The sequence below is a fragment of the Balaenoptera physalus genome (genome assembly GCF_965194825.1).
Source record: "Balaenoptera physalus genome assembly, chromosome: X".
Classification (NCBI taxonomy): Eukaryota; Metazoa; Chordata; class Mammalia; order Artiodactyla; family Balaenopteridae; genus Balaenoptera; species Balaenoptera physalus.
The window spans coordinates 133,037,445-133,105,368 of NC_138903.1; the positions used below are offsets into that span (position 1 = coordinate 133,037,445).

The 67,924-nt window shown below is 58.0% G+C and overlaps 3 protein-coding genes and 1 long non-coding RNA gene across 9 annotated transcripts; 3 read left to right on the forward strand and 1 right to left on the reverse strand.

Moving 5' to 3' along the window:
• Positions 1–3,651: 3,651 nt before the first annotated feature.
• SLC6A8 (solute carrier family 6 member 8) lies at positions 3,652–12,729 on the forward strand. 2 transcript variants are annotated; one of them, XM_082446175.1, is made up of 14 exons: positions 3,652–4,050; positions 5,545–5,676; positions 6,769–7,018; positions 7,451–7,583; positions 8,585–8,719; positions 8,811–8,914; positions 9,003–9,127; positions 9,765–9,877; positions 10,012–10,149; positions 10,229–10,331; positions 10,422–10,522; positions 10,612–10,782; positions 11,186–11,329; positions 12,174–12,729. In XM_082446175.1, exons 1-13 carry the CDS (start codon positions 3,789–3,791, stop codon positions 11,324–11,326), a joined length of 1,908 nt encoding a protein of 635 aa, XP_082302301.1. In that variant the 5' UTR covers positions 3,652–3,788; the 3' UTR covers positions 11,327–11,329; positions 12,174–12,729. The 2 variants fall into 2 exon arrangements, with proteins under 2 accessions (XP_082302301.1, XP_082302300.1); XM_082446174.1 differs by having other exon boundaries at positions 11,186–12,729.
• A 4,080-nt stretch (positions 12,730–16,809) lies between these two features.
• BCAP31 (B cell receptor associated protein 31) lies at positions 16,810–41,958 on the reverse strand. Of its 3 annotated transcripts, none has more exons than XM_082446187.1 (8): positions 41,828–41,958; positions 40,714–40,848; positions 39,155–39,255; positions 34,662–34,809; positions 20,251–20,386; positions 19,250–19,370; positions 18,356–18,456; positions 16,810–17,165 (listed from the first exon to the last, which is right to left on the reverse strand). In XM_082446187.1, exons 2-8 carry the CDS (start codon positions 40,803–40,805, stop codon positions 17,127–17,129), a joined length of 738 nt encoding a protein of 245 aa, XP_082302313.1. In that variant the 5' UTR covers positions 40,806–40,848; positions 41,828–41,958; the 3' UTR covers positions 16,810–17,126. The 3 variants fall into 3 exon arrangements, with proteins under 3 accessions (XP_082302313.1, XP_082302315.1, XP_082302314.1); XM_082446189.1 differs by having other exon boundaries at positions 41,879–41,902; XM_082446188.1 differs by lacking the exon at positions 41,828–41,958 and adding an exon at positions 41,378–41,589.
• Positions 20,394–30,757, forward strand: LOC309652414. Its single transcript, XR_014258701.1, has 4 exons — positions 20,394–22,136; positions 25,217–25,404; positions 26,059–27,910; positions 28,596–30,757. It is a non-coding gene; the product is annotated as an uncharacterized lncRNA (long non-coding RNA).
• A 353-nt stretch (positions 41,959–42,311) lies between the features above and the next one.
• On the forward strand, positions 42,312–60,746 carry ABCD1 (ATP binding cassette subfamily D member 1). 3 transcript variants are annotated; one of them, XM_082446169.1, is made up of 11 exons: positions 42,312–43,640; positions 46,091–46,207; positions 46,480–46,660; positions 51,937–52,079; positions 52,169–52,337; positions 52,907–53,001; positions 55,900–56,045; positions 56,451–56,596; positions 58,968–59,052; positions 59,331–59,456; positions 59,556–60,746. In XM_082446169.1, the coding sequence occupies exons 1-11, from the start codon at positions 42,732–42,734 to the stop codon at positions 59,761–59,763; spliced, it is 2,325 nt and encodes a 774-aa protein (XP_082302295.1). In that variant the 5' UTR covers positions 42,312–42,731; the 3' UTR covers positions 59,764–60,746. The 3 variants fall into 3 exon arrangements, with proteins under 3 accessions (XP_082302295.1, XP_082302296.1, XP_082302297.1); XM_082446170.1 differs by having other exon boundaries at positions 46,091–46,186; XM_082446171.1 differs by lacking the exon at positions 46,091–46,207 and having other exon boundaries at positions 42,313–43,640.
• Positions 60,747–67,924: the final 7,178 nt, after the last annotated feature.

A 67,924-nucleotide genomic window follows, 5' to 3' on the forward strand; every position in this document is an offset into this window, starting at 1 on the left:
GGGCCCCCCCACCATCTCCAGCTGCGAGGTCCTCTAGGCATAACCAGTCGACCCAGGGCCGGACGCCCTCCCACCCCGCCCACTCCGAGGTCCACGGTCGCTGCGGGCTCTGGGTCCAATCCCCAGCCCGAATCTCCAGGCCTCCCTGGACAATGGGGGCCCCGGGCTCGCCCTCCCTCCACCGCCCCCCTTTCAGCTCGCCCCTCCTCCCCTCCCCTTCCTCCTCAGCCCCTGCTCTCACCCCCAGCCTAACTGCGGCTTCTGCCTGGGGAACGCTTTGCTGCTCGCCCGGGAGCGGTGGTAGCGCACACCCACCCCCTCGTGCACGTGCTTGGGAACCAGCCTCGAAGGGCCATCAATACCAGGGCCCGGCGCGGGGCAGCCTCCTGCCCTCAGCTGAGGTTCTGCCGCAGGGGGAGGGGGTGTTGGCAAATACACCTTTGCGAAGAAGCCCTGAGAACCCACCAAGGGCTGGAAACCCCTCTGCCTCTGTTCGAACACTGTAGACGTCCCCATCAGTTGGGACACTCCTAAGGGCTGCTCGGGTCAACACATCAGAGGCCAGAGCTCCGACCCCAGCTCCCACTTTGAGAAACTCCTGCCTGATCATCCCGCCAGAGGCGAGGCTGGGCTCGTGATCCACATGCATCTCCAAAGCCCAGCTCACCCCGGCTGGACACGGGAGGCGGTGCCGCTGTGTGCAGGGGTCGAGGGCTCCCGGGCCTCCCTCTTTAGCCTCCTGGGCCAGGTGGCAGCTGAGCTGAATCCCACAGGATCGGAAGGAGGTGCGGGGAGGCGCAGCGCCCTCCAGCGCTGGAAAGCCCGTGGGCCAGCTTGTGCCCGATCTCGCACGCCTCGGAGGAGAATGTAGGTTGATCTTCAGCATAGAGGAAAGCACAGGGAAGAGCAGATGGGGAGGGACCGGTCAGATCTGTGCTGCTGAGAGAAGCACGTGGTGCTCGGGCCACAAGGGGGAGACCACACGGGGTCTGGGGAGGCAGGGGGTGGTCTCATTACCCACAGGGGAAGACTGGCGAGGGGGAGGGAGCTGGGGGGAGGGTGTGGCCCTGTCGAGTCTGGTCTGGGGGCCTGTTGCACTCCCAGATGCGGGGGCCCCTGCTCCGAGTGGCTGGTGGCGGCTCGCCCTTCGCAGCTCTCTTCAGCCACCTCCGGCCCAGCCACCTCGCTCATAGCAGCCTCTGACCCCACAGAGACAATGGCAGCCGCAGGTGGCAGCTCCCTCCCTGTCCTGCCACTGGCCTTGGAACACGTCCCCTCCCCTCCTGGGCACGGCAGGCAGCCGAGGTCCCCACCCTTGGCTCTGGCCACGCTTCCCAGGCTCCCTCGGCCTTGCTCAGTTCACCCTCTGCCCTCTTCAAAAGCGCCATTCCCGAAGTGCAATCAGCTCACCACATCCTTCTCCAGCCCCTGCCTTCTCTCCCCACCAAGCTCCTCGGACCAGCAAGTTCTTAAATTCTTGAGTCTCCTGCCCCCGGCCACGGGCCTCACTTCCCTGAGCTTCCCCTGGCGCCATCCGGCCTCTCCATCGAAGCAGCCCTCACCCAGGTCACCGCCACAGCTAACGAACGCCCTCCCCTCGCAGGCGTCACCCCCTCGGCCTGCAAGCACGCCCTGCCCCTTCCCCTCCGCCTACTCCACTGGATCCTCTTTCCTCTCTCAAACTGCACTGGGGTGCCTGCGGTTCACTGGGCCAGCCCCCTTCCCCCTCAGTCCTCGCCCTGAGGGTGGCCCCTGCTTCCCCAGGCCATCTGTGGGTCACTCTTAGGCTGGGCCGGGGAAGGCTCGAGATGGGGTCTTCTGAGGCGCACTGGGACTCCGCCCCCTCGAGGGTCCCCGAGCCTCCAGTGCCCCCGCCCCGCCTAAACACCGGAGACCCCGCCTGTCTCCCGCACAGGCCCGTTAAGGCTCCTCCAGCACGCCTGGGTGCAGATGCTGCCCCCCCACCTCACCTAACAGGTTCAAGCCGGCTCAGGCCGGAACTGCTTGTCTTCCTAAAGCCGCCCAGATGACTGAGGGTTTAGCTTAACGGGATGAGCCATCTGGGGACTGCAGCGTGGCGACTGGGGAGCCTGGGACTGGGGGCAGGGGTGGGGGTGGGCACACGTCACATCTCCAGCCAGGATAATGACCCCTTCCTTCCCCATCCTATGGCTGCTCTTGGCCCTGGGAAACTCTGGACAGGCTGCTCAGCTGCTGATGGGCAAGCAGCTGAACAACCTTGGCCTTGCTGGGGAGGCCTGCAGGTCCCTGGGGAGAGAAGCGTAGAGGGTGCGGAGCTGGGGCCTCTTAGCTGCGGCCTCTGGGGGAGGGTCTGTGCACCTACCAAGCACCAGGGGGCAGCCTTGCCCTACTCCTGCCGGAGCCTCACGCGCGTCAGGCAGGGGTGGGGGCGGCAGGAATCGCTACCACCCTCCACTTCGGTGAAAGGCGTAGCATCGCCCCTCGGTTGGGCAGGCTCCCCTCTGCCTGCTTAGGAGACTCACAGAGACCTGTCACTCCCAGAGCTGGGACCCTGACCCCCAGCTACCAGGGCTGTGTCCCTCAGGGAGGGCCGAATGGCAGGAGACAGGGTGTTGGCAAAGCCCCACAGCACACCTGGAGGCATACCTACACCCCCGCCCCAGCCGTTCCCCGATTTGGCCAGCTGGGCCCAGCCCTGCAGGAGGCGGAAGCACCCTGCACCCCCTCTGGTGCAGGGGAGCCGGGAAGCTGTAGGCCTTGGTACCCAACAGTGGCCCAAGCCGCAGCTGGGAGTCAGAGAAGGACCCGAGATGGGACAGGCTGGAAGGAGGAGGAGGGAAGAGGGGGGCCAAGGATGTCGAGAAGGCAGCCAGGGTAGTGGCTGGCCTAGAACCGGGAAGGGCAGGTTAGGAGGGTCGACGTGAACCAGGCCCAGGTGAACCTGGGGTCAGGGGAGGTTCGGGCCCCTGGGAAGGAGGTGCTGGCCGGCGCCCCAGGTAGCAGCCATCCAGCTTCCCGCTGCAGCGGCGTCGCCTCCTCGGGAGGAGGGCGGGAGGAGGTGGGCGGAGTGACGGGGAGGGCAGGCGGGAGGGAGGGACGGAGGAGGGGGAGGGGGAGCAGTCCAGTCGTGGGGGTGGGGCGACAGTGACATCATCCCGGAGTCGGTTCTTAAGCGGCAGCCGGTCGGGCCGGGGAGGAGAGGCAGGATCGCAGCGCAGTGGTGAGTTGCTGAGCCCGCCGCGGCCCCGAGAGCGGCTGGAGCCGCCGCCGCCGCCGCCGGGAAGGAGGGGCGAGCGCGCCTAGGCCGCCGCCGGGGGAGCCGCGGGCGAGCCGAGCAGCCGCGCGGGTTCGGGCCGGGGCGGGGGGCGCGGGCCGCAGGCCCCTGCTCCGGCCGCCGCTTGCAGACAGTGGGCTCCGGTGGGCTCCGGATGCCACCCGCGCCCCGCTAGGCTGAGCCTCGGGCCGGCCGAGCCGCCGCCGCCGCCGCCGCCGCCGCCGCCGCCGCGGGAGCTGCGGGCAGGAGCCTCGGGAGCCGCCGCCGCCGCCCGGCCGGGCCCCGCCGCCGCCCGCGCGCCCCCGGGCCCCCGACACACATGAGATTCTTCAGGCTCACTTTCAAGTGCTTCGTGGACTGCTTCTGACCGCGCCGCCCCCGCCGTCCCGCACCCCGCCCGCCGCCCGCCCGCCGCCCCGACCCCCGGTCCGGCCGCCCCCGGCCCCCGGCGGGCCCGCGCCTTCGGGCCCCCCCCAGTGCCGCCAGCGCCCCCGCCGCCCGCCCGCTCCCGCGGGGCGCCGCGCCCCCGGCCATGGCGAAGAAGAGCGCCGAGAACGGCATCTACAGCGTGTCCGGCGACGAGAAGAAGGGCCCCCTGATCGCGCCCGGGCCCGACGGGGCCCCGGCCAAGGCCGACGGCCCCGCGGGCCTGGGGGCGCCCGGCGGCCACCTGGCCGTGCCGCCGCGCGAGACCTGGACGCGCCAGATGGACTTCATCATGTCCTGCGTGGGCTTCGCCGTGGGCCTGGGCAACGTGTGGCGCTTCCCCTACCTGTGCTACAAGAACGGCGGAGGTGAGCTCAAGCCCCTCCCCCGCCTGCCGCCGGCCCCGCCGGGGCGCCCGTGCGAAGTCCAGGGGGTGGGGAGGCCCCCCCGGGACGGCCGGGGGCTGCCCCTCGCCCGCCGTCGCCGCGCGGTGGCCCAGCCGGGCGGTCTCCGCCCCCCCCCCGGCCGGTCATGTGCCTGGCAGCGTGTGGGGGGAGGGGGCAGGCGAGCCTCCTGCCGAAGCCGCCGAGCTGCCCCCACAGACTCTCGGCCCCGAAGTGATTGGCCACGGAGGTGGCAAGGCGAGGCCTACCCCTTGGGGGGGGCTTCCAGAGGTGAGGAGCCCTGGCTGCCCCCTCAGGTCAGGCACACAAGTGGCACATTGTGTGGGCCCCCCACGTGTGCACACACGAACACACACACAATGGGCCATTCTGTCCCTCCCTCTGCTTTCCCCTCCCTTCCCTTCTCTCTTCTATTCCCCTCTCTCCCCTTCCCTCCCCTCCCCTCCCCTCCCTCCCCTCTAGCCTGGGCCTGGAACACTGGGTGCCTGAGCCAGGCTTGGGAAGCCTGCAGCCTGGGCCGCCTGGCGCCGCCACTGGACACACTGCATGCACACCCCATGCCCGCCGCCCGCCCCGGCCCAGCTTAGCAACAGCGATGGGCACGCGTGTGTCCTGTGACTGCAAAGCAGCACCAGGGTTGGTGGGAAGCCGCAGTGACTAGATGACGGGTGGGAAACTGAGGCCCAGAGAGAAGGTCTTTGCCCAAGGTCACAAGCAAGAAGGATGCTGAGACCAGAAGCCAAGCAAGCTGCAACCAAGCTCAGCTTTTGAGTAGTGGAGAGTGCAGAGCGGGGCAAGGGTAGGGGGCCTGGAGAGGAGAAGGGCTCCCCCACCCCCAGCCTGAGGTCCCTGCCAGCCTCCCCCAACCTTGTCTCCTTCTGTCCTTGCTCACATGCCCTTTCAGACACCCTCCATTCTGCCCACCGGCAGACGACTGCCACCCACCTACCCACCCACCCTCTCCCCTGGACCTTCACACTTGCAGGCAAGAGTCTGGGTGCCGGGACAGGCCAGGGCTCCCTTCCCCTCGCCCAAGTTCGGCAGGTCCCCGGGACTGAGCGCCGAGCACGGAGTGGCTTGTGTCCACAAGTGTGTGTGTCCTCTGCACCCGTTAGTCAGGTCACCGTAGGTGAGTAGGGGCAGAAGCCTTGTAGGGGACCCCCAGCCCAGGAAGCAGGGCTCTAAGGGCCCAGGGGCTGCCGTAGGCCCCTCGACACTCCACCTCCCCAAGACTGTCCACCTTGGGCCCCTGAGCCAGCAGCCACCCCTTGCACTGATTCACTCAGTGGGAAGTTACGATGGGGCCCGGGCGGAGCCTGCAGCTGGGGCGCCACCCGCCTCGCAGGGCTTCTGAAAGCCAGGCTGACTGGCCCGGCCCGGCTGAGGAGTCTGGGTCAAGTCCCCACCTGGCTAAGGGGCTGCCCTGTGCAAGTGGCCACCTTGAGCTTCATCCCCCAGGTGTGTTCCTTATTCCCTACATCCTGATCGCCCTGGTCGGAGGAATCCCCATTTTCTTCTTGGAGATCTCGCTGGGCCAGTTCATGAAGGCCGGCAGCATCAACGTGTGGAATATCTGCCCCCTGTTCAAAGGTGAGCAGCCCCAGGCAGCCCCTCTCACCCTCTCCCTCCGGGACCTCTCCCCTTCCCCGCCGCTGGGGCAAAGCTGGTGCCCACTTGAGAAACCTCAAGTCTGAGCACCTCCTGTCTGAGCACCAGGCCTGGGATGCCCCCCAAGCTGTGAGGGAGAACCTGGAGGACGTGCAGACCACCTGGCTGACCTTGGGGAGGTGGAGACTAGAGTGGGGGATGGGCCTCTCCACCAGGGCGAGAAAGCCCAGTCCCAGCAGCGCCCGGGACAGGCCCTGCCGAGTATCCTTGGCTCGCTGGGGCTGAAAAGAGGGTGGCTGGGCGTGAGACGCGATGGCAGGAGAAGCCAGAGGGCCAGCCTAAGGGGCTGGGACGGGAGCCATCGAAAGTTCAGGGTCTGAAGGGAAGGACCAGTGGCCAGGGTTACCGCCAAGCCCCTTCTGTGTGTGGGCAGTGTTCCCCCATCAGCTCAAGGCCCTAGGAGGTAGGTCCTACTGTTACCCTCCTCGGAGGCTGGGGCACAGAGAGGTGAAGTAAGTGACTGGCCGAGGTTGCCTGCTGAGAGGGTGACTGTCTCCCACACTGCCCCAGGTCCCCAGAAAACCCCCCAGCTGCTGGTACAGGAGGCCACTGGGTGGGGGGCAGGTGGAGGCATGGCCTTCCTTCAACCATCATGGTGGCAGTGGGACCCAGGAGAAGGGGACAGGTGTGTGAGACTAGGGAAACAAGAGGACTTGACTCTCAGATGGGGGCAGGATGTGTGCTCTGCTTTGGGGCTGGGGAGGATGCAGGAGGTGAAGCAGGGCGGGGGCAGAGAGCAGGGGCTGATTTGGGGGGACAGATTGAGGAGTGTTAGCCTAGCGCTGGGGACACAGCACAAGGGAGAGTCCAGGGGGACTTGGAGAGGTCTGGTTGGACAGCAACAGAGAAGGATCTAGTTGCACGGATGGTGGGGGAGGGGGAGGACGGCAGATGCAGGGAGCAGGATGTTAGGGTTCCAGCAGGGACCACTGGCAGTGCCTGGCCAGGTAGATAGTGGGGACGGTGGGGAACTGGCCAGAAAAGAGCCTGCACGGAAACTCTGCTCCTCTCCAGGCCTGGGCTACGCCTCCATGGTGATCGTCTTCTATTGCAACACCTACTACATCATGGTGCTGGCCTGGGGCTTCTATTATTTGGTGAAGTCCTTCACCACCACGCTGCCCTGGGCCACGTGTGGCCATACCTGGAACACTCCCGACTGTGTGGAGATCTTCCGCCACGAAGACTGTGCCAATGCCACCCTGGCCAACCTCACTTGTGACCAGCTTGCTGACCGCCGGTCCCCTGTCATCGAGTTCTGGGAGTGAGTCAGGCACCTCTGGGCCAGGCCCGGCCTGTCTCTCTGGTCTCCCACACGTAGCTCAAGTCTGCATGTGTGTGCGTGTGCACGCGTGCGTGTGCGTGCATGTGCACGCGTGCGTGTGTCGGGGCCCGGCCCTGGGGGGATGAGGCCAGGGATGCGGAGCGGGCGGTGCCTGCCCGCCTGGGGAGGAAAGCGGAGGACTGCTGCTGGGCCTGCTGGGGACGGCGTGGGGCCGGGCCGCCAGCGGCTCCAAGGCTCCGGGGACACAGACTGCAGCGACTCCAGGCTGCAGGCTTGGCCCGGGCCGGCCAGGTGCATGGGGGAGACCGGCTGGACTCAAGGGCTGCGGCGGCGGGGGGGCGCCACCCCAGGGCCACGCCCAGTCTCCTGGCCCTTTGCTGGCACAGCCCTCATGGGCTTTCCCTCCCCCAGGAACAAAGTCTTGCGGCTCTCCGGGGGGCTGGAGGTTCCGGGGGCCCTCAACTGGGAGGTGACCCTGTGTCTGCTGGCCTGCTGGGTGCTGGTCTACTTCTGTGTCTGGAAGGGGGTCAAGTCAACAGGAAAGGTACAGCCGGGGTGACGGCAGAGCTGGGGGCAGCACTGCCTGGGGGTGTGTGGGTGTCTGCCAGCGACCACTGCTGCAACGGGAGGAGACTGGACCAGAGCCAGAGCCCGAGGAGGGGCAGTGACTTCAGTCCGGGCCACGTGATCCCCACCCCTTGGCTGGAGAGTCCTCTCCACCCTGCACCTCCAGGCCCGGCAGCCTTCCCTCCCGAGTGGAGGGGGAGAGGCCCCGGCAGCGTCTGCCCCTTCCCTGGGGTCGGGGGCATCCCTGGCTCACCTTCCCTCCCTTCCAGTTTCTCTCGGTTCTGGCTCTGAGTCAGTTTTTGACCGTCTGGGTAGACCTGGTCTCCGCCTGTCTCTCTCACCTGCCTGTCTGCCCTGGGGGACCCAGCGGGGAGCCTGGACACATCCCTCCCTCAGGGGCTCCCTGTCAGGTTGCGGGGACAACTGTGCGAACAGACACACAATAATACAGTGTGCCGACGTTTGCGGGACACGGCCGGGGCTCTGGAGGGCGGGACCATTCCAGCAGGGTCCGCAGAGCAGCCGCTTGGCCCAGCTTGGGTGGGAGGCAGAGGCCTTTGCTGTCATCTTGATCTTGCCTCTGTCTCTGGCTGGCTGAGTTCTAATCCCCGGCACCAAGGACCCCCACCTCTCTGCAGACGAGGACCTGGAGTCGGGAGGCGTGGGACCTACCCGCGGGCTGCGGCCTCACTCCCTGCCAGGGGAGGGCCCTGCCTCTCCCTCCCTCTGCAGCTGACCTGTGCTTGCCGTGGGGCTGCTGGTGCCCCAGCCAAGCACCCAGCTTCCTTTTGGAGGAGTCGTGGCTCTGATGAGTAGAAGTGGGTGCCGCTGGGTGGCCTCCCTCCTCACCACTGAGCACATCGGCCAGCGGGGGGGGGGGCGGGGACCGTGGCCTTCCTGGCAGCCCTGCGCAGGCTGAGGGCGCCTGAGGGGGCGGTGGGTGCCGCAGGACCCCTCTGAGCACCCCCGCCCCCCCAGGTCGTGTATTTCACCGCTACATTCCCCTACGTGGTCCTTGTCGTGCTGCTGGTGCGTGGGGTGCTGCTGCCTGGAGCCTTGGACGGCATCATCTACTATCTCAAGCCTGACTGGTCGAAGCTGGCGTCCCCTCAGGTGAGGCAGAGGTCGGGCAGGGGGACACGGTGCGGGAGCAGGCCAGCCTAGCAGGGCTCCTCACACCTGCTCTCCCCTCGCTCACCTCCAGGTATGGATAGATGCCGGGACCCAGATTTTCTTTTCTTACGCCATTGGCCTGGGGGCCCTCACGGCCCTGGGCAGCTACAATCGCTTCAACAACAACTGCTACAAGTAGGCACTACAGCCCTGCCACCCCTGCCCTGCCTGCCCGTGGGCAGCAGGCAGTCTCACCAGCCCACACGGTCCCCTCTGCCCCCAGGGATGCCATCATCCTCGCACTCATCAACAGCGGGACCAGCTTCTTTGCTGGCTTCGTGGTCTTCTCCATCCTGGGCTTCATGGCCACAGAGCAGGGCGTGCATATCTCCAAGGTGGCGGAATCAGGTAAAGACCCCCAGGCCCCAGCCCGGCCTCCGGAGCAGCGGCAGCTGCTGTCGTAACGTGCCGCGTACACGAACGCACACAGAGCGACGTTCTGAGACATGAGAGCAATTCAAACTCCGTTTGTCACATCACCCTGGGCCAGGAGGCCTGGCTGAGCAGCTGCGAGGCACAGCTGCTCAGCCATCTCAGGCCAGGCCACGTGGAGCCCCGAGCCCCCATCCGTCTGTAGCCAGGGGCCTCGGGGTATGTCCTCACGCTTGCCTGAGTGTTGTAGAGGGAAAGGTCGGCCTTTTCTGGGTCAGTGGTGATCTGTGGCCACAGTAGCTGCTGGAACCCAGGTCCAGAAGGCTGAGCCAGACACGCCACTCTTATGGGTAGAGGTCTACCAAGGGCTCGCGGGAACCTTCCAGCCCCTGGTATGGCATGCGCGCGCGTGTGCGCGCGCACACACACACACACACACACCACACACACGAGGGCTCGAGTGGCCCGGCAGTGTCCCGACACAAGTGGAAAGGCCCTTGGCCACAGGGTGCCCTGGCATCGTCCATTACGCTGGTACTGTGGTGCAGGGTGGAGGGGGACAGGATGTGGGTGGGGGGCTCCAGGTGTCCACACCCCGCCCCTTCCCCCTCAGGGCCTGGCCTGGCTTTCATCGCCTATCCCCGGGCCGTCACGCTGATGCCTGTGGCCCCGCTCTGGGCTGCCCTGTTCTTCTTCATGCTGCTGCTGCTCGGCCTCGACAGCCAGGTTTGCAAAAGGGGGGGCAGAATAGAGGGGGCTGGGAGGTGGGGGGGCGGGGGGCTGGTGCGCAGAGGGCACCCTGGGCGACGGGAGATGGCAGGTGGGGGGGGAGGGGCACGGCCTGAGTTGCCCGGCCACAGTTTGTAGGTGTGGAAGGCTTCATCACCGGCCTGCTGGACCTCCTCCCGGCCTCCTACTACTTCCGTTTCCAAAGAGAGATCTCCGTGGCCCTCTGCTGCGCCCTCTGCTTTGTCATTGACCTCTCCATGGTGACCGATGTGAGTGGGGGCAGGGTGAGGGAGGCCCCTGGCCTCAGGCTGCCGGCTGCCACCTTCCCTGACCTGGCTCCATCCCCAGGGCGGGATGTATGTCTTCCAGCTGTTTGACTACTACTCAGCCAGCGGCACCACCCTGCTCTGGCAGGCCTTCTGGGAGTGCGTGGTGATCGCCTGGGTGTACGGTAGGTCTGGGCCGACAGGCAAGCCGGGGGTGCGGCGCGGTCGGGGGGATGCGTCTCTAGCTCCGGCCCTCCGGCCTCACGTTACCCCAGGAGCCGACCGCTTCATGGACGACGTGGCCTGCATGATCGGGTACCGACCTTGCCCCTGGATGAAATGGTGCTGGTCTTTCTTCACCCCGCTGGTGTGCATGGTAAGGGCCGTGAGAGGCTGGGCAGGGCGAGGGACTCCAAGGGCCTGCAGCGGTGGCTGCCGGCTGAGCGCGAGGCTTCTCGCCCGCAGGGCATCTTCATCTTCAACACGGTGTACTACAAGCCGCTGGTCTACAACAACACCTACGTGTACCCATGGTGGGGCGAGGCCGTGGGCTGGGGCTTCGCGCTCTCCTCCATGCTGTGTGTGCCCCTCCACCTCCTGGGCTGCCTCCTCAAGGCCAAGGGGACCGTGGCTGAGGTCAGTTCCCCGCACCCCGTCTCCCGCACACCATCCCTCCCTCCCGTTGGGTGTGGACATGACCTCCAGAGCGCCCTGCCCCTTCTCCCACCCACCCGCCGGGACAGACCCGTTGTGCCCGGAGCCTCTGGGCCAGCTCGGAGGGGTGTGTACGGGAGGAGAGTTGGCCCTCCAGGGCCTCGCTCGGGTGGTGGCGGCGGAGGAGAGGCCTGTCCCTAGCCTCCGTTCTAGCAGCCACCCAGCCCTCCAATGAACCCTATTTCCCTAGCGTAGGGAGCGGGGCCTGGTCAGGAGGGGCGCGGCCCCGGGCCGCAAGTTGGTGACAGGCGGCGGGAAGTGGAGAGAGGCCAGGGACAAGCAGGTGCCCCTCCCCAGGGACTCAACGTGTCCCTCTCTCCCGCAGCGCTGGCAGCACCTGACGCAGCCCGTATGGGGTCTCCACCACTTGGAGTACAGAGCTCAGGACTCGGATGTCAGGGGCCTGACCACCCTGACCCCAGTGTCTGAGAGCAGCAAGGTGGTGGTGGTGGAGAGCGTCATGTGACAGGTGCCCCGGCTCACATCACCAGCTCACCCTCTCGTAGCCATAGCAGCCCCTGCTCTAGCCCCCCACCCCCCCAGGGGGCTTGCCTTTCCCTGCCACCTACGGGGTCTGCCGGGGTGGGGGGGGGAGGGGAGGAAGCACCAGAGTGCTTATAACTAAAATAACTTTTTCCATTTTTAATAAAATGCCAAAAATATCACAACCCACCAAAAATAGATGCCTCCCCCACCCCCCTTAACCAAGCTGGTGCACACGCTGCTTCCCAGGCCCTGCCGCCCGCCCTCCAGTGCCCGCTACAGTCACGTCTCACCTGACCCCACCAGGCCCTGCCTGCCTCTCTCCAGGCTCTGCCCAGCACACCCTTGGGTGGCCCCTCACCCCAGGGGCCGCAGTGGCAGCTCGGGAAACAGGGGGACTGGAGAGCGGAGGGGGCAGGTGAGGGAGGGGCAGCAGAACCAAGGCGAATGAATATTTCAGCTGGGCTAGACCCCTCTCCCCATCCCTACTCTAGAAGCTTAGAGAGCCAGCCAGCAAGGGAACCTTCAGTTCCTGAGCCAATTGCCACCAATATCAGTTGTGTGAGCTTGAGTGCATGTGTGCGTGAGTTCATAGGGTATAGACACAGATCTCTATTTCTCAGCCAAGGTGAATACCAGGTGTAAATCGTGCCTGTGGGCAAATGAGGCTTGTATTTTGCACATTTTATAAAAACTTGAGGAGATTTCTGCTTGTATATTTCTAAGAGAAACACCCCAACGTCCCTCTCCTTGCCGCGCCCCATCCCTTTCAGCCCCTTACACCTCTGCCCCAGCCAAGGAGTGTGAATTTATAGATCTCATTTTCATAGGCAAAACAGAAGCTTCAAGCTGTCGAGTGTGTGAGTCTGTCGTGTGGGTATGCACGTGTAGTCCCTGGCCCCAGACTGGGGTGGAAAAGTGCATGGCGGGGACCTCAGTGGGTGTCCGCACACTCCCCGCTCTGCCCACAGGTCGGCAGGGTGAGCCGACGCAGGGCTCTGCGGGGGGGATCCGGACCTGGGGCCGCTCACCCGGCATGCTCAGGCTGGCCCACACCCTGCGCCCTGGGCCGGGCGCCCCCGCGGCAGGGATCTGAGGTGGGCCTCCGTCCCCCGCCCCAGGGATCCTGCGCGCGGCTCCCACCTGCGAGCTTAAGGCTGACGCGCTTTCCACGTCTCAAGTCCTCCGCGTAGCAGCTTCACTTAACCCACGTCTGTGTCACGTCCGATCCCGAGACAGCCGAGGGGGCCCTAGAAAGGCTTCCCTCACACCCTGACGTGGGCTGGAGGGGTGGGGGGCGGGTGAGGGCGGCGGTCCAGCGGGGACACCCTTACTGTGCTCAAAAGCCGCTGCAAACATAGCAATAAAAACATGTCATTTTCCAAAGCTGCCTCCTGCTCCCCCTCTGTTTGTCAGGTGCCGGGGTTGCGGGTGGAGGCCTCCCCACCTCGAGCAGCTTCCTTGGGCAAGTATTCGCCCTGAGGGTCTCTGCACCCGGCACTGTTCTGGGAACTTGCAACGGAGCAGGGAAGGAAGCCGGCAGGAAGCCTTTTCCCCACGGAGCTGACATACTTGGGGGAGCAAGGATAACGGTGTGCTAAAGAGGAGCACGCCGAGCAGGGAAGGTGGGTGTGAAGTCCAGGCGCTGAGGTTTGCGAAGGCTGCCCAAACGCTGCACTGAACAGGTGCTCTTTCCAGGGCAGGCGAGGTAGAGGGCTGGGGAGGAGACTCTGCCAGAGTGCCCGGAAGGTGGAGATCACTGGGCGGGACCAGGGCACTAGCAGTGCAGGTGAGAAGTCTCCAGGTTAGGGACCTGTTTGCAAGGCTGGGATGCTGGGGACGATGGCAGTTGCCAGGCCCTGCACCAGGGAGACGAGGAGGTTTGGAGGGGACGGTGGTGTCAACTGAGTAGAAATGTCCAGTAGGCAGGTGGACAAGGAGTTTGAAGTTCTGGAAAGAGTCTGGGCTGGAGACAAATTTTGGAAGTTCTCATTACATAAAGATGGCCCCGAGAGCCCAGAGCCTGGATGAGCTCCCCAAGGGGGGGGGCGCCACGGGAAGCTGGAGAGGGAGACGTGGCCCAAGCACTGAGCCCTGGGACACTCAAGAGGTGGCAGAGAAGAGGGGGGACCGGCTGCAGAGTCTGAGGAGGCTCGGGAGGGGCCCCCGAGTGCCAGACGGGTCCTGGAACACGCGTGAGGACCCCCCCACCCCCGCCCTGGGCGTCAGGGAGGAGGGAGCGATGGGCTCTGTCAGGTGCTGCCCATGGTTAAGGGAGGTGAGGCCCGAGATCGCCAGCTGCGTTTGGCGACAATATCGCGGAGACCTGGATGAGAGAGCTCTGGTGTGGGAGGAAGGGCCAAAGCCTGATTGGAGTGGTATTTGGAAAGGAGTGGAAGCAACCCAAGTGTCCACCGACAGAGGAACAGACGAAAAAAATGTGATCCATCCACACGATGGAACAATATTCAGCTTTAAAAAGGAAGGAAATTCTGACACCTGCTACAACACGGATGCACCTCAGACATTACGCTCAGTGGAAGGGAAGAAGCCAATCACAAGAAGACATAGTGTGTGACTCCACTTCTATGACGGCCCTAGAAGAGTCAAATTCAGAGACAGAAAGAACGGTGGGTGCCAGCGGATGGGGGGAGAGGGAAGGGGAATTAGTGTTTAATGGCGAGAGAGGCCACACACAGTGTAAGTGTACTTAATGTCACTCAACGGTAATCCTAAAAATGGTTAAAGCAGAAGTTTGAGATTACACACTTTAGCCCAGTTTAAGAGGAGGGGTGGGGAAGACCTGGAGAAAGTGAACCCATTCAGGTCCTTGGCTCCATCCCGAGTGATGGGAGGAGGGGCATGACGAGGCACGGACACGGGGTGGCCAGCACCAGCCCGGTCATCATCTGAGGCAGGCCTGGGGTGGGGGTCAAGGTTGGGAACCTGCTGCCCACTCTGAATGCCAGCCTGGGCAGAAGGGAGGGGGTGGCCCTTCAAAGAAAAGTGACAACTTGCTCCTCTTCAGTCCCTCCCAGGCCAGTCCCTCTCTTTAGCAAGGCACAGTCCCCTTAGAGAGGAGGGGGCTTTAGCCCTCAACCGTACAGCCGGAGATGGGCTCTGGCTTGTGACACGGCCATCAGCCCATGCTCTGATGGTCACCAAGAAGAACCCGGACAGAGCGCAGGTCACCGCAGAGCTTGGGAAGGAACATCGGCCGAGCAGGCCCAACCCCAACTCGACCTGGGCCTTTAGAGCCTTTGCTGGCGCAGAGGCGCCTCGCCGGTGAGACGGTGGCCCAGGCCCTGCAGGCCCTGCAGTGCCAACACCTGATGACCATTCTTCCGACCCAACCCCTGTCCCACCCTTCTCTTAAAAGACTTTTCACCCTACAAACCTCTGCTCTCACCACGCCCACAACTCCAAGAACCCCGTGTGCTGGCAGTTCCCCGAACCTGCAGCCTGGCTGTCCTGAGCAGGCCCCTCACACCGTGCCCAGCCCCCACCCTGCATCCGCTCATCCATCAACAGTCCCTGCCTCCCCTGCGGCCAGGCCTGCCGTCACCCCCAGGCCGTCGCCACTCCCCACCCTGACTCACACGGACTCCTTAACGTCTCCGTTCCCCCGACCACCGCCATGCCTTGGCTCAGGTCCTCATCACCTCTTACCAAATGGCCTCCAAGCCACCTGCCACAGGCCAGGACAGACTCAGAAAACATCAACAGCACAAAAAAGGGAACTTAGGGAATTCCCTGGCGGTCCAGTGGTTGGGACTCTGTGCTCCACCGCAGGGGGCCCGGGTTCGACCCCTGGTCGGGGAACTAGGATCCCACAAGCCATGCGGTACAGCCAGATAAATTAATTTTAAAAATTTAAAAAAAAACAAAAAAGGGAACTTGACAGAGGTCATGCTGCTTGGGCAGGGCCCTGAGAGCAGTGGGCTGGCCCCATTCACTTGGGAATCTGTCCCTCCAGTAGGGGCTGAGAACCCAGTGACCAGCAGCCTAATGGGGGAGACAGGCAAGGAAATGGAACAGCCCAGACCCGTGGAGCCCACGGTGTTACCAGAGCTGGAGGCAAGACAGGGGATACTGACAGGCACAGTCCCACTCGGAATGGAGGCTGCCGGAGGAAAACAGCCCTCAGGATGGGCCAGAGGGGGCCAGTTTCTGCAGGCGGCCCTCCAGTCTAGGCTGGGCGAGCACCTGGCTTTTCACCTTAAAGAGTCTGCTGCCCCTGTCACTGTCTCTTCCCGTCCCCAGCTAGATGGGGTGCTCCAAAAGTGGCCTTGTGCAGCTTTATCCCCTCTGCCCAGCCCGGGGCCTGATGCCAAGGGGGTTCAGGGACCACCTGGGGCTGAACAGGGAAGAACCTAAAGGCACACTGTTTGGACTTTGGCCTGTAGAAGTTCAGAGAAGAGCGAGCTCAGGGAGGCCGAGGTAGTCAGAGAACACTTCCTGGAAAAGTGGGACTGGCCCTCAGCCTCTGCATAGCAACCAGAGGGCGTCTCCTGTGGGCTCCCTCCCCGGCAGACACCACCTAGAAGGCTGCCCAGAAAGGGGCGGCATTCCTCATGAGAACGTGGGGAAAAAGACAGCCCTGAAGGGAGCCACCAGCCTGAGCCTGGCAGGAGGAGCAGGTGCGCGAGGCTGGGTGTCAGCACCAACGTTTTCAGGGGCCCCTTAATTCCAAGAGAAAACACCTCCGACCTTACCCCAATTCCCCTCGCCCAGCCCTCAGGGCCAGCAGAGGATGAGCACTAGGGCCTGCCCAATGGCGGCCACCTGCCAAAGCCAGCCCAGGGGGCCGCCAAGGGGGAGCCCGCTGCCAGAGCAGGCTCTCCGATCAGGGCGGTGCACCTACATGTTCACGGGCCGCAGGTGGCAGAGGGGCACTTTACCCGCCCGGAGGCCTTCCCCACTGCCTCGCTCTGCCCTGGGCCAGTCGCAGGTCACTGCCAAGGGCAAGTCTCCTCTCTCGCCAGCACTAGTCAGAGGTCATCCTGCAAACCTTCGGGAGGGGGTGGGGCAGGGAGTGACTGGTGGCACTCTGCCATGCTCTCTCTGTCCTAAATGTGATGAACAGGACCCAGAGGAGGCAGGCGAGTCTGCCACCCGGAAGCCCCAGCGGTTTACCTTGCCTCCCAAGCTTCCCCGGGCCCAGCAGCCAACCCCCAGGAAGACCGACAGGACGGACAACGCCCCACGTGGCCATAAAGCGGAGCCTGGCCTGGGGAGCAGGAGGCAGAGGGGCAGAGAGGGCAAGTGTGAGCCTGCACCCAGCCTGGGATGAGGGAGCCTTTCAGGGGTTTGAACAAATGGAGACAAAATGTCTGGAAGGCCTCCAGGGCAAAGACTGGAGCGGGGGTCTCTGTCCGAGCTGCCTGCCGCCACCTTCCCAGCCACTCCAGGGAGAGGGATCACAAGGAGGTCTCCCTGCGGCCTCAGTTATACGCACGCACCACGGACACAACACAACAACGTTTATTGCCCCAAGAGAAACTCTACTCTTCCTGCTCCACCTGCCCTCCTGCAGGACCAGAGAAAAGGGGTCTTGGAGCCCCGAGCATCAACGCGCAACATGAAGGGGCTTAACCCAGCGGGAAGCAAGACCTGCCGCAGCCTTACTCATCCTGCGTGGGATCTGAGTCCCCTACAGAATGCTGGGAGAGCGTGGAACTGCAAGCGGCGTGAGGGAACGGAAGCGGAAGGGAGCGAGCCGAAGTACCGAGGGAGGCCGGGCTCTCAGGAAGCAGCCAGCCACGGGCGGGGAGCAGGGGCCCTCACTCCTCCTTCTTGTCCGTGGGGCCATCTACCGCCGCCTGCAAAGGGGACAGAAATTGCAAAGCAGTGGGTTGGCAGGCACACTCCTCCCCTTCGCCTTCCAGCCCCTCCACCCCAGAGGCCCGGTGGGGTGCCCCTTTCCCCAGATGCCAGGTGGTCAGATGAGCAAGGGACCCCCCCGCCCTCAGTAGCACCTCACAGTCTGCCAGGGTGGGAGTGGCCCCACTCCACGAGGGCTGTAACCCTAACTCCAGCCGGGCGGGGGCGTGGGGCGAGGGGGCGAGGGGAGACAAGCCTCTGCTGTCGCTCTTTTCTCAGAGCCCCAACCCCGCAGCACCACCTTCTCCTGGGCCTCACTCACCCCCACCCTCGTGCCCACGGCTGTCTCCGAACTTGAGTCCCTTCCAAGTCCCAGTTCAGGCTCTTCCCAACTCTGCACACCTTCCACAGGTCCTGCCAGTGAGCCCGCCCTGCACTGAAGCTGTTGGTCCCCCTTTGGGGGCCGGGCCCTCCTTCTCCACCTTCCACAGTGCCCAAACTCAGGCCGCCAAGCACTGAATCAAACCGTCAGAACTTAGGGGTGTTTACCTAGCCCTCATGCCCAATTTCCAGGCCACCTGAGCTTCCAGATGCAGGTAGCCTGGGGACTCAGACCGGGCCTGCGGGCGTAGGTGGTGGCAGTGACTCGGACCTACTGGGTGGGGGCTGGCTGTGATGTCCCCAGCTCTCGGCCTCACATCACCCCGCAGCCCCTACAGAGGGAAGGCCAGCAGCCAGCAGCGGAATTTCCCCTGCACGTCTCTGGCTGGTACTTGATGGGGCCCTTCAGTAAACCTGGACGAGAGTCAGGGGCCCCACACCATGGACCAGGGGGTACGCGTAAGGGAAGGAGCTCTTCTCAAGGGCACTGATGCTGGGCACGAGGCTGGGCAGGCCCACAGTGCAGAGGGCTGACCCGACTGCCAAGGCGACCTTAGTAAGTGGCTGCCATCTGCCAGGCCACACCCCTCCTGTTCCAGAAGGGGTTCCGGCTGTTGGGCCCACGCTGGCCCCAGACTCAGCGGCAACAAAGGAAAAAAGGGGGACTGGGAGAGAAAGCAGCCAGCTTGCTGCCGAGGCCTCTCGAAGGGGACAGGTTGGCCCTGAGGCTAAGGGAGTGGGAGGCCTGCTCTGCGCCTGCGCGGGGTGGGGGGGCTCGGTTACAACAGAGCAAGCTGAGCATGCTGACCTGCAACTTCGCGTGCTCCTCCAACAGGCGGTCATACTCCTTGGTCAGGCCCTCAGACTGCTTCCGCATGGCCAGAGCCTCATTTTCAGCTTTCTCCAGTTCTGGGGATGATGCACGTGGTGAAGGAAGGAAAATTACAAGATGAGGATTAGGGAGAAAAACGCCATTTGCTGTAGACAGCAGATGCAGCCGCCCCAAATCTGTCCCCAGTGAGGGTGTCTGGGAGACCACTCCTCTCAAGAAAGCTCCTCTGCCAGCTGCCTCGAAAGCCTCCAAAAGTGGGGAAGGGCTGGCCAACAAAGCTGGGACAAGCAGGAGAACACCGAGGATCGCCCCCCAACCCCTTTAATGGAGGGACCCTGCATGGCTCTCAGCAGGGGTGACTGCAGGGAGGCTGACAGCATGGGACAAACATTTTGAAAAGGTTGGGGGTGAGAGCAGGAGGCAAGGGAGCAGAACCCCAGCCTCAAAGCTGAGAACGAGAGGTGTGTCGAGAGAGGCCTTCAGGAAGGGAGCAGATGGGAACATCTCAACCAGCTCTGATGCAGCCTTTCCCTCCCCACCCACCAGGCCCCTGGTGACGAGGCACAGAGCGCCACTCGCCACGCCTGGTGCTGGATGAGATGCTCCAGAGTTAGCCCATGGGCCTCTGGGGTTCCTGGGCCCTCCTTGGTGGGACCCTGAGTGCACTGCTAAACCACTAAGCCCCACTGGCTGGGGCCGAGCCCGGCTGTGTTTGGGCTGGACGAGCAGGGAGCCATTTGTTTGTTTTCACGCAGCTCCTGAGCCTGCGTGTGAGTTTGTTATTAATACTTTGGCAAGAGAGGTGTGGCAGCCACCGGCAGAGGCTCCCGAGTTCTGGGGGCCGGGGGGCAACCCGACGACAGTGCTCACTTTGCTTGTTGACAGCCAGCTTGTCCTTCAGACTCTGCAGATCAGCCTTCAGGCTCCTGTTCTCTTCCTCCACCTTCACTTCAGCATCCTTGCCATCCAACTTGACTCCACCAGCAGCTTCCTAGGAACAGTGCCAAGGGCCTGGGTTACTCAGGAGGGAGGAGGGAGGGAGGGAAGGAGGGAGGGAAGGAGTCCAGCTCCGTCCTCCCCACTGAGCTGTGATTCCTCAAGCTGCCCTGGGCACTTGCCCCTTCGGAAATGTCAGCACAGAACTGGGCCACTGCTTGTTCCCAGCCACCAGGCAAAGCCCGGGCCAGCAGGGCCACCTGCTACAGCTCCCAGGCCACACGCCCTGCCTGCCCTGGCCCCCAGCCCTGCCTCCTTTCTCGGCAGCTCCTCCAAGTTGACCAGTCCATCCAACGACTCCATTTGCTGTCATCTGGGGATTGCTGCCAGTGACCCCCAACTGACCAATGCCATCGCTTCCTCTCCCCAAGCTCCACAGCTCACTCCAGCCGAGGAGCCCCCAACTCACCCCTGCCTGTCCAACTCTATCCTGCCTATGAATCCAAGTCCATCCGTCTCCTTCCCAGCTTGGCTCACACCTCACCTCCTCTGACAAGCCTTCTAGGACTGCCCCGCCTCGTCCCCAGTTGATAGCAATCCTCAGGGGACCAAGATTGGTCCTATCCTATCTTGTGTTCTTCTGTGCTAACTTGCCCAATGTTCACAGCACAGGGCTCGGCTCCTTAAGGAGTCAGTTCATCAGGGAAGAGTCTGGCCTGGATGCACAGCGGGTAGAGGCAAGAGAGCAGCAAGGGCGCCCCCTTTCCCATCGCGTCCCCCAGACCCCTCCAGTACCCGCCCCTTCATCCCTCCACCCAACTCCTCCGCTTTTCAGACAACAGCAGTGTTGCACGTTTCCCGGCCTGATAGGCTAACGGCAGCTGCCGTGGCCCATAAAGAATGTCACATGGGGGGGTCGGGAAGGCCGAACTCACCTTCTTTAGCTGGTCATTCTCTTCCATGTACTTCTTGGCCGCTTCACTAGCACTCTCTGCCTGCTTTTTAAAGGCTTCATTGGAGGCCAGCAGCGTGGCCTGCTGGGAGATAAGAGTCACCAGGCGTCTAAGCAGGCTGTAATTGTTTACAAAAAGAAGGGAGAAGTGAGCACAAGAAAGAGGGCACGATGGCTAGCATGAACTGTTTTTGTTTGCTCCCACCCCACACCTGCCTGCAGCCTAGACCTGTCCTTCTGGATTGCCAGGGCGGCGAAGCAAAACACACGGGCAACGTGAGGGGAAAGATGGAGCCAGGAACTGTCCTCTGCCACCAGAATGATTACTAGTGCGCCCAAAAGGCCGCTCACAGCCCTGGGGCTCTCCTCCAGCCCAGAAGGCACAGGAAGCAGGAGCCTGACAGGACACAAGGGGCCATGCCTAGATACAGCCTAAAGGCCTAGAACCCGGCACTTTACAGGGCAGGGCCTAGACGTGCCAAAGCAGCCATGCTGCCACTTTCCTCGCTGCAAGGCTGGGCTCGCCTTGATAAACAAGAGCAGCCCAGGACTTCCTGGTGGTCCAGCGGTTAAGACTCCGCGCTTCCAATGCAGGGGGCGTGGATTCGATCCCTGGTTGGGGAACTAAGATCCCACATGCCATGTGGCAAAACAAACAAACAAACACACCACACAAGAGCAGCCAGTGCTGCGGGGGCTTCCAAAGGGCCGGCCGAATCCTCCAGCCCACCTTGTGAGACAGTTGCTACTACTGCCCGTTTCACAGAGGGGAAACAGAGGCTCAGCATGCTAAAGCAATTGGTCAAGAGCCAGAAACGAATGTGGCTGGAATCTGCACTCCTGCCTGTCTGATCCCAAGGCCTGAGCTGCCAACCACTACATGTGCTCGATTTCCAGGGAACCACTACCCGGGCCAAATGAGAGAGATGGAAACAACTCTTCTCTCCTCACCCCCTTCCCAAATGCAGTCTACAGGCAGCTGCCAGACCACACCTGTTAGAAAGCATCACCACCTTGAGGTTTCCCCAGGCGAGGGGGACAGAAAATGAAAAATCAGGGCCCAGGCACACATCTCAGGTTCAGACCAGCCACAAGAGGCAAGCACGTGGCAGCTGAGCACACGCTGCTCCGTTTCCCAACAGCTACCCTGCCCTGAGATGTTAGCTGGCAGGAGAGAGGACGGGAGGACTCAGAGTGGGGGGCGGCGGGGGCACTTCCCCACATGTCTGGGACGTGTCTGGCCAGCCACTGCCCCGAGGAGGGTGCAGAATGGGCAGGCCCCGGGGGCAAGGGGAGGACTCAGCATGTGCAGGGTGTTTCCACAACAAAGTGCTCGCTCAGAGGAGACAAAGCAGCCGAAGCCGCCTGCTCCAAGCCGTCTTCTCTGGCCTTTGCAGGGCTCTTGTGGACACCTGCTGCTCATCAGGCCCAAGGGGACGAGGGGACTAGGGAGGGACGGGAGAGCAAACAAGGCGCCCAGCTCTCCCTGGCCAGGCCCTGGCAGAGCCCCTGCTGGGAATGAGCCGTGAGGGGGAGCGGCTCGCAGGGGCTGTGAGGCACCCATCACACTTCCTGGTTTAGGGAGCGGCTCCAGGGGCCCCTGTCAGGACGGGGAGAGCCAGGCTACTGGTTCCTGGCAGGAAGGGAGAGTTTCCAGTGACATGTGCTCTCTAAAATTAGCGACTGGGACCTCGTGGCCCAGGGCTCAGGTTTCCCTGTCTCAGCCGCAACTGCCCACCAGCCTGCCCCCCACCGGGCTGAAGCCCTGGAGGTGGAGGGAGCTCCCGAGTGCCCCAGGACCCAGAGAGAAGAAACGTGCCTGAGTCACACAGGCAGAGTGGCAGTCACCGGGGGAGCCCAGAAAGAAAGGCAAGTCTGACTAAGCCCCAAGCTCGCAAGCACAGGGTGCTCAGGCAGTTCTGAGCAGATCCTGGCGACGTGGAGGAGGCCGCTCCTCCCAGCCGGAGACTGGGTTGGGGGGAGGGCACATGTGCCACCTGGCGGACCCAGCCAGCAAAGATGGAGCAGGCAAGCCCAAAGGTGACGCTCCCCCTTCGCCTGCCCCCCACCCCGACGAGGCTGTGCAGGCGGCTGACATGGGGCGGGACTCCAGCAGCACTGTGAGCGACCACAGCTGTCGCCCCAGTTACCCAGGGAGGCCAGGCCCGGGATGGTGGTGGCAGTGAGGACCACGGCAGTACAGCAGGGGCCGAGCTCTCCTCGGAGCCGTCCCAGCCCATCCCCACTTATGGAGAACCAGGGTTGCCAACAAGAGCCTGGGCAAACACGCGGTACCCAGCGCAAGAGCTGTCCAGGGGGCCTCCCGCCACCTCAACCTGCTCAGCCCCCCGCCCGCCCTCAGGGTCTCCCCCTCAGCGCAGGGAAAGAGCCTCCAGGGTAGATGCCCCACCCCGACCACGTGTCTTTCACACCATCCATCCACGCCATCCATCCACGTCCTCTCCCTTCCTGTTAGACCTGTTCCTCCAACCCAGCCCCAGACGATTCTGGGTAATTCCTCCCTCCAGAACCTCACCCCTCGAGGCTCTGCCTCCCACCAGCCCAAGCCCCTCCTCTCTTCCTCCATTCCTCAACCGACACCAACCTATATCTTGCCCTGGCCACGCCACCAGCATGATCACCGGTGCCCTAACCGCCCAATCCAAGGAGCACCCTGGAGTCCTTGGGGCACCCACTCTGTAGCACTTGGCACAGCTGACGGGTCACCCCCTTTCAACTCTCCCCTACCCTTGCCTCAAGCAATCCTCACCGCCCACCAATCCCACCCCAGACAGGGGTTTATCTCAGCCAGATCCTGACACCCAGCTGCCTACTCACCGGTGGCTCCTGCATGTCCCCGAGACATGCCCGACTCAGCCCATCCATGACAGGCCAACTGCCCCTGCACCGCGCTGTGGTGGACGCCGTCACTGAGCTACCCAAGCTCTTGGGCCTGCACGCCACCTTGGGCCCCAGTCATCCTGTGGCCTCACTGCTTCTTTCCTGGGTGACTTTAATAGCTCTTAAGCGGCCTCCTCCCTACCCTCCACCATACAGCTTTGCAATCCATGCCCCCAAGGAAAGCCAGTGATCTTCCTCCAAGACAATCAGATCATGTCACTCCTCTGCTTCCATCCCTCTGATGCCCGCCCACTGTTCTGGCTGGCACACAGCCCTCTGCGAGCTGGCTCTTGTCCCCTCACCACCCGCATGGCCCTCTGCTCTACTAACACCAAACCACTGGCTGCTCTTGAACATGCCAGTCCTCACTTGCCTCATCTCCTGTCACTGCACGTCAGCCCACCAGTCTGCAGGGGTGTCTCCCCTTCTCTTTGAGAACTCTCGCTGATGACTCAAGACCCAGCTCCAGGGGACTTCCCTGGTGGCGCAATGGTTAAGAATCTGCCTGCCAGGGCTTCTCTGGTGGCGCAGTGGTTAAGAATCCGCCTGCCAATGCAGGGGACACAGGTTCGAGCCCTGGTCTGGGAAGAGGCCACATGCCGTGGAGCAACTAAGCCCGTGCGCCACAACTACTGAGCCTGTGCTCTAGAGCCCACGAGCCACAACTACTGAGCCCGCGTGCTACAACTACTGAAGCCCATGCGCCTAGAGCCTGTGCTCCACAACAAGAGAAGCCACCGCCATGAGAAGCCCGCGCACCATAACAAAGAGGAGTGCCCGCTCACCGTTAGAGAAAGCCCGCGTGCAACAACAAAGACCCAATGCAGCCAAAAATAAATTAAAAATAAATAAATAAAATTTAAAAATAAAAAAGGGGACATTTAAAAAAAATCCGCTTGCCAGTGCAGGGGATGTGGGTTTGATCCCTGGTCGGGGAAGATCCCACGTGCCGCAGAGCAACTAAGCCCGTGCACCACAACTACTGAAGCCCACGAGCCACAACCACTGAAGCCCACGAGCCACAACTACTGAAGCCCACGAGCCACAACTACTGAAGCCCGCAAGCCACAACTACTGAAGCCCGCGCGCCTAAGGCCCGTGCTCCGCAACAAGAGAAGCCACCACAATGAGAAGCCCGCGCACCGCAACAAAGAGTAGCCCCCCGCTTGCCACAACTAGAGAAAAGCCCATGTGCAGCAACGATAGACCCAATGCAGCCAAAATAAAAAAAAAAAAAAAAAAAGACCTAGCTCCATTACCACTCTCCCCTCAAAGCCTCTCCTGAACCTCCCAGGTCCCCCTTCCACATGTTCCCGCACCAGCCCCTGGGCCCCCTCATCTGATTGCATGGTTCTTGCTCTCTTCTCCTCCCAATCATCTCCCCGCATCACACTGTCACTTGCTCCTCAACTGGCTGCCCAGCCACAAACGCCTTCAGACCAGGGAATGCACCTTCAATCTCTACACCCCCCCACCTGGTCCACTGGGAAGGGACCCTGCAGATGACTCCCCCCGTCTCCCATGTGTGTGATGCCACACCTCAGGCCAGGACAGAATGTGAGTCTGGGGCCCTGGCTCTCCCCGGACTCAGCCTTCCCTCGTCCCAGCCGCACAGAGGGGGACACAGGCAGACACGGGCGGGGCTTGCCAGTCAGTTGAGCAACAGGGTGACGAGAAACAGCAGCAGGAAGGCGCCATGTCAGACCCGTGTTGATGAGCCAGCCAGGCTTGTGATTGCAGCGGTAGCTGAGTAGGCACTTGGGAAAACACTCATCACCAAAGCTGGGGGCAAAGCCCAGTGCCCCGGCCCAAGTCCAAAGGGTGCCCCTGCAGGGCCCCCGGCTAAGCCAAGAGCAGCATTCCCTAGCACGGCCGACTGGGACTGCCCAGGAGCTGGTCTTCTAGAACTTCTTAGTGCCCCTCACACATTAGGCCCCATGCTCTTGTGCCTGCCCCCAATTCACCCAAGATCCAGCTCCAACACTCCTCGAGAGCCTCCACCCTCTCCCAGGCACATCAACGTGCCCTTTTTGTGTCTGTCCCCTCAGTGTTCTGAGTCTCCACCGAGACCCAGGACAGAGCAGGGCACACGGTGGAAGGTGCTGAGCTTCAGAATCTCCAAATCTCAATAGCCCAGAGACGTCAGCCTAGAGAGAAGGCTGACGGACTGCTGTCCCCACTCCTGCTGGCCATCCTCCACCGTGCTCCACTTGACTGCCCAAGTACTGTTATGCAGGTAACTATTCCTAGCCATTTCTGGACAACAGGTGAGAAGCCACAAGTCGAAGGGATTTCCCAAAAGTTCAGGGCTGGTAGAGGGGCCAGGGTCTGGGTTAAATGCACCCAGCGACTGAGAGAGAAATCAGTGCAAGAACGATAAGAGAATCCAGATGTGTCCTTGGCAGACAAACGTCATCCCCAAATACCTGAATTCAACTGGGTTTTCTTGGTAAGATGTTTCTGGACGCTGAGTGGGGCTTTCATGCTTTTATAAAAGGTTGAGTAAACAAGGATCGGCAGGAGAAACAGAGCCAACCATATCAAGCTATGGAGACGTGGTTTCACATGTGCTTTACACCCATCCTGTCTCCCTCCTGTGGGCGAACAGGGGGAGGCAGACTTGGACTTAACAGGAAGTGGGACGAGAGCAAGGGGGAGGGTCCTCCCAAGTCCCAAATGGAATATTCTATGCTTGTGCCCCCCCCTTGCCAATCCTGCCCACTAGCATTTACCAGGCATCTCCCAGGTGCCACGCCCTCGGGTCGGTGAGATAGGTGGGCAGGCAACTCCCCTCACCCTGCTGCCCTGGGGAAGCGGGAAGCTGGTGTCACAGCGCCACCTGTTGACTCTCCAGGCCGACTACAGCTCTGCCTCTGGCGTTGCTCCACAGGGTGGCAGGTGGACTCCGGGTGAACTCGGCCCAGCTCGCCAGCAAAAAACACTGAGGAGGCGGCGGCGCGGCGGCGTGGGGAGGTGGCCACCGTGGCGAGGAGCCAAAAGCCAGGTGCTGCCCCAGCAAAAACTTCGGACAAAGCAGACCGGTAATAACAGGGTGGAAGCCGCCCCAGGAAACTCTCACCCTACAGAGTCTGGAGTCATGAAAATAAGGAGGCAGCAGAATGGGAAGAAGGAGAGTTTACTCAAAAAGATCCAGGGAAAATCTTCCAAGGGCTGCCCCCGTCCATCTCAGGAATACATCTCAGCACACGTGCTCGGCCTTCCGCTTAACCCTTGAGGTCGGACAAAATGGGAGGGGGCCAGGGTCGAGGAAAGGCCAAGGCCCTGCAGCAACTCCAGCTTAAGCCCAGGTGGTGCCTGTCTACCCTGGGGACAGCAAGGCCAGCTAGAGGGGGCGGGGGGCCCTCTGGAGTTGAAGAGAACCAGCGAACAGGAGTGAGCCTGTCACGTTGCCTTCTTGAAACCAGGGAGCAGAGGGATTCTGCATAAACTGGGGGACAGAGAGCAACCAAAAGAGGCCAGACAACCTAGGCAGATGTTCCAGCACTAAAATATGCTGGTGGCCTCCTGGCTACTTCGAGGGAATGGGAAGGAGGGAGCTGTGGAGCCCAGATGTACCCCATGCGGTACTCCAGTCCAAAGGCAACAAGGCAGTGTCTCCAGTGGGCGATGGCGATGTGCTGTGGAAAAAGCCCAGGAAATAGGCCTGGCCCGGGGTGGAGAACCAACAAAGCAAAGAACGAGAGGTGGCATTGGCTATGCCGTCCAATACAGAGGCCACCAGAGGCCCTTTCAGTTCAAATAAATTAAAATTACATTAAATGAAAAATCCAGCTCCTCAGTCACACCAGCCACATTTGTTCACAGCGAGTGTTTCCAGCCTGCAGGCAATTGGTCACAAGGTGCTGGGCTGGAGGAGCCAATCACCCTTCCCAGCTCCAGCCCTGCTCTCCACTCCCCCCTACCCTCTGCCTTCAGAGAAAGGGGCCCTCCTGGAACATCACGCTTCCGATGACCTTGGAATCAGGAAGACTGAACCCCTGTAGTTTGGCACCCTGCCCCCAAAGAGGTCATTCACCATTTGCCTTTAGAGTATGAAGAGAATTCTTAGGCCAAAATCCAGTAGCTGAGCAAACGATCCATATTTTAAAAGAAGCCGATGTGTGTCAGATGGTCTTCCGTGGCCTCTTCGTAGCAACTCCCCCCACTTTAACACAGTCCCCCCTTTATCAGAGCCCCCTCCTGGGCCCAGCACCCACAGGACACCAGCACACTAGTAGCTGGGGTGAGTCTGGCTGGGGGAGGGGGGGACTAGAAATCAACGGACTTATCAAAAAGGCTCTTACCCAGTGCTGAACTGTGAAGCACTACTGTTTTTGTAGTCTTAGAAAATGATGGCAGGGCTTCCCTGGTGGCGCAGTGGTTAAGAATCCGCCTGCCAATGCAGGGGACACGGGTTCGAGCCCTGGTCTGGGAAGATCCCACAGGTCACGGAGCAACTAAGCCCGTGCGCCACAACTACTGAGCCTGCACTCTAGAGCCCGCGAGCCACAACTACTGAAGCCCGCATGCCTAGAGCCCGTGCTCCACAAGAGAAGCTGCCACAATGAGAAGCCCGTGCACCGCAACGAAGAGTAGCCCCGGCTCGACGCAACTAAAGAAAGCCCGCACAGAGCAACAAAGACCAACGCAGCCAAAAATAAATTAATTAATTTAAAAAAAGAAAGAAAGAAAGAAAATGATGGCAGCTGATGGATGGATCGTTGGATCAAGAGGAAATAAAGGTCAGAAATCCCTTCACCTGGCCTTCTAAGGTCAGTCCTCCACTTAAATCACTTTATCTTTGGGTTGGCCCCGAGCATCAGATTTTAAAAACCCCTTAGGTTCCCTTATCTAGATTTAAACAAACAGTAAAAAAGCATAAACAAAACCTGCAAAGTAATCTGGGAAACATGAGCGGATCACTACTGAGTTGGTTACTAAGGAGTTACTGTAAGGTTCTTGTAATAAGCAAGATGCTAGCGTGCTTATGATTTTTTAATTAAGTCCCTCTCTTTTCAAAGCGATAATCCAAGATATTATTTTGCCTGTAAACATAATATTTGGGATTGGTTTCAAAATAATCCAGAGAATAATGGGGAAGGGGGCAATGAAACGAGACTGGCCAGGGAGACACTCACTGTTGAAGCTGAGTGACACCACAGGGGGTTGGCTCTTCTATGCTGCCTCCAGTGCTGAGAACCGGATGCCCAGGGTCCTGAGGATTCCTCGGCTTGGCTGCCTCCAACCCTTATTCGGCCTCTCCCTGGGGCAGCCCTCCCCCACCCTCTGCTCTGGCTGCAGTACCCGTCCTCTCTGTCCTTCTGTCCCACTCTGCTCTCCCGCCCCCATGCTCCCCACCCTGTGCCCAGCCTGGAATGTAAGACCCCTGAAGGCCAACACCAGCTTTCTCTTCAACTCCCTACCTAGGCCCAGCACAGCCTACCACACGAGTGGGAAAAATCCCACAAAACCCTCTCACTACTTGGGGTGATACCGGTAACAACCACCGTTTATTAAGCACTCCCCACGTGCCAGGCATGATGCTGAGAACATAACCCAAGCCACCTCCATCCCCACACCAAGCGCTTGAAAGAGGCATCCTCAACCCCTGCTCAACAGGTAAGGAAAAAGGCTCCGGAGAGTAAGTGACTTACCCGAGATCACACAGCTAGACAGTAACAGACCCAGAATCCAAACCCAGCCAATTCCAAAGTCCACTCTCACTACGCCCATCTGTCTCTCAGGACCACCATGGGCTGTTATACTCCCTTGGGCAAGGGAAGAAAGCGCCCCATGGCCACTGCAGGCGGCAGAGCCCAGGCTGGACGTTCATCCCCGCCTGCTGGGCCCATGTGGCCTCCATGGACACAGTGGCTCTGGCTTGTCTCGCCATCGACACAAGCCCCAGCGGTCGCCTGAGCATCAACTATCTGCAGAGCTGAACGCTGGCAGCAAGCAGGGCTGACCCAAAAGCAAAGAAAGCACAGCAGAACGTCCCGCTCACCCCATCAGGTCCGGATGGATTCCGCCCCACCAGCAGTTTAAAGGGCACGATCACCTTCCAGGAGACAACCCAGCCCTCAAGTCACTGGCAGTTAAGCAGAGGAACTTTGTAGCAAAGCACGGGCAGCTCCATCTGGACTGACTGTGGTGACACAACCCAGCCCCAGAGAGGTAGGCAGAAAACAAGAGGTAACTGTGGACCAAGTTCAGGTCACTACAGATCGAGGGGCCTCACGCACAAGGGTGGACCTTCCTGGGTCTGCATGACGACCACTACTTGGGTCCTGACCAGTAACATTTTAGCAAAGGCGGAGAAAACAGAGCACTGCTCTCAGAACATGCAAAACTCAGCCCAGCAAGAGCTGCTGTGCAGCCACACCTGTAGCTCCAGAGGGATGCCGACCAGAGGAGGTCCCAGAGCAGGCAAGTAAGCACTAAGGCGACGGATGAGCAGGAGCATGCGGGACAGAGCCCGCGCTGCCCGAGTCCACGCTAAATGGTGCCCTGCACCACACCCATCACAGACCAGAGGCCCGCTACGCAGTGCTGGGACCAACGGCGTCCACATCCACATCCTCGGGGCACCCAGACATGTGTGTCTTCACGAGCACCGCCCCCACCCCCCGGCGTTCCTGCTGTCAGAGCTCAGGAGACCTGAAGAGCTGGGCATCCAACCTAAAACACTCGACACAGCAGTTTGATGAGTTCAACCTGGACATGGGCCTGAAGCTGTCCCTGTCTGCCCAGGACACTCCATTCAGTTCCTAAGGTGAAGGCGGCACAGAGCCAACCAGACTAAAGGGGGTGAGCCCAGGTCCCCATGCTGCCCCTCACAGGCCGCTGGGGCCCTTGGAGGACAGCTCTGTAGGCCAGCCCACAGCACAGCACGGGCCTTGCACGGCAGAATCAGGAGGGAAGGCCCAAATAAGCATGAAGGGGAGGTCTTGGCTAGACCGGCAGGCAAGAGTTGGGGGGTTCCAGGCAGGGGCCACAGAAATACTCAGAGAAGGGGACCCACGAGGCTGGTTCACGACAGGGGGAGGCCGAAGCAGAGACTGCAGAGGGCTACAGGATGTAAGTTTCAAGCCTTGATGCCACAGGTGCTCTGAAGGCACTGGAAGCAGGGGGTGGTGGAGTCGGTTTTACATGCCAGAAAGGTCACTTGGCTGGGGCAAGGTGGGCAGGCTGGGAGACCAAAGCCGGCGGCAGGAAGTCTACTTGGGATGGCGCAGCCCCACTGTGGCAGCACTTCCCTGGGTAACGAGGAAGAGAGGCTCAGGAGGTGAGATCCCTGGCTGTGGAGTGGGGACAGAGTTTCAGTTTTGAAGATAAAGAGTCCTGGAGGCTGCCTGTACAATAGTGCGCACGGGCCCAACACTACTGAGCTGTACACTTAAAAATGGTTCAGATGGCCAGTTTGATGTTAATGCATTTTACCGCAATTAAAAAAAACACACAGGAGCAGGGGATCACATGGGACAAAAAAAAGAGTTAGAGCACCCCCAGGCTTCTGAGTAGAGACAGCTGTTCTCAGACTTTGGGGCCCAGCCCACAGAGAAAGGAGCGTGAGGACCGGGGAAGGTAGCAAGCTGAAGCAGATGCAAGACAAAAGCCCAGACCCTGCCCCTCCCGCCCCGCCCCAGCAGACTGTTGCAGGGAAGTGCAGACTTGTTTAAGTATGTGATGCGTCCTTTAAGCCTGGGGCCCCTGTTTTCAATTATGAGGGCTGCTCAAGGCTCCCCCCAGGTGCTTTTTTTTTGGCCGCCCCGCACAGCCTGTGGGATCTTAGTTCCCCAATCAGGGATTGAACCTGGGCCCTCAGCAGCGAAAGTGCAGAGTCCTAACCACTGGACAGCTAGGGAATTCTCCCCCAATGTGCTCTTGACCCCAGCCCCATGAGGAACCAGCGCCACCCCCAGCCTCTCTTCTGAGCATTGCTCTCTCCCCCTGTGGTCCCCTCACCCACTAACCTGCTGTCTCTCCCCCAGTCTTGCCTCTCCCTGCATCTGCTTTCATTCCCCTCCATCTCACTTCCAGGGAGTGCCCACCCCGCCAGCACCTCCCTGTCGCCCATTCCTCGACCCCTCGGTGAAGTCATCCCCCTCCTCTACCCCGGCTTCTTCATTCCTTCCAGCAGGCCTCACCGGCTCCCTTCCTTCCACGCGGGTGGGTGTGCAGCCTTCCTCTGGGTTCTGCCACAGCTGCCACTCTGTGGGCACCCACAGGAGAACCACCATCACCTCAATCTCAGAGGCTTGGCATCCCCACTAGTTCCTCCCCTTTCTTCCACCAGCACCTCTGAAACCTGGTTCAGGCCACCAGCATCTCTCAGTTCAGCGACCTCTGACTTGGTCCCCCTGCTTGCAGGCTCTCCTGCTCTACTCCATCCCAGGCGCCAAGTATGAACACGCAACTCTGACCATGGCGCAGCACCACTGGAAAAACTCAGTGCTCTACCACACAGAGGTCGGGTACAAACCCTGAAACTGGCATTCAAAACCCCCCACCCTCTCTCTGGCCACTCCTGACCCATCCACCCTGATCCACGTGCTGTTTCCCAAACAGCCTATGGGGGTTCAGGGACTGAGCCAGTACCTGCAAGTGAGACTTGCACAAATACGGATGAGAAAGAGACAGACAGTTAAGAGGGGCAGAGACACTTTGAAGAGTACCAGGCGGTCTAGCTGAGAGGCACGCAAAGTGACAATTGAGAGGGGTTTTCCCCGTTTATGATATCAGAATAATGGGGAGATCGGCCTGATGTTCACCAGTGGGGAATTGGTAGACACCTAAGAATGCTGGAAACAGATGGGTTGTCCTAGAACAATGTTAATGACAAACTCAGTGGAAGACCCATGTTTCCACGTGGTAGTTACAACTTGACCCTGTTCTGAAGAAGCATGTGGCTGCTGAGGTCCCATCACTTTAAGTCTGAATTCTCAGCTCTGCTGACTAGTTCTGGGAACTGGGGTCGCTGAACCTCAGATGTTTCTTCGCAAAGCTACTATAAAAATTAATGTGTGCTTGGCACACTGAATGCTTAACAAGTGGTAGCTGCTATTAGGCATAGAAAAGTCTAGAAAAGTACTTAACAAACGTATGTGTCAACAGTGGTTACAATAGCATTTTAGAGGATGTATTTTCTTATTTGTTTATTTAAAGCCTCAACTTCCGCCAAAGGTTTTATACTACCAGATTACTTAATAATCTTCAGACATACAAATGGGACTAAGATTAAAGTCGTTGGACTCCTAAAACTTAGACTAATAAGGCTGATGTACAGATCGTGTACTTGATCCAGGCACCTTCCTACCAAAATCCAGGGGAAAAAAGCAGCCCACTATCCAGTCTACGGTCAGAGGCAGGCTATACACCAACAATCTGGCACTAATTGCTCACTCCAATGCACACTAGCTGGCATCTGAACAGAGGGTCAGAACTAGGCGTGAGCTCGGGCTGGCCACTTGGAACCTGTGCAACGCAGGCCGCTCCATCTCTCTCGGGCTGCCCTTTCCCATTTATAAAGGCCCGCTGAATTATGAAGGGTTATTAACGTCCTTACTGACCTCAAGCAGAACCAGAGCCCAAACAGCTCACACGCACACAGGCGAGGCCACCTGGCCGTCCAGTCTTCAAGATAAGTTTTTTTTTTCTTTTTTTTTTGGCCATGCTGCGCGGCTTGTGGGAATCTTAGTTCCCTGACCAGGGACTGAACCCAGGCCCTCGGCAGTGAAAGCGCAGAGCCCTAACCACTGGACGGCCAGAGAATTCACAGGTAATCTTTTTTCTTGGATGGTTAATGTCATGCAAATAGAGAAGTTCCTCAAGGCCCACAGCTGCCATACAGGATCTGACCGCTAGACTAGGGAGGAGTATATCACCTCAGAAAATTCCAGAAACAATTAAACAGCTCATTTGTAGGCAACTGATGAATCCACACTGATCCTTGGGGTCACTGTTTCCTTTTCTAAGAAGTCACACAAGACCAACCTCACGTCCTTTTTTTGATCAGCTACCGGCCAGGGACACGGGAGGGTATGGCAGGCACAGCAAGCTAAGATGGACAGGCAACAGATGTATGGCTGCTGGATCAACCAGGCCCAAGAAGTTACTATGCCCGACCCGTTTTAAAGGGAATTCGATGAAGCCTTCCTTACACGCCTGTCAAATGGAGAGGTCAGAGCAAAGTGAGGGAGGCAGATGACACAACAGAGCACAGAGCGGGATTGTGAGGGAGCATGGGACCGGTGGGCCCAAATCTCACTCTCTTCTCTCAGCCTCCACGCGTCCCTTCGGGAACAGCGGAGGTATAAATGAGGACTGCTCTTCTTTGAATTCACCTGTTTGGGTTAGGAGACTGCCAACTGCTCTGCACCCTGACGGTAGCGGTGTTATTCTACTCTGCATCTGTCACTCACAGAACCAGATGCCGATTTGTGCTATATGTCAATTTTTTAAAGTCAACTGCAGGAGTTAAGCTGGAACACCTCGCTTCACAGTGTCGCAGAGAGGACAGAGCTGCGCACACACTCACTCGTCTGGTACACCTGGCTACCCACTGTCCCCTGGCCTGGTCAGATAATACCTGCCCTGGAGATTTCCTTCTGGAAGAGATCACAAAAGCAGAGCAGTCAGGAGAGTCTCAGCCACAAGATCATACTTCTTTTTTGGAGCTTCCTGAAACCCTAAAACTCTAAGGTATGCGTCCAACTCCTCCCAGCCTTCTCAGTTCCTGACTCTCAGAAGTTGGAAAACAGCAGCCTTGCAGATCACTCCTGTGATCAAATGTATCCCCCTGAAAAGCCCTTTCCAGCTCCACCACCCGCCACTTTCCAACTTTGACCCAGAGAGGCCACACTCAGCTGAGCAACTGACTTTTTTTCTGAAAAACTGAAACCCAGACAGTCATTCCAATGCCCAAGAATCCATACACTCACCCTACTTCTCAGTAACCTCATGGTAGGCTCTTCCCAATAACTCCGGAAGCCCTTGGCCCCCAGGCTCCAATAGGTCTCATGCTCCTGTGACAGACAGGTCTACATCTGGGAAGGCCCTGGGGACAGGGTCGGTCTCAGCCCCCTCGTGCCATTTCTGCCCACTCTTCTCAGGACAGGACCCCATACACAAAAAGCCCCTGTTCAACTGGTCCCTTTTAAGCTGGGCTCCAAAGAGCCTCTCCCAGAGGAGGGTAACGCCCGTCATTTACTTCACTCTGTGTACAGAAAGCAAGCTGGTAATAAGACATTTGTCCTAAAAGAACGTGTTGCAGGTTACGGCAGAGCCAGAACATGGTCTTCTGACCTTCTAGTCAGCCCTCTCCCACCCTCCATGCTGCCTCCGGAGGTCAGGAGAAAAATCAGAGGCCTCTGGGGAAACTGTGTGGTTCCCCTAACACAGAAAGGGCCTCCAGTTCAAGGCCACAGACTGAGGAGGCAAAGTCATGGGCTAGCCCACAGGTCCCTTCACAGTCCCTCACCCCTCCCCACTCACAAGGACAGCAGCAAGGAAAAGCCAGCAATGTAGAGGTTCCTCTGGGCACGGAAAAGCTTCATGTGGAAGTGTTCCACAGCCCCGGGGTTGTTCTGGAGGTTCACCTTCTCCGTCACGTCGTCATACTTTCGAATCTCGCGAACAGCATCTGTGGCGGAGCAGAGAAGAGATACGGGCATTTAGCTCCTGCTCAGACAAGGCTGGGTTGTCCAGGTTAAGACAGGCGGCATAAGCTGGGGCAGCCTCGCTTCCCTCGAATCTGTCTCCCCTGCTATCCCCCTTCTCTACACACCTTGGGGGATGCCTTGTCAGAAGCGCTGCCCTTGGACCTCCTCTCTCCTCCAGCTTTCCTCACGTCACCCCCCCCCCGACCCATTCGACCCAGGCCACGAGCTTGCTCTCCGTGTCAAGATGCTCACCGAATCTGAGACGTCACCAGCAACAGAGGCAGCTCCCCTTTCCCATGGTGCCCCCAATGCTTGGTTCTGTTTATCTCAAACTGAGCTGGCCATGGGCCATCTAACTGATAAGCCGGGGTACTCCTGTTTATGGAAATGCCCGCTAGGGAGGCGTGAGCTGCCTAGGAGTCAAGACCTGAAGCATGCCTGCTAAAGATTCAAGGGTTTTCATTTCTAAGCTTTATAACCCATTTTATTAAACTGTTTTATTCTGATTACAAAAGAAATTCACGCTCATCAAAGGTTCAAACATAGCAGAAATGCAGAAGGAGTAAGAATCCCATAACATAATCACCTCCAGCAGGACCTGCTACACGTGGCCAGCTTAGCTAAAAAGCAGTCATTTTCAGTCCCATTACCTGATGTCATTCTCTTTGCAATACACACATGTGAAATTACCCCAATTACAGGTTTATTGTCCATCTCCCCCAAATTAGACTACAAATGCCACGAGAGCAGAAATCTTTTCTATTACACCCCTAGGGCCTAGCATAGTGCTAGGCACACAGGGGGCACACAAACACCTGCTGAATGGTGAACAGCCTCTGCTCTGGAGAGCTGCTGCTGGCCACACAGCGCTCTGGTTCACCCGTATATTCACATCTATGCATTTGTGGAATAGAAATGGAACCATCACACAGGGAGGGGGAAGGGTAAGCTGGGACGAAGTAAGAGAGTGGCATGGACATATACACACTACCAAAAGTAAAACAGATTGCTAGTGGGAAGCAGCTGCATAGCACAGGGAGGTCAGCTCGGTGTTCTGTGATCACCTAGGGGGCGGGATTGGGGGGTGGGATAGGGAGGGTGGGAGGGAGACCCAAGAGGGAGGGGATATGCGGATGTATGTATGCGCATAGCTGATTCACTTTGTTATACAGCAGAAACTAACATAACGACGTAAAGCAATTATACTCCAATAAAGATGTTAAAAAAAAAAATAAGAAAAAAAAAAAAGAAATGGAACCATCCCATACCTACTGCTTTTCTTCCTCAACCCTGAAATTTCTTTTTTCTTGAGGTACATGACTTGTAACATTATATAAGTTTCATGTGTACAACATTTTATTTCTACTTCTGTATACCCTACAATGTGCTAAAAAACATGGAATGCTTCATGAACCTGTGTGCCATCCTTGTGCAGGGGGCATGCTAATCATTTCTATCTCATTCCAATTTTAGGATATGTGCTGCCAAAGCGAACATCTGAGACATCTTTTTAAGTCAGTATGTAAAGATCTACCTAAAGAGGGCTCTTAATGGACCCCCATGGGAGAGGGTCAAAGTGTCACTGTATGGCTATTATCTGGTTCTTAATTTCTGGTTTGAGACTGCTTGTTTTTTAAGCTGATCTTACATTATAAAAATCTGCCTCCCTTTACTGGTGTTTTTGTGTTACATCTGTACCAAGAAGCAAACCCTCTTTCAACACTGTTAGCAGGGATATAAACCAGGGCAACAATGTTTTTTATGGACTGCGTGTTCCTGGCCCCCAAAATTCCTAAGTTGGCATCCTAACCCCCAACCAGATGATATTAGGAAGACGGGCCCTTGGGAAGTGAGCGCTAGGCCCTCGTGAATGGGATTAGTGCCCTTATAAAATAGACCCCAGAGAGCTCCCTTGTCCCTTCTTCCATGTGAGGACATGGCAAGAAGACAGCCACCTATGAACCAGGAAGAGAGCCCTCACCAGACACTGAATCTGCCAGCACCTTAATCTTGGACTTTCTGCCTCCAGAACTTTGAGAAATAAATGTCTTTTGTTTAAGCCACTCGGTCTATGGTCTATAGCAGCCCAAACTAAGACATAAAATTTTAAATGTTCATGCCCTTGGGTTCATCCATTCCACCTCTATGAATTTACCCTACAGAAAGATTTGCATATATGTGCAATATGAGGATGCCTATAAAGAAGGAATTACAGTATAACCATATGATAAAATACTACCCAATCTTTAAGAAGAATGAGACTGCCATAAGAAAAAAGGCCTAAGATACAGTAAGTGGAAAAAGCACAATCCAAAACAGTGTGTACTGTGATCTGAATCCAAGCCAAAACGGTATGTACTAGTTTAATAAAGACGGCAGCATAGAAAATGCCTGTGGAAACATACCATTAACTTTTAACAATATTTACCTGTGAGACACGGGATTATGGGGGACTTTAACTTTCTAAGTTGAATTTGTGAATTTTTAAAGATGTGTTATTTTTGTGATTTAAACAAGCAAACAAAAACCATGTTTTCCTACACTGTCTTCTGCATCCAGAAACCCCAGCACCTCCAGGACCACCTCTGGCTGATGGCAGAGAGCAGACTAGGGATGGGGGCGTTGGGCCAAAGTAGCCCAAGTCACGCAGCAGAGTGCTGCCCTCTATCTCAGGCCTCCAGCCCAGGGCAGTTGACCCTGGACCCTCATTAAGCCCACTCCCCCAGTGAGATGTGCCCTGGGCCCCTCCCAGTGATGGCTAGGGGCCAGCCAGGCCTGCAGATTCTAGCTGGTTATGTTATGTCATTAGTATTTGTTACTAGCTAACAACTTATTTAGGTAGGCCTCTCTAGATTATGCTTCTTACCCTTAGGACAGAAAGCAGCCTGTCATCATAGCAGGATGTCTCTCTAGAACATCCAAGCAGTTCCCTGACCCCCAAAAAAGAAGAATGACACCTTTGCCAACTACTGCCTTCTGCAAAGGGCCCCCCCGGCCCACCCTGCCATACTAGGAGAGTTCGTGGAGTCTGGTTTGCAGACGGGCAAGGCCCCAAGTGAACATCCCCAGCACGGTCCCTCCCCACCCCAATTCTTGCCCCCAGCCCACACCCAAAAGCAAAAGCACACACACCCAATTCCAGAACCCTGCAGCCTGGCTTTTCCTGCTCAGGGGAAGACACGCATAATCCCTATCTGTTCTGGACTCAGAGGCCGCTCAGGGAGAGAACCCTGACTGGAAAGAGCTGCCTCCTGGGGCTTTACCAAGTACTTCAAGAACAGTGAGATCTGTGGGCAGCTGGCACCCACCCTCCACGGCTGGGAATGGATAGGCTACATCTCACCTGTTCAGAGGCAGTCCTGCCTGAACCTATCCCATCAGGCCCCGAGACATCAGGAAGGAGACACGCCTAATGCTGCAGCTGGTGGGTGAGGCCCTGCACATTCCCCTGAACTATGGCCCCCTGGCCTCCCACCCCCTGCCACATTTCTGCTGGGGACTCAGGGAGACAGAAGTGCTCTGAGTCTAAGCAGGCATCGCACCTTGGAGACAGGACCACTGCCTATGGCAGAAGTGAGCCAATACTTTGGAGACCAAGCAGGGGGATATACTGATCACTTACCACAGCAAAATGCACATTTAACAGACAGATGAGAGCTGTATTGATTCCTCCGGTCTCCAATCACACCACCACCTGGCCTCAGGCCCCACCCCTGTTCCTCTTTCAAGCCCCTGCTGGTGTGTACCTCAATGCAGGGTTTATAGAACTTCAGAACTGGAAGGACTTCGAGGAACCTGAAGTCTGACCCAGATCCAGAGAGATCTGGGACTTGCCCCCTAGATATGCTATCAGACCTCTTGTCCCCCGTATACTTCAGGACATGGCAGCTTCTTTCCCAGCTTGGCTCCCTATCTACTTGGTAGCTCAGTCCCCTATTTGAGGCCTGTTTCAGGCATTGAGGGAGAGACTGACGCTGCTAAGTGCCCAAGGAGCAGCGCTACTTAGACCAGGGTCAGCATGAGCCAGTTAGCTTCTCTTGGTTTCAGCTCTGGAAGGACGTGAGGAACTGCCTAAGACATGAGGTGGTCATCACCGGGTACACAAAGGCTGCTGGTCAAAGTGAAGGCCCTGCCAGCAGTCAGCATCGCCGTCTTCGTGGATGAAAGGAGCCTCCTCCCCCAAGAGAAAGACAGGCGCACTTCAGTGGTCTGTCTCTGAGAAGCCAAAGCTGTACACTGCTCATGGAACGTGGCACGGGGCTTTGCAGCAGAGGCTACGTCAAAGGGTCTAGGTCAGGTAGCTGCCCTCAGCCATAGCTCACTCACCAATGACCAGCAGCACAAGGATGACAATGAGAACCACAAAGAAGGTGTTGCCATAGGTCACTACCAACTCCACGAGGCGGGACTTGAAAATCTTCTGCCATCTGTGAAGAAGACAAAAAGGCTAAGGGCTGAAGAGAAAGAACGCACGCCTGGGATCCAGGGCCCTGGGAACAGAAATACAGTTTTGCACTCGTCTCCAACGGCTGAATATCACATACAGAGTCAGCCTCAGCTGCCTGCAATTCTCCAATTTATGACATCCATTCAAGAGCGTTAAAAAGAAAAAAAAGATACGTGTCCGTGTATAGAAATTTCTAGAAAACCAGTCTTAAACACTGGTAGGCTCTGGGGAGGGAAACGGGAAACTTACTTTCCCCTCTGTAGTATCAAAATGCTTGCCACCTACACATTTCTTTAAACTGTTTTCCCCCGTGACCAATCGTGGGTCACCTAGACTCCCACCACCCTAGATTACCATGAAGCAGACCCCAGACCTCTCTTCATTTCCCTCCATAAATACTTCAGGATACAGCTCTATCAGAGAAGAGCCTTCCAAAATACTAATCACGATGCCATCACCAGACCTCAAAAAAAATCAACAAGAATCTCTCATCATCAGAACTCCAGAGCCAGAACTCCAAAGCCCAACTGAGACAATTATTTTTAGTTGGTTTGTTTGAATCCTGACAAGATTCTGATTCTGCATTTAGTTGATAAGTATCTTAAGTCTCTCTTATTCTATAAGCTCCCTCTTCCCTTGCCCTCTTTTCTTTCCCAGTTTACTGTTTGCAGAAACCAGGTTGTTTGTCCTACAAAGCTTCCCAGATTGCAGCTCCAAGGGGGTCTCTGTTCTGCATGGCCTGTGAACTGTACGAGGTGACTCAGATCTCGCTTTTGTCAAGAATATTCCTTAAGCAATGTTGTATACTTTCTATCACATCACAACAGGGCCTACACTTTTTCATTAAAAAAGAGCTTTTAAAAAAATATCCGTGAAAACACAGCCTTATCTGTAATGTCCCAATTTAAGTCCAAACGTGTTCATATGGTAAATGTAATTAAAATTAATTTCAAGTTAACTTTTTACAGGTCCTCTGTTCATTGAAAAGAAACATGGCTCCAGCCTTCATAGGCTGAGTAATGCTCATGAGGGCACTACGCAATGCCAGTGAGACTAGTTAAGAGGACAGAAGTCACCAAATCAATGGCAACGTGACCCCGTGATGCAAGTTTTGCAGATCCCACAATGCCTTCCCCTGAACGCCAGGGCCCCCGGGGGGCGGCAGGAGGGCAGCATTCCCAGAACCATAACTAGGTCTTCTCCCCTCTGGGACATTCTGAAGACCAGAAGGCAGGGCGCACAGGAAAGGAACTCGGCAAGATGTGACAGAGCAGAACTGTGGGGAAGGCTGGCGATAATCAACACAGCCCTTGCCACCCCTACCCCAGACAGGTTCTACCTGTTTCCATCTGGCCTCAACTCCAGGGCCCACCAACTCTGCAGGCATAAGCTGCGGAGCAACTCTCCCTGGCTCGCCTGCCCGCTCCACGGGCCATACCTCTTGGGAGAAATGAAGGGAATGCAGAGAAGCAGCACAGCGAAGACCTCTGCATACAGAAAAGTGGCGACTGCAGTCCACTGCAGACTCATGCTGTTGCTAGCAGCTTTCCAACGGGGAGATGTGAGCCTGTTCCTGACGGAGCACAGAAAAAACAGGAGTCGTGACAGCTGGGCGGCCCCCGCACCCGACCTCAGAGCCTTCCAAGGCCTAGCTGACACGGGCTCGAGCCCCGGCAGTCCGGGCGCTAACACACCCAGAGCCGCCTGTTAGGACGACTCCTTCCCGGTGGAGTCCGGGAGGCCCCTCACGCCTGCGGAACCGGGGCGGCGTCTGGAATCGGAAACTCGTGGAGCCCGGAGGCCGTCCTCGCCGCCTCGCCGCCTCGCCGCCCCGCCCCGCCCCGCCCCCTCCCCCCGCCGAGGGGCGCGCTGCGCCAGACGCTCCCGCCCCCTACACCCCAGCCCCGTCTCCGTAACGCCCTCGCGCTTTCTCCCGAAGCTGCGGCGCCCCCGTCCCCCGGGGAAGCCAAGGGGCCCTGGCGCCCGCGGCCCTCCCATCGGGGCCCACAGAGAACCAGCAGCCCCTCCCGGGGGAGGAGCGGGGCTCCAAGGTCCCCCGACCTCCGCGTCCGCCTCCGAAGGGGCGGAAGGACTCGGGGTACCTCAGAAAGCCCCGGAGAGCGACTCCTAGAGGACGGGAGTCGGGACCAAGGGAAAACGCGGGCCTCGACCCTGCACCTCACGGCCCCATCCAAAGAAAGTTCTAGAACACTGTCTCCTCAAAAGCCGGAGGAGCCCCTCCCGGCCGCCCGGGTCAGCCACGGCGTCCACCCCGCTCCAGAGGAACCCCGACGTGGCCCCGACCCGGCACGCCCTCCCAAGCCCCACCCCGGCGGCTCCTCCGAATGGACTTGGCCGCCGCCCCCGCCCCCGGAGACGGCTCCACCCGCCGCCGCCCCGACTTCCCTCTGCCCGGCCCTGCCCCCGCACTCCCGGCTCGGCACTGGCCCCGCGCCCCGAGCCTCGCCGCGCTGCCCGCCGCTCCCCCCTCGTCGAGGAGCCGGGGCACCTCGGCGACCCGGGAGCCCGGCCGGGAGCGCGGGCTCGCTCACCGAGTTTCCCACACTCAACCGGCACGCCTCGTCGCAGCCGAACTCTCCCACCTCAACCTCGGCCCCGCCCCTTCCCCTCAGCCGGAACCGGAAGTGCCCGCCGGGTCCCGCCCCGCTCCCAGCCGCCGCGAGCCCCCGGAGGCCCCGCCCACGGCCGTTTTCCGCCCCGCCCCCGAGCCGAGGCTCCGACGCCCAGGACTGGGGAAGAAGCTGCGCCTCGGGCGCGCGGGGAGACGGGGCGAGGCCTTGGCGGGAAGGCGAGGTGCAGCTTCTCTAGCCCGCGCGGTCCTCCCACGTCTCTGTGGTCCGGGGAGGGGGCGGGGCCCAACCGTGGGGCGAGAACGGGGTGGGGCGCCCCGCGCCCTGGCTCCGCCTCCCACCCCTCCTCCGCCTCCCACCCCTCCTCCGCCTCCCACCCCTCCTCCGCCTCCTCCCCTCCTCCGCCTCCTCCCCTTCCCCCGAGTTCCCCCTGGGGAAGGGTGGGTGGGTAGGTGGGGATTCTGGGCGGGTGGCGGAGTCACAGTCGCTTCAGCCAGGCTGCGGAGCGGACGGACGCGCCCGGTGCCCCGGGGGAGGGGCGCCACCAGGGGAAGAGGAGGTGGAGAGGAAAAGACGCCCTCTCTGCCCGAGACCTCTGGAGGCTCTGACCCCAGGGACCAGGGGACTGACAAGTTCCTCCACCTCGGCTGCCTGAAGAGGCCGCGACCCTGGAGGGCCCTGAGCCCACCGCACCAGGGGGCCCAGCACCACCCGGGTGGCCTAAAGCGACAGTCTCAGGGACCACTGCGAGGTTTCCAGTTGCCTAGACAACGAGCCTGGGGTCAGAGCCACCACCCTTCCAGCCACCTGCCTCCTCTGCTGCCTCAGGCACCAGTCCCAGCCCCGTGAGTCCAGCCCAGGTGACATGACGGTGCTCTCGACCCCCCGGCCCTCGCGGGTGACCACGCTGAAGCGCACAGCTGTGGTCCTGGCCCTCACGGCCTATGGAGCCCACAAAATCTACCCCCTGGTGCGGCAGTGCCTGGCTCCGGCCAGGGGCCCTCAGACGCCGGCTGGGGAGTCCCCGCAGGAGGCCTCCGGGGCCACGGTGGGCGCAGCGGCCAAGGCCGGTGTCAACCGGGTGTTCTTCCAGCGACTCCTGTGGCTCCTGAGGCTGCTCTTCCCCAGGATCCTGTGCCGGGAGACGGGGCTGCTGGCGCTGCACTCAGCCGCCCTGGTGAGCCGGACTTTCCTGTCGGTGTACGTGGCCCGCCTGGACGGCCGGCTGGCCCGCTGCATCGTGCGCAAGGACCCCCGGGCCTTCGGCTGGCAGCTCCTGCAGTGGCTCCTCATCGCGCTCCCCGCCACCTTCGTCAACAGCGCCATCCGCTACCTAGAGGGCCGACTGGCTCTGGCGTTCCGCAGCCGGCTGGTGGCCCACGCCTACAGCCTCTACTTCTCCCAGCAGACCTACTACCGGGTCAGCAACATGGACGGGCGGCTCCGCAACCCGGACCAGTCCCTGACGGAGGATGTGGTGGCCTTTGCCGCCTCCGTGGCCCACCTCTACTCCAACCTGACCAAGCCGCTCCTGGACGTGGCTGTGACCACCTACACCCTGGTTCGAGTGGCCCGCTCCCGCGGGGCCGGCACAGCCTGGCCCTCAGCCATCGCTGGGCTTGTGGTCTTCCTCACGGCCAACGTGCTGCGAGCCTTCTCGCCCAAGTTCGGGGAGCTGGTGGCAGAGGAGGCGCGGCGGAAGGGGGAGTTGCGCTACATGCACTCCCGGGTGGTGGCCAACTCGGAGGAGATTGCCTTCTATGGGGGCCACGAGGTGGGGCAGGTTGGGGTGCCGGAAAGCATGTAGCTGGGGGCTCAGGGGCAGGAGAGCCAGGGCTGCCTGCGGCTGATGCCAGAGGTGTGGGCCAACCAGGGCCTTGGGCAGCTCAGATGGCACAGTAATGGAGAAGCAGGAAGGCTGGGTGGGGACTGCCCTGGGCCACTTCTGCTTCCTCTCTGCCTCAGTTTTCTTGACCTTAGGGCTGTGGACCCTGGCAATTTGAGACCAGAGTTCCCTGGTTGCCCCACGCCTGCAGCCAACAGAAAGGAGGCTCCTGCCATCTGGGGACGCGGCCTGCTGCCTGGCCCCTCCTGGGCCCCCAGACCCTTTGAAGGCTGGCCTCTGGCCCAGCTGGCCGGCCGGGCAGGCGGGCATTATGGGCATGACTCAGCCCAAGCGGAGGTTAACGAGCAGCACGCAGCGTGCCGGCCGCAGCGGTGGCGGAGCTCAGCGCTCCAGGTCAAGGCTTCCCCCATCCGGAGCCCGAAGGCCCGCCTGGCTGTGGGCTTGGCCGCCTCCCTCACGAGGCCCCAGCCCAGGATGCCGGGCCCAGGCCGCCACTGCGGCAGGACGCACTTCCTGCCCGCCCGGCGGCCACCCTGCCCCCAGCGTGGCCGCCCTTCCGCCCGGGTCCCAGTCGTGCAGCTTCCCGGCAGGCCGGGTCGGGGGGCCGGGCCAGCTACGGCCAGTAGCCCGGGCCTGGGAAAGGTTACTCCAGGCCAGTGCTCCCTTTATCTCGCCTCGGCCCCTCCCCTTCCTCGTGCCTGGGGTTGCGGCTGCCTCCGGCTAGGCTCTCTGCAACTCTAGTTTCGGTTCCCCAGTGCTTCTCGGGGGAGGGGCACAATGGCATCCATCTCGTGAAGGCCCATGTGTCCTCCCCGGGTCAGGTGGCCTTGTGCCCCAGACCTTGTCTCACTGGCTGCGCATCACTTCAGGCAGAGAGGCAGGCTTGTCTCTGATTTTTAAAAAGGGTTTATTCCTGAGCAGATAGGGGGCATCCCGGGCATGGGCTGGGCTCCAGATTAGGAGAAAAAGTGCCTGGTCTGCAGCTGCAACCCCCTCTCCTCCTCTCCTGTCCTCTGGGCCGCAGGGCCTTGGCAGGCAGCCGTGGCCTTGGGTGAGGCACTTGGCACGTTCCCCGTAGCTACATTGTCAGCCCCAGCCAGCACTCCTGCCAGCTCCCAGCACGAGCCTGGATTGCCCAGGTTCTCAGAGTAGGTGTGCTCATTTCAGGAACAGGAGATCGGCTTGAGGCAGAGCCACTGAGCGGTGCCGCAGACCTGGGTGGTGGGGGTAGAAGAGAGATCACTGGCTCCTTGAAGGACTTCCTCTGGGCTAGTTTCAGCAAACTGCATGCTCACCGGGAGGATTCACCGGCCAGGGCGGGAGGGACCTTGTGAGCCTCCACAGCCTGTCTGTTTAGGCCTCAGCCAAAGGCCTGAAAGCAGTGTGGAGTGATGGGCCTTCGTGGGTGGGTTGATTGCCCTTACTGTGTAGGCAGGTGGCTCACCTCAGTCCCATTGGCTGATGTCCCCATGCCCAGGCTCAGATCAACAGGCTAGGGCAGAGGTGACTGGCTGGAGGGCAGACAGCAGGGTATTCTGCTGTTATTGGGATCTCAGGGAGGAGGCTTATTTATACACGTGCATACAAGCACACACAGCCTCTCATTGGCTTGTGCCTAGGTAGACCTTTCTTCATAACTGGAAGCATGAAGCATCGTTTTCAACAATTTGGTCCTCCTAATGGCTCAGCCAATGTGATCCAAATTCCATACCTCTTGCTACCTCCAGGCTGTGTGAGCTGGGGCAGGTCACTTTGCCTATCTGGGCTGCAATGGACATGAGAATACACACACAGTGGGACATGGTGAGAATCAAATGGAGAGTCAGCTGTGAAACCACTTGGCAAAGGAAACGGTTCTAGGCTGGGCAGCTATTGTCAGTCAGGGGTGGGAAGGTGGGGCTAGGGCATGTGCCCCCCGACCAAGAAATCTATGCCCCAATGGCCACCTTGCTGTGACTGCTTCCTGACCACTCCAGCCCCCCGCCCGTCTAACTGCTGCTGTCACAGAGAGCCTCTTTCTCTCCCACTCCCTCCCCTCCTGTCTCTTCTCCAGGCCCTGCACAGGTCCCTCTCCTGAGATGGCAGGTAGTGGCCAGTGCAGGAAGGGGAGGGCAGGGGAGGCCCACTCACTGCTGAGTGGGTGGGCTGGAGTCCTCAGCTGGCTTGGGCGTGGGGCTGTCCACTGAGGGCGACGCCTGCACGAGCTGGCTTGGGAGTGTGCCCTGCAGGTTCTGGTGGGAGAATGCAGTGCAAGTTTCTCACCCAGAGGAACTGTGGGAAAGTAGAGGGAGGCGGGGCCTGAGCAGGTAGAGATTATTGAACCAAGTCCTTCAAAACCAACAACCGCTTTTTGCTTTCCTGTGCTGTCCTTCACTTAGTTCAGGGTAGCCCCCCAGCAGTTGCCCAAAGAAATGGGCAAGGTGGCTGCCCTCAGCCCGTCTCGAGAAGCTGTCCAGGGCAAAGAGAGGGGTGTGGTAAGCACCCCAACTGAAGAGGTAGCGGAAACGGGATGAGCGCGGGCCTCGGGAGGTGGGGGGGTGAGCCCCTTCACTGCCGCTGTACCCCAATGCTGTGATGTCGGTCCCATACCTCCCCCGAGTTTGAGACCTGTCCCCTGTAAACGTGGCCCAGTCCTAACCCCCGGCTCTCAACCTTGTCGTGGTCATCAAACAGCATGGCCTGTGTGAGCGACACTTGGGGACTCTCGCTGTCACCCCTGTGGGACTGACCGCCAGGCCTCTGGGTCTCCGGTGCCCCATCCCTGCAGGTGGAGCTGGCCCTGCTGCAGCACTCCTACCAGGACCTGGCTTCGCAGATCAACCTCATTCTGCTGGAGCGCCTGTGGTACGTCATGCTGGAGCAGTTCCTCATGAAGTACGTGTGGAGCGCCTCGGGACTGCTCATGGTGGCCGTCCCCATCATCACCGCCACCGGCTACTCAGAGTCAGGTGAGAGGGGGCCTGTCCTCCTGCACCACTGGGCTAGGCTTGGGGGGCCCCAGTGCTCAGCCGGCCCACCTGACTTTTCTACTGGGGTCGGGGGGGACCCGGCAGGTCACACTCTCCCGGAGCTCCTCGCTGCCTGCCACCCTGTGTGCGGCTCCCCTTTACAGCATCTCACGCTTCTTGGTCCCACTTGGCCAAGCCCAGGGACTGCAACTCAGGAACAGCCTTCACCAGGCGCACGCACCCTTGCACAGCTGGCCCTGTCCTCAGCTCATCTTGGAAGTGGGAGGGTGGGGAAGTACGTCGAGGGACCCCCTTCCTGGCTTGGGCTTTGGCTTTCCCACCCACGCCTACAATAGCTCTTGCAGGTTGTCGAGGGCAGAGCCCTCTTCCCCAAGGCCTTGGGGGGACTGGGAAGGATTCGCATTTTGTTCCTCTGCTGGTTTGCAAGGAATTCATTCTGTTTGCAGTCTTTTCGTGGTTGCCCTTCGAAGGTTAATGTGCTTACTTGAGAACAGTCTGGGTTAATCAATAGCTCCTCCTCCTCTGGGCCCTTACTTAGAACACGTGGACTGCAGGACCAGCCCGCCTGGCCTGCTGATGTCCCCGGCAACAGCTTCGCCATTGCTTTATCCGGTTGGTGCGTGTTCAGATTCACCTGTGAGTTTCTGCTTTTCTTGGCTTCCCAGCCCTTCCCCGCGGCCCAGTGACCCTCCTTCAGACAGCCGTCCTTCAGAAGTCCTTACTGTGAGGCTTTCATCATGGAGCTTCGAGATTATTTTCTTGTCTGAAAATGTCTTTCTTTATCCTCCCCCCTACCCCCGAACTGAAGTTCATTTGGGTGAGGGAGTTGAGACGGATGGTCGGTCTCTCTCAGCCCATTGACAACATCCCGTTACCTCCGTTGGAAAATCTGTTACCAGCTTAACTGCTCTCAGCAGCCTGCGTGGTCTGCCTGGTTAGACTTTTCTCTTTTTCTGCAGTTTCTTTAGGAAGCGTTTGCCTGTGCATTTCTGTCTATTCGGCTTGAGACTTGTTGTATGGCCGTTGAATACTCAGATTGTTCCATTGTTCTGGAAAGTTCTCAGCTATTATCTTTTCAAATATTGCTTCTCTCATTCTTTTCACTTTTTCCTTCTGGAACTCTCACTACATGTTGGGCTTCTCACTCCTTTGTGGCTCTCCGTCTCTCTTCACTTTTCCCCGTCTAGCACTATCTATGCTGAATTCTGGGAGGTTCCCTCAGATTTTCTTGCTCACGCATTTGCTAGTTTTCTCTTCAGCTGCATCTAATTTGAATTTTCCTTTTTTTCGGGCCACACCGCGCTGCATGAGGGATCTTAGTTCTCCGACCAGGGATCGAACCCGTGCCCCCCACATTGGAAGCGCAGAGCCTTAACTACTGGACCGCCAGGGAAGTCCCTAATTTGAATTGTTTTTTATTTCAATGACTATTTCTGTAAAGTTCTGCCGGAGACCATATTAATCATGCTCATTCCATGGTCTCTGTGCAGCTATTCGGTTGTCTGAATTCTTGGGGGTCTAAGCCAGCTTTATCTTCCATCTGCCGGTCTTCTTTGCTTGCGGTCGTTGTGGGTTCTGCGGCCTAACTGGAGGTAGGATTCCCCTGCGCACATTTGCTTTACTTTTAGCCAAGCGGCTCCGCGGTAATGAACCAGTTGGAGGCCACTTTCATGTTAACTTCTCTGCTTGGGGGAGGAGGGGTCCCCGCACTTGCAGGTGATATTAATTTGCAGCCCAGACACATAATTACAGATTCTTAGAGGAGACCTTTTGGTCCTTGCACCTGGAGCCCTGTCTTCTCCGTCTCTGGGGATGTCACAGGAGCACCTGACTACTGGCTTCTCTTCTCACTCCTGGGAATTTCCCTTGCTTTCCCGCAAGCACAGTTCTGATTTAAAAGGTGTCATATTTTATGCAGTTTGGTAGTAAGAGGGTTTTCAGATATACGTAAAGAGAGGGAGCCTGACGTGCGTGTTTCAGAACCAGAAGTCTCTCTGATTCTCTCCCTATTGGTGTCTCTCCCTTGGGGCTTCCATACCCTCAGCTGTCTGTCCCTCTCTGGGTGACCCCTAAGAGGAAAGATCTAATTGGAGGGGGTAATTGCTTCCACCAATGGACCTACACAGAGGGTGGCCTTGATTTAGGCCAGGAGCATGGGAATGGACCCAGGAGGAAACCAAGCCGTGGTCTCTGTGAGGAAGTGCCTGTGCCCGCTTCCCTCTGAAGCTGGCACTGGGCACAGCTCAGCCTGTCTAGTCCCCGAGGCCTCTGCCTCCTCTGAAGGCCTAGGACTTTTTGGCGCCTCTGCTGTGTTGGGCTCTGTGGGCGATTCAGAGCCCTGAGCTCCTGTCCCCACCCTCACGGCCCTTGTAGCCAGTCACCTGTGAACATGTGGACCGCTCCCATCCCCCTTGCTCACTCCGCTTGTCTCACTGGCCTTGCCCGCAGCACCAGGCCCGCTTCTGCCTCAGGCCCGCTTCTGCCTCAGGCCCTTTGCTCCTTCTCGTGCTGCCAGGAATGCTCTTTCCTCTGCCATCCCTCGGCCCCTCCCTCCCTCTATGGGAGCTCTGCTCACAGGCACCCTCTAGGTGAGACCCCCGCCCCGCCTTTCTCTCCCCCTCCCCCGCCTCGCTGCTCTTCAAAGTGCTGAACAGCCCGTCTGCTCCACGTCTGCGGCTGCCTTATAGAGGCTCTGCCACTTTAAACTCAAGGAGGCCAGAGCTTTGTCTGTTTTGTCCCTGCTGTGTCCCCAGTAACTGGACACAGAGAGCGCTGGGAACCGGGTGAGGAGGCAAGCGATTATCCACAGGGGAAGGTGTAGCTACCTTTGCCTTTCTGGCCTGCCGGCATGGCGGCCTGGCCGGGAAGAGCTATCAGGTGTCTGGCTCTGGGGCACTCATCTTAGCCCCCAAGGCTCCGAGGAAAGCTGCAGAGGGTTATGCTGTCTCCAGGGAGGGGCCCACTGTTGCCAGGGCCCCCGCGCAGACCCTTTCCCTTTGTGCGCAGTCCCTTTCCAGCTCTCAGGATGTCCGGGGAGGAGGGTTTGTGTCCCCCCTGCCTAGGGACCTTAGACTGTCAGAATCACCACTCCCCTCCCCTGCCCAGTTCCCTGGACTCCTGGTGCTCTAGCCAGCTGTCTGGCCCTATCCACCCCACACTGCACCTGCCCTGACCTGACTCCCTGGCCCTTCCCAGCCCACCCCCACCATCACATCCTTGAGGCTCCAACCTCAGATCCATTTATGCCCCTGGATAGAGTTAGCCCTCAGAGCTGGCCTCCCCCGTGCGCCCCATCACCATTTCCAGAACATTCCTTGTGTAAAAACCTTGCCCCTCTAGGGGGTCCAATGGTCAAGGGAGTCAAGGCCATTGACAAGAGAGGGTTGAAGTGAGCGACCATGGGGTGTCAACTGAGACAGAAAAGAAAAAAGCAAGTCAAGACAGGAGCAGGCTCTCAGGGAGAAATAGTAGTACTGAGGATGGCCATAGAATACGGCAGCAAGGGGAGAGATGAGGGCGACACGGGGTAGACCGGAGGTCTGAAAGGGGATATTCCTGTTTGAGAGGCTCGGGAGGGGCTGCCGTTGTAGTGCAGGACACAATATTTGCGTTATTGAGATGTAATTAACATACCATACAATTAGGCCTTTTTACGGGTACAATTCAGTGGTTTTTGATATAGTCACAAAGTTGTGCAACCATCACCACTAAGTCTAGAACATTGTCACCACCCCAACAAGAAAGCCCGGACCCATTAGTGGTCACTCCCCACCCCACCTGGCAGCCCCCAGCGACCATTAATCTTCCTGTCGCTATGGGTTTGCGTCTTCCGGACATTTCATATAAATGGAATCACACGATATGTGGCCTTCTGTATCTGGCTTCTTTTGCTTAGCATCGTGTTTTTACGATTCATCCACGCTGTAGGATTAATCAGTACTTTATTCCTTCTTATGGCTCAGTAACGTTCCATTGTATGTGTATAGCTACCACATTGTGTTTATTCGCTCATCCATCGGTAGACATTTGGGTTGTTCCCATCTTTCGGCTCTTACGAATAACGCTGCTACGCATACTCATGTATCATTTTTTGTGTGGACCTCTGTCTTCACTCCTCTTGGATATATGTACACCTAGGAGTGGCATTGCTGGGTCATTTGGTAACCCTCTGTTTAACATTTGGAAGAACTGCCAAACTTGTCTTCTACAGCAGCTGCACCATCGTTCAGCCCCACCAGCGGTGTCTCATGGGCCCAACTGCTCCACTTCCTCACCAACACTGTTACTGTCTTTTCAGTTATAGCCATCCTAGTGAGTGTGAAGTGGTGTCTCATTGCAGTTTTGATTTTGTATTTCCCTGGTGACCAATAAACATCTTTTCCTGTGCTTCTTGGCCATTTGTATATCTTACAGAGGAAATGTTTATTCGGATCCTTTGCCCACTGTTTAATTGATTCGTTTGTCTCTTTATTGTTGAATTGAAAAAGTTCTTTATGTATTCTGGGACCTGGGCCCTTATCAGATATATGATCTGCAGATATTTTCTTCCAGTCTGTAGGTTGTGTTTTCACCTTCTGGATGATTTACTTCGGTGCCCAAAACTTTTTACGTCTGTCGAAGCTCCCTTACCTGTTTTGCTTTTGTCACTTGTGCTTTTTGGTGTCATATTTAAGGAGCCATACCTAATCCCAGGGCACGAAGGTTTACCCCTGCTTTCTTCTAAGAGTTGTGTAGTCTTAGCTCTTCCGTGCAGGCCGGTGCTCCACCCTGAGTTAGTTTTTGTGTGTGGTATGCGGTAGGGGTCCTTCTTTTTTTTTTTTTTTTAAGAAACTTTTTTATTTTATTTTATTTTATTTATTTATTTATGGCTGTGTTGGGTCTTCGTTTCTGTGCGAGGGCTTTCCCTAGTTGCGGCGAGCGGGGCCACTCTTCATCGCGGTGCGCGGGCCTCTCACTATCGCGGCCTCTCTTGTTGCGGAGCACAGGCTCCAGACGCGCAGGCTCAGCAATTGTGGCTCACGGGCCCAGTTGCTCCGCAGCATGTGGGATTTTCCCAGACCAGGGCTCGAACCCGTGTCCCCTGAATTGGCAGGCAGACCCTCAACCACTGCGCCACCAGGGAAGGGGTCCTTCTTTTGCATGTGGATACCCGGCTGTCCGAGCACCATTGGCTGGCCAGACTTCCGCTCTCCCCCAGTGGGTCAGCTAGGATTTTCCACTGTCCTTGCCACTCCCTGCCCCACTGTGCTCTGCAGACTCGGAGGTGGCGAAGAAGGCGGCCCTGCAGACGAGGGGGGAGGAGCTGGTGAGCGAGCGCACGGAGGCTTTCACCGTCGCCCGCAACCTCCTCACAGCTGCCGCGGACGCCATCGAGCGGGTCATGGCGTCCTACAAGGAGGTAACCCCTGCCCAGCCCCTGCCCCTACCGTCTCCCCTCCCTCCCTGCCCCCAATGGCAGGGGCTGAGCCAGGGTCACACTCCCTGCAGGTGACAGAGTTGGCTGGCTACACAGCCCGGGTCCACGAGATGTTCCAGGTATTTGAAGACGTCCGGCACTGCCGTTTCAAGAGGCCCGGGGAGCCAGAGGACACTCAGGCGGGGTCCGGGGCCGTGGTGAGGTCCGGTGTCCGTGTGGAGGGGTCCCTGCAGATCCGAGGTAAGGGTGCCCTCCCCAGAGAGGCCGCCCTGGTCCCGGCCCTCCCGCGGCAGGCTGCCCGGCGCCCCACGGAGGGCTTCCTGGGCACGTTGCGGCCCCCGCAGCCCTCCCTCTCAGAGCAGTCTCCGCTGGCCACCGCGCTCACGTGCCCAGTCCCTTCCAGGTGCCCCGGCCAGGGTTTCCCTTTGCAAGAGAGGGGGGCGTGGTCCCTGAGCGAAGGGGCTCACTCACCCACGCAGGTAGCGAGAGAAAGTTCGAAGCTCCAGTAGGGGCTGGGGCGCTGTGCAAGAGGCCCCAGGCGTCGGAGCCGCCTTTCGGATGGTGTGGCGTTGAGGGGCTACAGGAGCGGACCCACGCTCGTGTTCCAGGGGCCAGGGAACCGGCTTTGCCCCTCCGCCGCCCGGAGCACAGCAAGGGGGCTGTAGTCAGCTGGCGGGCAGCCGCACTGTATTCCCGAGGGCCCCTGGGCCACACACCGGCGCGCTGGCGCGGGTTGGGGGTACACGGCGCGCACCGGAGGTGGAGGGAGAGCTCTGCTCCTTCTCTCCCTCCTCGCGTTCCCTCTCCAGGCCAAGTGGTGGATGTGGAGCAGGGCATCGTGTGTGAGGACATCCCCATCGTCACGCCCGCGGGGGAGGTGGTGGTGGCCAGCCTCAACATCAGGGTAGGTCGAAGGGCGGAGGCAAGCCCCAACCTGGAGGCACGGGCGGGGCCGAGCCCAGCTCTGGGGCCCGGGGCCTGGCCTTCTGCACCCACCTCAGCCCTCAGCATCCAGCCCGGCCAGCCTGCCTGCACTGCCAGTAGCCATTGACCCCAGGTCTACGTGGCAGGCAGGCTAAGCTCAAGGTGAAAGACCAACGTGTCTCTGACTGACTGTTAGTTCTGGGGCAGTGGAGTCAGAGCTGATTAAAAGAGACCAGTGATTACCTGGATTGGGCTGGAGTCACCCAAAGGTTCCTGGCCCTGTCGTTGCCAGCACCCCACGCCCACCCCTATCCCCGAGTAGCCCAGGACTTTGGGACTCTGGTCCAACTCCAGCTGTGATGAAAGAGATTCTATTCCACTGACCCGGGCTTGAGGTCCCACAGATCTGCTGTGAGAGGCCCCCAGGGCGCGTGTGTGCCTGGCGCAGCCTGGCCCACTGGGAGGGCTCTCAACCATTACGCAAGCTGTCTGTGGAGAGGATGCCCTGGGGGCAGACATCCACCAGTGACCTGTGTCCCCAGCCAGGGCTTTGGACAGGGTCAGGGAGTGATAGAGTGAAGGGGAGTCCTGGGTGCAGGAGTCATTCATTCATTCATTCATTCATTCATTCAACTAATGTTCCCTGAGCTCCAGGCTGGACACTGTAAACCACAGGTAAATCAGGGGAGCCCCAGAGGGTTACAGAGATCCCGGATTTGGGACTTCCCTGGTGGTCCAGCGGTTAAGACTCCACGCTTCCACTGCCAAGGGCGCGGGTTTGATCCCCGGTCAGGGAACTAAGATCCCACATGCTGCCCAGTGTGGCCAAAATAAACTTTAAAAAAAAAAGAAAAGATCCATGGTTAGACGGCTGTCCCGGGTCCAGCGAGGGCCACAGGAAAGGTAGAGCAGAGGTCTACATCCCTGGGGGAGTAGAGGTGACATGAAGCTTCACCCAGGAGCCTCCGGGCGGGCAGGCGGGCAGCGTGGTGAAGAAGAGGGCAGGGACGAGGAGCCAAGGGACTTCGGGTCCAGGTCCTGCACGGGCCACATGTGCCCCGCTGAGGAGCCAGGGCAGCGGAAGCCATGGCCAGGCAGGGAATGAGCAGGAAGGGCCAGTGCCTAGAGCTCCTTTCCTTGATGTGCTGAGAGGGGACCTGAGAGCCAGTTGGAGGCTGGACGCAGGCCAGTGGTGCGAGGCCCATCGCCCCTGGCAGTAGTCACCCTTGGGGTGTGGGGCTGCCACTGACGGCCAGTTTATGCAGGGTGAATGACTTCCAGGCAGGCCCAGTGGAAGCCCAGCTGGGCAAAGCTCAGAGGCCATGGTGAGCAGGGGCGCAGCTGGTTAGAGAGCGAGGTCAGGCGAGGAACAGGTGACCAGGAGCTGAGCAAGGGCTCTGTCCTGGCAGAGCCGCTGGTGGAGCTGGGCTCTGGGGCTGGGAGATGTTGGGGACGGGGAGCAGTTCCTGGCCCTGATCAGCCAGGTGATAGGGTCAGAAGGGCGGTCGGAGAGATGCAGAGAAGGAGACAAGGGAGGCAGCCGTGGAGCTGGCTGGGGCCGAGGCAGCTCTCCCGGAGCCAGGCACACAGAGGAGCCGGGGCCTGACCAACCAGCCCTCCCACATCTGCACGGAGGGAGGCCTGGGCCCTGCCCAGGGGAGTTTATAGTCTAACGAAGGAGGAACAGCAAACGAGGGGCTCAACCAAAAGAAGTTCAGATCAGGGTGTCTAGGCCTCTCCCAGCTTCTGGTGTTTTGCCTTCATCTTTTTTTTTTTTTTTTTTGGCTGCGTTGGGTCTTCGTTGCTGCGCGCGGGCTTTCTCTAGTTGCTGCGAGCGGGGGCTACTCTTCGTTGCGGTGCACGGGCTTCTCATTGCGGTGGCTTCTCTTGTTGTGGAGCACCAGCTCTAGGCGTGCGGGCTCAGTAGTTACGGCACTTAGGCTCAGTAGTTGTGGCTCGTGGGCTCTAGAGCGCAGGCTCAGTAGTTGTGGCGCACAGGCTTAGTTGCTCCGCGGCATGTGGCATCTTCCCGGACCAGGGCTTGAACCCCTGTTCCCTTCATTGGCAGGCGGATTCTTAACCACTGCGCCACCAGGGAAGTCCCTGCCTTCATCTTCACATGGCACTCTCCCTGTGCACGTGCCTCTGTGTCCAAATGTCTCCTATTTATAAGGACACCAGGTCACACTGGATTAGGGGCCCACCCCACTCCTCATCTAAATTTCATTATATCCACAAAGCCTCTATTTCCAAGTAAGGTCACATTCTGAGGTCCTGGGAGTTAGGACTCCAACATAGGACTCTTTGAGGGGATATGGTTCAACCCATGGCACTGACCGAGATAAAGCAGACGGACGCGCGTATCCGCCACACTCTGGGATCTTGCGAGGACTGCACTGGCTGGAAGGCCCTTAGGGTTGCTGTGGTGTCACACGTGGCGGTGGGCGACGGGAGCTGTACCCCACGTGCCTTGACTCCGTGCCTCATGCTCTCCCCACCCCGAGGACGGCGGGCTCCCTGCCATCTGCACGCTCCCCGCCTGCTCGGGCGGCCTTTTTCCTGTAGCAGGTGTTTCCAGAACACCAGTGGACACGATGTAATCGGCTCACGGGGGGCCTCAGGCGCTTGACACTTGGCTTCCAGGTGAAGTGGGGTGGCTGGGCTGCAGGCTGACGTTGACCTCCTGGGGCACGTAGCCGTTTGTTGGACTGTGGCAGAACAGGCCCTCCTCCTGCTGGCCCCCTGCTCTCTGGTGCATGTCGGGGCCGCCATGCCTCACCTAGAGACGGGGGACGGCGCGTGCTGGGCGCGGGCGGGGCTGTCAGGCAGGCCGCGGGTGGGGGGGCCGGGCCAGGTCCCACGGCCACTGCCTCTGCAGGTGGAAGAGGGCACGCACCTGCTCATCACGGGCCCCAACGGCTGCGGCAAGAGCTCCCTGTTCCGCATCCTGGGCGGTCTCTGGCCCACCTACGGCGGCGTGCTCTACAAGCCCCCGCCCCAGCGCATGTTCTACGTCCCCCAGAGGTGAGCGCTAGGGTGATGGGGCCACCGGCGGGGGGTGGGGTGGGAGGGAGGGAGCCCGAGTCCCCAGGTCCGCCCCCACCCCCCTGACCTGCGGAACCTGACGTCCCGGAGGTGGCAGGGCCTGAGGCCTGGGCAGAGGACGGCAGGGTGCTGCCACTCCACCCCAACCCGCTCGCCCAGCGGCTTCACAGCGGGGGGGTGCGTGTGCACGCATGAGTGTGTGTGGGCGAGTACCTGCACGAGTGTGCGTGCGTGTGGGAGTGGGTGGGCGCGGCACGCTGCGCGGCGGCCTTCCGGCCAGCCCCTCTCGCGCAGGCAGGGCCCACGCGGAGCCTGCTCGGGCACAGGGCGTTGGCAGGGAAGCCGGGCTGCCCTGCCCTCGGTGGACACGTGGCTCTCCCGCAGGCCCTACATGTCTGTGGGCTCCTTGCGCGACCAAGTGATCTACCCGGACTCGGTGGAGGACATGCGAAGGAAGGGCTTTTCAGAGCAGCACCTGGAAGCCATTCTGGACATCGTGCACCTGAACCACATCCTGCAGCGGGAAGGAGGTAGGAGGAGGGGCACCCCACTCATCAGTGCCACAGGGGAAGCCATCGATCGATCGTCCTTTGTCCCAAGGCTCAGCTGGGGAACCTGCTGCTGCCCCTGCCCGTGCCTCCCTCCTGGCCCCCGAGGGATGAAGACTACCCCAACCGACGTTCGGGAGTCCGAAGTGCTTTGTGGCCTGCAGAGCCCCGCCCCCTGGGGAGGACCGACAGGAAGCGGCGGCCCCAGACGGCCTGAGTGCGCTCCACTCAGGAAGGGAGCCAAGCCTGGCGGGGGCCATCCAGCGGGGCACCCTCTCCAGGCTCTGGGCTCCGTGGCAGGCAGGGCCTCTTGGGCCAGGCAGGGAAGCGACAGGTCAGTTATGCATTTCAGGCTGCCTCTTGGGCCAGGCAGGGAAGCGACAGGTCAGTTATGCATTTCAGGGAGAGGGCAGAGCACGGTTGTGGGCAGGGCAGCCTGGAGTGTGCATAGTGGGAGCAGAGGTGGAGGGGACGCCTGCCCACCCACGTGTCTGGCTCGAGCCTGGGAGGTGTGTCCCCTGGGAAGAGACCGCAGGAGGGAGGGACAGGCCGATGGCCAGAGAACGCATCGCTTGGGGACTTCTCAGGTTGGTCTTTAATTGCCTATCGTGCCCAGAGGGGCGGAAGAGGAGAGTGCGGCCCAGCTGCCAGATTTTGGATTTTTATACTGAAAGCTGAGTGACAGAGCTCCAAGTCCTACCTAGGCTACCAAGGGGCAGCTTGACCTTGAGCAAAACCTGACCTCTTGAGATGCTTTCCACCTGTAGAAGGGGCCAGGTACCAGTCTCAACCTCAGTGCCAGCAGTAAATGAAAGAGCGCCCGTGAGGACCCATGGGGGCTCTGCAGGACGTGGCAGATGACTCATGAGAGTCCTTCCCAGGTGTTGTCACCTGTGCAGAAAGGGGGCCGCAGGCGGCGGATTCAGTGGGGCTGCTCCTCCCGGGCCTGCCCTGGTTGCCATGGTCCCTGCAGAGCTTCATCCCCAGCTTCCCCCTGGCCTGGTCGGGGCTCTTTCGCTCGCCCTGGGAGTGTACCCCTCCTGCTGGGCTCCACACACCCCTGAGTGCCTGGGGCCCCTGAGGCCGGCCATTACACCTATTAGCATCAAGTTCAGCTGTGAGTAATAGAACCATCAGCCAACAGTGGCTGAAATAATTTACACGTTCATCTTACCGTGACATAGAAGTCCTGAGGAAGGCAGGCCGCAGTTGGTGGGGGCAGCCCCACTCGACAAAGGCCCCCAGGTCACTCTGCTATATGTGGCTTCCTTTCCCAAGGTCACCTCGCGGTCCAAGGTGGCTGCTCCGGCATCACATCATATCCCAGGCCATAGGATGGAGAAAGTGGCAGGGGCAGTGGGGGGGGGGGGGGTGTGCAAATCATAGAGTGAATGCCGTCTGTCTTTTAAAGAAAGTTCCAGAAGCTGCCACGTGTGTAACACTTACACTTATACCCCATTGGCCAGAATTCAGTCCTGTGGTTAAACCTCTCATCAAGGCAAGCTGGGGGATTTTGTCTTTTTTGTGTGTGGCCACATGCCCTGCCAAAATCGCTAGTTTTCTGGGAAGGCAGTGGAGGGAGCAGGCGAGGAGGCGTTTCCGATGAATCACCCACTCGCCTCCTGAGCCTCGCTGACGTGCTCTGCCAAGCAGGGACGCACAGGCCTGGCGCCTGGGGGTGAGAAGCCTTCTGGAGAGCCCATCGCAGCCATCCTTGAGGCTCTGCCATGACTGATGCCCACTGGCACTTCATTAGCACCCCATTAGGCCCTGTGTGAGTTCGCTGGCGCCACAGATTGGGTGGGGCAAACGACAGAGACATATCGTCTTCCCGTTGTGCAGGCCGGGAAGCCAAGATCCAGGGGCGTGGGCAGGGGCAGTTCCTTCTGGGGACCATGAGGGAGGGTCTGTTCCAGGCCTCTCTCCCGGGCTTGGAGTTGCCATCTGCTCCTTGTGTCTTCACGTCGTCTCTCCTCTGTGCGTGTCTGTGTCTCCAAATGTCCCCTTTTTATAAGGACACCAGTCCCATTGGATGAGGACCCACCCCGGTGACCTCACTTTAACTCGATCACCTCTGTAAAGACCCTGTCTCCAAATGCAGTGGCATTCTTATGCCCTGCGGGTGAGGGCTCCCATGTATCTTTTCTTGGAGGGGATGTAATTCTGGTCCCAACTCTTTTGAACTCTTCCGGTGTCCCCACAGACGGACAGGTACCCAGAGCACACGTCCCCAGTGGACAGCCTTTCCCCGAGTCACGTGCGCTGCCATGTTCCGCTATCGTGGTGGCCCGGGCCCTCTGCCCGTGCTGCCCGACCCCTGTTGAACTGAACGGCGACCTTTGTCCCCTGCCAGGCTGGGAGGCCGTGTGTGACTGGAAGGACATTCTGTCCGGGGGCGAGAAGCAGAGAGTTGGCATGGCCCGCATGTTCTACCACAGGTGAGCCGCGCTGCCCTGAGTGGTCGTGCTCCCTCGGGCACTGGGAGTCCTCCGAGCCGGCAGCAGAGACAAGGGTGCTCCCTGGGACCCCCTTAAGCGGGGAGGGCAGTGCCACCAGGAGACCTTGCCCTGCCCCCCAGGGCCCAGCAGGGATGGGACCGCAAGGACGGGGGTCAGCACGCAGATCAGGCTTCCCGCCCCCACTGGGGCCTGGGGCCGGCCCGGGCTGTTGGCCTTGGAGGGTCCACAGGCTCACCCACTCAGCCCCCACCCCCAAGGCCCAAGTACGCCCTCCTGGATGAATGTACCAGTGCCGTGAGCATCGACGTGGAAGGCAAGATCTTCCAGGCGGCCAAGGATGCAGGCATCGCCCTGCTTTCCATCACCCACCGACCCTCCCTGTGGTAGGTGCCCTCCCTTCCGGTGAGCGAGGCGCCCGTGGCTTTGCAGCTGGGGAGGGGGCGGTGCTGCCAAACAACCTCCCGCTCCCTCTCCTGGTGCAGGAAGTACCACACACACTTACTACAGTTCGACGGGGAGGGCGGCTGGAAGTTCGAGAAGCTGGACTCCGCTGCCCGCCTGAGCCTGACTGAGGAAAAGCAGCGGCTTGAGCAGCAGCTGGCGGGCATCCCCAAGATGCAGCGGCGCCTCCAGGAGCTCTGCCAGATCCTGGGCCAAGGCCCCGGAGTCCTCCAGGCCGCTGCCACCTGACAGACGGCCCTGGCTCTTAGCCCTTGGCCCACGCCCCACACCGAGCCCTCGGATCATGTGAAGGAAACGGAGCGCCTGCCCACCAAGCTTCCCCCCCCCGCCCCCGCCCCGCTGCGGACCCACCCTGCATGCTTTGCCGTCCTCCCAGGCTTCCCAGAGGACAGCCAGCGAAACCCGTGCCCACTTCCCAGCCCCACCAGACTGGGACCCGGGCGAGTGGAAGGGGAGAGGGGCCAGAGGCGCGGCCCCGCTCACAGCACCAGCCCGTGCCCAGGAGCCTTGGTGTTTGCAGGGCAGCGCCTCCTCCTGAGTCTGGAGTCCCCCCATTCCCTCCTCTGCGGTCCCTTGGAGACATCACGGCCGGTCCATCTCTCTACTGCCATCATCCCAGTGGCCTGCCGAGGCTCCCGTCCCCCGGAACACCCTTACTGCCATAAAAACGGCCAAGTGGGCCCCGCGATGAGGCAGGGCCCCCTCATCTGTGCCCCTTCTCCCCACCAGTCATCCCAAAGAGCCCTCGGGAGAAAGAATTGCACAGCATTTCCTACCGAGCAATGACAGGAATGTAGTCCCGTCCCCCTCCGTCCCCAGCCCTCTCTCCTTCAAGGTAATTTATTGCATTCCTCTTTGTAGCCCTCTCCGGCGCCAACATGAGCACCCTGCCAGCGGGGGAGGTGGCCTGGGCCTCTCAGCCAGCCCCCAGCCAGCCCGCCACCCCACCAGCCTACACTGCCAACCGCCAGGGCGTGGGTGGGGGTGGGCCAGGCGGGGGGCGCAGGGACGCTGGGGCTGCCGGGCGTGAGGGCACCGCTGTGCCCAGTTCAGTGCCAAAGAGGGGTCAGTGGGGAAGCTGTCTCTGCAAAGACGGCCCCCACCCGAGGGGGAGACCCCGCTGCCGCGCCGCCGTGTGCCTTTCAGGCCCTCAGCCCTCGGCTCGGGGAACCTCCCTCAGTTCCTCAGTAAAACCTCCTGTGGAAAGTGCAGTCCTGCCTCCCAGCCTCTTTGTCCCTCGGGGCTTGGGGGAGGGGCTTGGGGGAGAGGCGGGAGGGGCCGCAGTGGCCTGGGTGGGGAGGAGGAGCCTTGAGCCCCACCCCCAGCCGAAGATGCTGCCCTGCACGTTCTCCCGCAGACACGGCCGTGGGCAGGCTGCGCCAGCAACATGTCACAAAAAGAATGGCTGTGACCACCTAGAGGGGTGGGATAGGGAGGGTGGGAGGGAGGGAGATGCAAGAGGGAGGAGATATGGGAACATATGCATATGTATAACTGATTCACTTTGTTGTAAAGCAGAAACTAACACACCATTGTAAAGCAATTATGCTCCAATAAAGCTGTTTAAAAAAAAAAAAAAAGAATGGCTGAGCCAGAAGAGGACCGAGCCCGACCTTGTGCCAGGCTGGAGAGGAGAGGACCGAGGTCCAGTCCACCCATGACGAGCTGCAAGAGAGATACTGAGAGAAAAACAGTGAGCTGCCAAATGGGCTGGCAGGGGACACGGAGGAGGAAGAGTCCTGAGCCAGCCGGGCAAGGAGCAGTGGGGACACAGTGCTTCTAGACCTTCTAGGAGGGGGTAACGCTTGTGCAGAGGCCCAGGGGTGAATCAGGAGCAAGATGCAGGATATCAATGCCAAGTGCAGGGGGAAGGGAGGGGCCTCGCTTACAGAGCCTGGACTTCAGAAGCAATGAGAAGCCACTGAAGGGTTTTCAGCAGGATGGAAACAACATGGGATTCATGCTTAAAGGAGGCTGCGTTGAGGGTTGCTTGGAGGGAGGCAAGAGCACTGCGCTTGGCCCTCACCCACTGCTGGTGGGACAGAGGTGGGGCAGCCATCATGGGGAACAGTGTGGCGGGTCCTGGAAAGCTAGGCAGAGTTCCCATGCGACCCAGCGCTTCCACTCGGAGATGTAGACCCAAGAGAATGGAAAATAGATGTTCAATCAAAACCTTATACATGGGGCTTCCCTGGTGGCGCAGTGGTTAAGAATCTGCCTGCCATGCAGGGGACACGGGTTAGAGCCCTGTTCCGGGAAGATCCCACATGCCACGAAGCAACTAAGCCCATGCGCCACAACTACTGAGCCTGTGCTCTAGGGCCCACAAGCCACAACTACTGAGCCCGCGTGCCACAACTACTGAAGCCCGTGCACCTAGAGCCCGTGCTCCGCAGCAAGAGAAGCCACCACAATGAGAAGCCCGCGCACAGCAACGAAGACCCAATGCAGCCAAAAATAATTTTTTTAAAAAGTCTTAAAAAAAAAACCAAACCTTATACATGGGGCTTCCCTGGTGGCACAGTGGTTAAGAATCCGCCTGCCAATGCAGGGGACACAGGTTCAAGCCCTGGTCCGGGAAGATCCCACATGCCACGGAGCAACTAAGCCTGTGCACCACAACCACTGAGCCTGCGCTCTAGAGCCCATGAGCCACAACTCCTGAGCCCGCATGCCACAACTAATGAAGCCCGTGCACCTAGAGCCCGTGCTCCGCAACAAGAGAAGCCACCGCAATGAGAAGCCTGCGCACCACGACGAAGAGTAGCCCCCACTCGCCGTAACTAGAGAAAGCCCGTGCGCAGCAACGAAGACCCAACGCAGCCAAAAATAATAAATAGATAAATAAAATTTTTTTTAAAAACCCTTATACATGAACATTCTTAACAGTACTATTGATGGTAACCAAAAGTGGAAACAACTCCAATGTCCATCAACAGATGAATGGACAAGCAAAATGTGGTCTGTCCATACAATGGAGTATTATTCAGCTTGACAAAGAAAGCAGACCAATGGGTGCCAGGGGCTGGGTAGTGACTGCTGAATGGGGTCAAGGTTTCCTTTTGGGGTAATGAGAATGTTCTGGAACTATAGAGGTGACGGTTGCACAATACTGTCAGTATGCTAAATACCAACAAATTGTGCACTTTAAAAGGGTTAATTTTGTGTTATGTGAATTTCACCTCAAATAATAGATAATAGATGATGGATACATTGATCATAAAGAGGCAGAAGTGATCGATGATTGATAGATAATAAAGAGAGATGATAGACTGGTGATGATGATAGACAGATGGATGGATGGATCACAGGTAAAGAGATAGATACATAGACATAGACGGAGGAGCACACTGCTTGACGCAACCCAGGCCAGGCGTGCTGAGGCCTGAAATCCCAGATGCACTAGAGAGATTAGAAGAAAGTCACGCGGGGGGTACCTCAGACTCTGGGGGAGGGGACGGGTGGAGTGAGAGTCAAGGTGACCCCTGGGTTCTGGCTTGGGTGGCCGGTTGGGCGATGGCATCCATTGCGGAAGAAGGGACAGGTCGGGGAGAAGGAGCTGCCCGATTAGTGCTTGCTGGGCCCAGGCCCTTGGCCCCAGCGGAAATGATGAGTAAGCGCTAGGAGGGTGCGGCTGGCTGAGAGCTCCACGCTGGAGGTGGTCCGAGGGTGCATTGGCCAGCAGAGAGGCAGCTGGTGGTTGAAGAGATGCGTGGATGCGAGGTGCTTGGTCTCTCATCTGGGGGATGGGAGATAGACTGCGTTTTCTTTGAGTTTTTTTTTTTTTAATTTATTTTTGGCTGTGTTGGGTCTTCGTTGCTGCACGCGGGCTTTCTCTAGTTGCGGCGAGCAGGGGCCACTCTTCGCCGCGGTGCACGGACTTCTCATTGTGGTGGCTTCTCTTGTGGAGCACCAGCTCTAGGCACGTGGGCTCAGTAGTTGTGGCACTCAGGCTCAGTAGTTGTGGCTCACAGGGTCTAGAGCGCAGGCTCAGTAGTTGTGCCGCACAGGCTTAGTTGCTCCGCGGCATGTGGGATCTTCCCAGACCAGGGCTCGAACCCGTGTCCCCTGCATTGGCAGGCGATTCTTAACCACTGCGCCACCAGGGAAGTCCCTTAGCTGAGTTTTGAGGTTAGGATTTGTTCCTGATCCAGGACAAGTGGCAATTTGGAGGGTTAGGAGCTGTTCCTCCATCTCTGCCCAACATTGTGCAAGTCGTCCCTACCTGATAATAAATCCTTTTTTTTTTTCAACTTACAAAGCTAGAATGGTTCTGTGGTCTGCCACCAAACCCTAATTGATACAAATGGAAACAGACATACCCAGGGAATACCATTCAAAAGGAAGTTAGTGAAGAGAAATTAACATCAGACAAAGTACACCTCAGGGCACAAATCGTTATTAGGAATAAAAGAGGTTGCTGCCCAATGATTAAAGAAATAATCCATTCAGAAGCATTAACCATTCTGAATGTGTGTGTAGCTGCCTAATGACAGAGCCTCAAATGTACATCAAACAAAAAAGTAGCAGTAAAAGGAAAAATTAATAAATTAGTAAATTCACCACAGTAAATCACACTACCTCTCACTCCAATTGGTAGCTCAAGCAGACAAAAGTAGGAAGAATATAGCACAAATTGAACATGCTTGATTAACAGACATCCCAAAACTAGAGACTACGCACTTCAAGTTCACCTTGAACACTTAATAAAACCCACCATGTTCTCAGCCAGAAAACAAATCTCAGCAAATACTAGAAGAATGGGTATCATACAGATCATGTTCTCAAACTGCAACAGAATAAAATCATAAATGGATAATAATGCTAAAATTAAGTCCTCCCATATGTTTGAAAATTTAAATTTACAAATTTAAATTTAAAAATACACTTCCCAATAATTCATCGGTCCAAGAAGAAATATAATGAAAATCTAAAAAAAGTTAGAACTGAACAACAATGAAAACGCTACATTTGAAAACGTGTGGAGTGTAGCTCAAGCAGTACTTAAGAGTAAATGTATAGTCTTAAAAAAGTAAGCTGAGCCCCAACCCAGGAAGTTAGAAAAACCACAGTAGAATAAACCCAAAAAAAAGTAGAAGGAAGGAAATCACAAAGACAGCAGAAATTAATGAAATAGAAAAAACAAAGATCAATAAAACCAAAAGTTGGTTCTCTGAAGTTAGTAAAATAGACACAAGGCTCTGGCAAGAATGAAAGGAGAGGAAAAGACGGGTAGAACCACAGATACCATAGCCCTTTCCAACATAATGAGAGACTCTGGCTTAAGCATGGGAGTTTGGACGCCTGTGCAAGAGGCTGCTAGATCACATATATTTCAATTATATATATATATATATATATATATATATATATATATAATTGAATATATATATATAATTGAATATATATATATATATATATATATATAGCAGCTTTATATATATGAAGCTGCTAGATGCTCACATCTTTACCCCACCTCATGCAGAAGACCAGACTTTTATTCTCTGGCAAGTTAGAACAGAGGGTCTTTGGAAATGCAGATTAAAGCCACAGTGAAATATCTTTTTATTCCCATCCACTGACTGACAGAAATTAAAAAGTCAGACAATACCAAGTGTCGGCAGTGATGTGGAGTAGCAGGAACTCGTACACTGTGGTGGTATACAAACTGGTACAACAGCTCTGGAAAACAATTTGGTGTTATCTAGTAGAATTAAAGATGTACATATTTATGGCCTAACAAGGTCACTCTTGGGCACACCCTAGAGAAGGTCCTTCACAAATACCCCAGATTACACGTACAGGTCGTTCACAGCAGCATTGTTTATAATAAGCAAAAGCCAGAAAAAACCCAGGTGTCCATTAACAGGTGAATAAACAAACTATGTTGCAGTCATATGATGGAAAACTATTCAGCAATAAAACTGAATAAACTCCGGCTAGGTGTATCACACTTGGACGCATGTCACAAATGTAATATGGAACTAAAGCAACAGGTTACAGAAAAATACATCCAGTATGATTCCATTTATATAAATTCCAAAAATATAAAACCAAACTATGTATACTGTTTAGAGACGATACATATATGGGACAAGTAAGAAAAGTAAGGAAAGGCTAGTGGTTGCTTATGTCAAGGGAGGAACAGGGTATATGGGGGCTTCAAAGTCATTGGGAATATTGTCTTCTGGTTGACAGTAGGGACACGTGTAGCAACAAAGGATACAATAAACAGAGTAAAAAGGCCTCCTACAGAACGGGAGAAAATATAAGTCACATATCTGATAAAGGGTTAATATCCAGAATATACAAAGAATTCCTACAACTCAACAACAAATCAAATTACCTGATTAAAAAATGTGCAAAGGGACTTCTCTGGTGGCACAGTGGTTAAGAATCCGCCTGCCAATGCAGGGGACATGGGTTCGAGCCCTGGTCCGGGAAGATCCCACGTGCTGCAGAGCAACTAAGCCCACACGCCACAACTACTGAGCCTGCGCTCTAGAGCCCGCGAGCCACAACTACTGAGCCCGTGTGCTACAGCTACTGAAGCCCGCACGCCTAGAGCCCGTGCTCCACAACAAGAGAAGCCACCGCAATGAGAAGCCCACGCACCGCAGCGAAGAGTAGCTCCCGCTCGCCGCAACTAGAGAAAGCCTGTGCATGGCAACGAAGACCCAACGCAGCCAAAAATAAAATAATTTTTAAAAAAAGATTTTTAAAAATGTGCAAAGGCCTTGAATAGACATTACCCCGAAGATGATATACAAATGGCCAACAAGCATATGAAAACATGCTCAACATCACTAATCATCAAGAAATGTAAATCAAAACCACAATAAATTACGTGACATCCATTAGAATGGTTACTATTTTTTAAAAAAACCAAAAAAACCCAGAAAACATCAAATAGTGTCAAGAATGTGGAGAAAATTAGAAGTCTTGTGCACTGTTGGTGGGATTGTAAAATGGTGCAACTGCCATAGAAAATGGTAAGGAAGTTCCTCAGAAAATTAAATATAGAACTACTATGTGATCCAGCAATCCCACTTCTGAGTATATATCTAAAAGAATTGAAGCAGAGCTATTTACATATCCATGTTCATGGCAGCACTATTCACAATAGTCAAGAGGTAGAAGCAACCTCAGTGTCCATTGACTGACGAAAGGATGAACAAAATGTGGTCTATACACAAAATGGAATATTATTCCTCCTTAAAAGGAAGGAAATCCTGCCAGATGCCACAACATGGGTGACCCTTGATGACATTATGTTATGTGAAATAAGCCAGTCACAAAAGACAAATATTGCATGATTCCACCTATGTGAAGTCCCTAGAGTAGTCAAATTTATAGACACAGAAGTAGAAGGGTGGGTGCCAGGGGCTGGGGAAAAGCAGAGTTGTTTAATGGATATAGCATTTCAGTTTTGCAAGATGAAAAAGTTCTGGAGATCTGTTTCACAACAATGTGAGTGTACCTAACACTACTTAACTGTACACTTAAAAATGGTTAAGATGGTAAACTTTATGTTATGGAATTTTTACCACAATAAAAATAAAATTGACTCAAGAAGAAGCAGAAAACCTGAACAGTCCCATAATTATTAAAGAAATTGGCAATGTAATTTAAAATGTATGGATAGAGGGGCTGGTGGCTGCAAAAACAAGGAAGGCCTAGATAGTTTTACAGACGTATTCCATCAAGCCTTTAAGGAACTGATAACCCTTGTCTTAGATAAATTGTTCCAGGGAACAGAAAAAGAGGACATGCTCCAAAAACAACAACAACAAAACCAATCCAGCCAATACACCATGACAAAGTTGAGTTTAGCCCAGAAAATGCAAGGGTGGTTTAACATTAGATAATCAATTAACACAATTTAATACATTAACTGATGAGAGGAGGAACATTCTGTCATTAACTCAGTGCTTTTTCTGAATGCATTTGATAAAATTCAACATATAGCAAACTAGGACTGGAAGGGAACTGCCTTAATCTCATAAAGGTGTCTATAAACACCTCTGCAAACATCTTAATTAATGATGAAACCTTAAGAATATTCTCTTTGCTTCCATTCAACCTTGTACTGTCCAGGGAAGTAAAGTGAGAAAAAGAAACTGTAGTTAAAAGGACTAGAAAAGAAGAAACAAAACAGTCATTCCTCCTGGATGGCATGACTGTGTAAGTAGAAAACCAAAAAGAATCCACAGGGGACTTCCCTGGTGGCGCAGTGGATAAGACTCTGAACTCCCAGTACAGGGGGCCTGGGTTTGATCCCTGGTCAGGGAACCAGATCCCACATGCATGCCATAACTAAGAGTTCACAAGCCGCAACTAAGGAGCTGGCGAGCCGCAACTAAGGAGCCCGCCTGCCACAACTGACACC

Bases quoted from the DNA above. Each gene is read 5' to 3' on its own strand.
- SLC6A8 (XM_082446174.1), top strand. From the start codon at position 3,789: ATGGCGAAGAAGAGCGCCGAGAACGGCATCTACAGCGTGTCCGGCGAC. The intron at 9,878-10,011 runs GTTTGCAAAAGG...GCCCGGCCACAG, and splicing joins TGCTCGGCCTCGACAGCCAG to TTTGTAGGTGTGGAAGGCTT. The intron at 10,523-10,611 runs GTAAGGGCCGTG...TCTCGCCCGCAG, and splicing joins TCACCCCGCTGGTGTGCATG to GGCATCTTCATCTTCAACAC.
- BCAP31 (XM_082446187.1), bottom strand. From the start codon at position 40,805: ATGAGTCTGCAGTGGACTGCAGTCGCCACTTTTCTGTATGCAGAGGTC. The intron at 39,256-40,713 runs GTATGGCCCGTG...TCTTCTTCACAG, and splicing joins CCCTTCATTTCTCCCAAGAG to ATGGCAGAAGATTTTCAAGT. The intron at 17,166-18,355 runs GTCAGCATGCTC...TCCCCTTTGCAG, and splicing joins AGGAGCACGCGAAGTTGCAG to GCGGCGGTAGATGGCCCCAC.
- ABCD1 (XM_082446169.1), top strand. From the start codon at position 42,732: ATGACGGTGCTCTCGACCCCCCGGCCCTCGCGGGTGACCACGCTGAAG. The intron at 53,002-55,899 runs GTAGGTCGAAGG...CTGCCTCTGCAG, and splicing joins TGGCCAGCCTCAACATCAGG to GTGGAAGAGGGCACGCACCT. The intron at 59,457-59,555 runs GTAGGTGCCCTC...CTCCTGGTGCAG, and splicing joins ACCCACCGACCCTCCCTGTG to GAAGTACCACACACACTTAC.